The following is a 72,089-nucleotide window of genomic DNA, read 5'->3' as shown; positions in this document are numbered from 1 at the left end:
GGATTGGGATTGTGCTGATTTTTCAGTGATTTTCGTTTTTTGGGGCTGTACTTGTGGCCTTTTCACCAGGGGTATTTGAGTCCAGCATGGGCCTAGTCTTGAACTTAAACATCATGGAGGGCATGGATGGAATGGGATTGTGCTGATTTTGCAGTGTTTTTCGATTTTTGGGGGTGTTCATGGGGAGGGACAGGCCATGTGGCTGGTGGCCATTTTGAGTGCTGCTACAGGCACTGGCCATGTGCTGGGAGGCAAGTGGCCATTTTGAATGCAGGCTTTGTTGTTAGGCCTGCAACCATTTTGCCTACTTTTCAACCTTTATGCCCAGGGGTAGTGAGTCTTGCATGGGCCTAGTCTTTCTGTGGGTTGTCTAGAATTTAAACATCATGGAGGGCATGGATGGATTGGGATTGTGCTGATTTTTCAGTGATTTTCGTTTTTTGGGGCTGTACTTGTGGCCTTTTCACCAGGGGTATTTGAGTCTAGCATGGGCCTAGTCTTTCTGTGGGTTGTCTTGAATTTAAACATCATGGAGGGCATGGATGGATTGGGATTGTGCTGATTTTTCAGTGATTTTCGTTTTTTGGGGCTGTACTTGTGGCCTTTTCACCAGGGGTATTTGAGTCTAGCATGGGCCTAGTCTTTCTGTGGGCTGTCTTGAACTTAAACATCATGGAGGGCATTTATGGAATGGGATTGTGCTGATTTTGCAGTGTTTTTTCGATTTTTGGGGGTGTTCATGGGGAGGGACAGGCCATGTGGCTGGTGGCCATTTTGAGTGCTGCTACAGGCACTGGCCATGTGCTGCGAGGCAAGTGGCCATTTTGAATGCAGGCTTTGTTGTTAGGCCTGCAACCATTTTGCCTACGTTTCAACCTTTATGCCCAGGGGTAGTGAGTCTTGCATGGGCCTAGTCTTTCTGTGGGTTGTCTTGAATTTAAACATCATGGAGGGCATGGATGGATTGGGATTGTGCTGATTTTTCAGTGATTTTCCGTTTTTTGGGGCTGTACTTGTGGCCTTTTCACCAGGGGTATTTGAGTCTAGCATGGGCCTAGTCTTTCTGTGGGTTGTCTTGAATTTAAACATCATGGAGGGCATGGATGGATTGGGATTGTGCTGATTTTTCAGTGATTTTCGTTTTTTGGGGCTGTACTTGTGGCCTTTTCACCAGGGGTATTTGAGTCTAGCATGGGCCTAGTCTTTCTGTGGGCTGTCTTGAACTTAAACATCATGGAGGGCATGGATGGATTGGGATTGTGCTGATTTTTCAGTGATTTTCGTTTTTTGGGGCTGTACTTGTGGCCTTTCCACCAGGGGTATTTGAGTCTAACATGGGCCTAGTCTTTCTGTGGGTTGTCTTGAATTTAAACATCATGGAGGGCATGGATGGATTGGGATTGTGCTGATTTTTCAGTGATTTTCGTTTTTTGGGGCTGTACTTGTGGCCTTTTCACCAGGGGTATTTGAGTCCTGCATGGGCCTAGTCTTTCTGTGGCCTGTCTTGAACTTAAACATCATGGAGGGCATGGATGGAATGGGATTGTGCTGATTTTGCAGTGTTTTTCGATTTTTGGGGGTGTTCATGGGGAGGGGCAGGCCATGTGGCTGGTGGCCATTTTGAGTGCTGCTACAGGCACTGGCCATGTGCTGGGAGGCAAGTGGCCATTTTGAATGCAGGCTTTGTTGTTAGGCCTGCAACCATTTTGCCTACTTTTCAACCTTTATGCCCAGGGGTAGTGAGTCTTGCATGGGCCTAGTCTTTCTGTGGGTTGTCTTGAATTTAAACATCATGGAGGGCATGGATGGATTGGGATTGTGCTGATTTTTCAGTGATTTTCGTTTTATGGGGCTGTACTTGTGGCCTTTTCACCAGGGGTATTTGAGTCTAGCATGGGCCTAGTCTTTCTGTGGGCTGTCTTGAACTTAAACATCATGGAGGGCATGGATGGATTGGGATTGTGCTGATATTTCAGTGATTTTCGTTTTTTGGGGCTGTACTTGTGGCCTTTTCACCAGGGGTATTTGAGTCTAGCATGGGCCTAGTCTTTCTGTGGGCTGTCTTGAACTTAAACATCATGGAGGGCATGGATGGAATGGGATTGTGCTGATTTTTCAGTTTTTTTCTGATTTTTTTTGTGGTGTTTAACTGAACTGATGATCCTCTGTCTTCCATTGTTTTTAGGTGCACAAGACTCAAGAGAACCACCAGTGCCAGGAAGAAGTCCTGCAGCGGTGTGTGTGTGCAGCATAACGTCACGCGACGTCACGTCTGGCCTCACCTCAGACAACTCTACAATTCGTGCAACTGCGGCCTGCTGTCTGACCTGCTCTGAAGAAGATGGCCCCAAAAAAAGTTCTCCGTAGCTCCTCTAGCAAGAAAGTTGCTAGTAAGGAGCAGAAGAAGCAAGTTACCAAGGAGGCTGGTGTGCCAACCGCCACGTTTTTTGGGAGCAAAAAAAAAAAGTACGCCTGCAGCAGCAGCAGGATCTGCTGGGGACCAAGCTGGGAGCAGCACCCCTGCTCCATTGGGTTCAGTGCCTCCACCACCACGCCAACTTAAGTCAAAGCCCTTGAGTGCTTCAGAGGCAGTCAGTGTACTTCTCCAATCACCATCGACCAGTGATGTTGGCTCATCGCAAGAAAGTAGCAGCAATGTCCCTGAATCAACACAGGTTGTTGTAACTCATCTGACAAGTGTTGAACAACCACAGCCGCAACAACAACACCATGTGCAAGTACACGCCCAAGTACATGTGGAAGGAGAGGCAGCAAAAGGAGATGCGCAAGCATAGGTGCATGGAGGGTCACAAGTGCCCACAATAGTTGTTCCTCCCGAAGTAGGGGCACATCAGGAAATCGACAATGAAGCCGAGGTATCATTGGAAGCCACTCCTCCTGATGATCATTCATTGTCTTCCACATCCCTAGCAAGGAAAAGATCAAGGGGGGTGTCTACATATTCTTCAAGCCCACCTCCTTCTGATGCAAGTGATCCATCTTGGGAACCACCACTGCGGTCTGACAGTGAGGCACACCATGATCTGACAAAGGTACCTAAGCGTAAAAGGAAGGTCGTCGAAAAACTCATAGCTATGGATTGTGATGAGGCTCAACAAGAAGTGACAGATACTGCTGGTGATGAAGCCTCTCACGATGACGACGAGCCAGTCATCACAAAGGTCACTGCAGCCCCACCGGGCATGCAGCAAAGAGACATTTTGACCCTATCCCGAGAAGCTGCTGAGCGTGATGATGATGTCGACGAGGAGGCAATGGAAATGGAAACACAACAATCATTAGATTTGGAGTTAAGTAGTACACCAACACCTACCGCTTCCATATTTCTTCCTCGCAAGAAGGTACCCACCTCGACCTCAATTCGTGGTGGTGAAAGTGCAAAACGTACTGAAGTTCGGCAATCCACATCCTCCACTTCATCTGGCATTAGCAGCAGGACCACCACCACCAGTATCGCTGCCTCCTCCGGCCCCCAAAGACATTTCAAGTCTCCAGTTTGGGACTTCTTTAGTGTTTGCCCAAAAATGGAAAACGTAGCCATTTGTAGCATTTGTAAGCTTTGAGTTAGTCGTGGTAAGCTTGGTTCTAACTATGGTACCGGAGGCCAGAGAGGTCATCTTAAGAGAGCGCACCCTGTTCAATGGTTTCCGCACCTAGAGGCGGTCAAGGAAGCCGGAATTGCACGTAATGAAAACGTTGATTTTTCATCTGAGGATGACGAGGAGGAAGAAGACGATTCAAACACTTCACTTACACCCAGTACCCCTGTCAGCAGCACACCCCATGTGAGGCACACTAAGAGTGTGGGAGAGAGTGAGACATCAATGCGGAAAAGTTCATCAGCGAGCGTAACTGGGTCGAAGATATCATCATCATCCCGTAAATCCTTGGTCCAGGGCAACATTAAAAAGATGTTGTTTACAGAAGCGCAATATGAACGCAACCACCCACTGACGCATCTGTATAACACTAAGCTGGCTAAAATGCTAGCTCTGGATCTTCTCCCTTTTTCTTTTGTAGAAGGGGTTGGTTTTCTAGAATTAGTGGCAGCGCTCTGCCCTAAATGGAAGGTTCCTAGCCGGTTCTATTTTGCCCGAGTTGCGGTTCCAGCACTACATGAAGATGTTCTGAAGGTGATTGGGGCAGCTTTGCAGAAGAGTGCTGTTCACACTATACATATGACAACAGACATGTGGACCAGTGGCGCAGGCGCTGATTACATGTGCATCACTGCACACTGGGTCTCTTTTTCAGGGGCTAAAGCAAAGCTAAACACAGGTGTTGACACGGACATTGTTTTTAAAGCTGCTCGGAAACATGCAACACTAGCCATGTTTGGTTTGGAGAAACGTCACACAGCAGAAAACATTTTGGATGTCTTTAACACAAAGGTCCTTAACTGGCTGTCCCCACTAAAACGCCAGGTTGGTTATGTTTCCACGGACAATGGCGCCAATATAGTTAAGGCCATGAGGGACGGTAACTATTTCAGAGTGCCGTGTTTGGCGCACTGTATAAACCTGGTTGTCCAAAAATTCTTGGGTAATAAAGGCAGTGCAGCGTACAGCGTATTGGACACCTGCCGAAAAATGTGTAAGCATTTCAGCCATTCTTTTAAGGCCCGGAAGCAGCTGAGGAGCCTGCTATATCAACGTAAAATGCCAGTGAAAGCACTCATCCAGGAGGTGGTAACACGTTGGAACTCAACCTTCTACATGCTTGAGCGTCTGTATGAGCAGAATACGGAACTCGATCAATATTTCCTTACAGAGGGTACAGAGGAGCTGAGGATGGGTGTGGCGCAATGGAACATACTTCAAAGCCTGACATGCATGCTTCTTCCTTTTGAGTTCTTCACGCGTGCAGTCAGCAAGGAGGACTGTAATTTGGGAAAAGCTATCCCATTGTTGTACATGCTGGAGGACCAACTGAAGGAGGTGTGTTCTGTGTTTGAAAAAGATGTAAAAAACCAAGACTCTTTTCTTCTGGCTGAGAAATTATTAGAGCTCCTACAAGGTGATGAACGTCTTAAAAAGATCCACTCAGAAGAGCATTACATTTGTGCTACTATTCTGGATCCACGCTACAAAAAGGCGCTGGCAGGCCAATCATTCTTTCCTTTTGATGATGAACATGTTCCAAAGTACAAACATTGGCTAGCCTTGTCAGCCAAGAGGTTTGAAAGAGAACGGCTGGAAATTGAAGGAAATGGCAGTACATCAGGAGGACATCCCCAGTCAAAACAATCCACTTCTGCACCTGTGGCTGTGGCACAAGTGACCTCTCAGCCGTTAAAGACACCGGCAACCTGATCATCTGCACGAGACACAACAGAAACATTGGAGGCTGAAGAGGATTGGCTAGCTCTGCGTGGGTTTGGTTCTCAAAAGGTCAGAGGCACAGCAAGAGCTAAGCAAAGTGGAGGAACCTTGGATGAGGAGGACCTTGAGTCGATGGTGAAGGACTATCTGAATGACTCAACAGAGGTCTATGTTAATTCTGACCCATTGGCGTATTGGCATGGGAAAAAAGAATTGTGGCCACAGCTCACCAACCTGACTTTAAACTACTTGTCTTGCCCACTCGCAAGCGTGTCTTCTGAACGGGTTTTCAGTGCTGCTGGTGGCATTGTAACTCCCAAACGGAGCCGCCTCTCGCCCAAAAATGTGGAGAGGTTAACAATGATCAAGATGAATCAGCACCTCATACCACCAGATTTCAGAGTACGAGAAAGCGTGCCGGATGAAGAGGAGGTGGCCAGCAACATAGATGAGGGAATTTCTACTCTGTCAGGTGACACTGAGCTCACCCTGCCTGAATTCGCAGAGTATGATGACGAAGCCTTATTCTCATTCCTGGACCATGATACCGAGCCCTGAAAATGAGACAACGAATCAATAACTTTCTTTTTCGTCCTTATTCACTTTTATTCCTGTGTGTCTGTCTTTCTTTGTTGTGCACAGTTAATATATTTCAAACTTTAATCAGATAATCACAAAAACAAGCCCATCAGCAGAACTGTCTTCACTGGTTTGCTAATTGATTTGAAGTTGCCGCAGTCTGCATTCCTCAGGTTCACAAGTTCAGAAGAACATGCTCCTCTATCCTCCTCCTCCAGACTCCTATTTCCATCAAACCAGAGGGCTGGTTTACGCCCAATGAAGAAAGACTCAGCACTTGTGGGGGTGTTGTTGTACCTCTTTGCAGGTGAGTTGACGGCTCTGGGACCATTGTTGGGAAGCTCTAATACCGGATAAAAGTGGTTTGGACCAAATCCCAGGCGGAAATGTTTTTGTGTTTTTGATGACTTGCTTGCCTTTGAGGTGCTCTTGGGGGGGTTCCGTCTGTTTGTGGGTGAGTTTCGTGGTCTGGGAGCACTGCTGGGACACTCTAATCTTGATTGCATTTGCTTTTCAGGAAATCCGTGGTGGCAACCCCGACTTATGGCTTAGCTACGCAGCGCGTTTGGACCGAAGGCCGAGAAATATTGCAAGTATGAGATTTTGCTTTTGGCCTGTTTGGGGGTGTTATGCTTCTTGGCGGGTGGGTTGGCGGGTCTTGGGGCATTCCTGGGAAGGTCTAATACCGGGTAGAAGTGGTTGGGACAAAATCCAGGCCGATTTTTTGGGGGCTATTTCTGACATTTTGCTCAATGTAGCGTTTTCGGGGGCCTGTTTGGGGGGCTTCCTGGTGTTTGTAGGTGGGTTTCGGGGTCTGGGCGCACTGCTGGCTATATATACTTTACTTTGCAAGAGGTTTGAAGCAAATCCATGGTGGCAGAGGGGAGTTAGGGCCTAGCTTCAGAGCGCGCGCGGAGGGATTTGGGAAATTTGGGAAAAACTGACAAAGTCCCCATTTTTGTACTTTTGCTCTTTGGCTGTTTGGGGGTCTTCTACTCGTTTTCTCCTGGGTTGACGGCTCTGGGGCCATTGCTGGGAAGCTGTAATACCGGATAAAAGTGGTTTGGACCAAATCCCAGGCGGAAAATTTTTTGTGTTTTTGATGACTTGCTTGCCTTTGAGGTGCTTTTAGGGGGGGTTCCGTCTGTTTGTGGGTGAGTTTCGTGGTCTGGGAGCACTGCTGGGGACACTCTAATCTTGATTGCATTTGCTTTTCAGGAAATCCGTGGTGGCAACCCCGACTTATGGCCTAGCTACGCAGCACGTTTGGACCGAAGGCCGAGAAATATTGCAAGTATGAGATTTTGCTTTTGGCCTGTTTGGGGGTGTTATGCTTCTTGGCGGGTGGGTTGGCGGGTCTTGGGGCATTCCTGGGAAGGTCTAATACCGGGTAGAAGTGGTTGGGACAAAATCCAGGCCGATTTTTTGGGGGCTATTTCTGACATTTTCCTCAATGTAGCGTTTTTGGGGGCCTGTTTGGGGGGCTTCCTGGTGTTTGTGGGTGGGTTTCGGGGTCTGGGAGCACTGCTGGGACACTCTAATATTGATTGCATTTGCTTTTCAGGAAATCCGTGGTGGCAACCCCGACTTATGGCCTAGCTACGCAGCGCGTTTGGACCGAAGGCCGAGAAATATTGCAAGTATGAGATTTTGCTTTTGGCCTGTTTGGGGGTGTTATGCTTCTTGGCGGGTGGGTTGGCGGGTCTTGGGGCATTCCTGGGAAGGTCTAATACCGGGTAGATGTGGTTGGGACAAAATCCAGGCCGATTTTTTGGGGGCTATTTCTGACATTTTGCTCAATGTAGCGTTTTCGGAGGCCTGTTTGGGGGGCTTTCTGGTGTTTGTAGGTGGGTTTCGGGGTCTGGGCGCACTGCTGGCTATATATACTTTACTTTGCAAGAGGTTTGAAGCACATCCATGGTGGCAGAGGGGAGTTAGGGCCTAGCTGCAGAGCGCGCGCGGAGTGATTTGGGAAATTTGGGAAAAACTGACTAAGTCCCCATTTTTGTACTTTTGCTCTTTGGCTGTTTGGGGGTCTTCTACTCGTTTTCTCCTGGGTTGACGGCTCTGGGGCCATTGCTGGGAAGCTTTAATACCGGATAAAAGTGGTTTGGACCAAATCCCAGGCGGAAATTTTTTTGTGTTTTTGATGACTTGCTTGCCTTTGAGGTGCTTTTAGGGGGGGTTCCGTCTGTTTGTGGGTGAGTTTCGTGGTCTGGGAGCACTGCTGGGGACACTCTAATCTTGATTTCATTTGCTTTTCAGGAAATCCGTGGTGGCAACCCTGACTTATGGCCTAGCTACGCAGCGCGTTTGGACCGAAGGCCGAGAAATATTGCAAGTATGAGATTTTGCTTTTGGCCTGTTTGGGGGTGTTATGCTTCTTGGCGGGTGGGTTGGCGGCGGGTCTTGGGGCATTCCTGGGAAGGTCTAATACCGGGTAGAAGTGGTTGGGACAAAATCCTTGCGGAAAAGCCTTTTTAGCACTTTTTGTAACTTAGGGTTCGTTAGGGTTAGCCCTAGCAGCAGGATTGCATGTGTTTCGGGGTGTTCTAGATTTTTGCAACTGAGTTCTGGGGTCTTAGAGCACTCGTGAGAATGTGTAATTTTGGTTGCAAGTCATTTGAAGAAAATCCATGGTGGGAAAGGGGGGATTTGGCATAGTTAAAGAAAGCCTTTGCCACTATTCTTAACTTAGGGTTCGTTAGGGTTAGCAGTATTTCTATTGCATGTGTTTGGGTAGGGGGGTTTTCGAGTCTTGGAGCGATGCTGGCTATGGATACTTTTGCTTAGTTGCTTGCAAGTGGTTGGAATGCAATCCTCGGTGGGTAAGGGGGTACTTGGGCCTACTTTTACTTTCAAAGTACGTTTTGTCACCAGTTTTCTGCTAGGCAACATTTTTTGAGATTTGATTGGGGGTCTTCTACATTTTTGCGACTGGCTTTAGTAAGGGTCTGGGACCGTGGGAGCACTGCTGGGAAGATCTAATTTTGTCATAAAACACAGTTTACAGTACACCTAGCTTGAGGGGAAAGATCCGCTACATTAATTTGCCCCTACTTATTTATCCTTCAAAAGGTGACTCAGACAGAGTACGCACTTTCCAAAATATCTGTACTGTCTACTAGGAAAATCAAAGTGTGACTTTTTGCACTCCATACAGCCTACATACCTTATATTTATTTATCAGTGGTGTTGTAATATTATATCACTTCCTGTTTTTCGTTGAATAATTACAGGCCGGGTTTCAGTCTCTGCAATGGGGAAAAAAGGATGGAGTCAGGCTTCACATTAGCGACCCACAATTCAGCATCAGGCAGGCAGTGGACAGGGTGTCTTCTGGTCACCAACATTGATGGACGAAGCGTCAGCTGCAATGGAGGAGTGCCGCTAATGAGAGGAATTTTTTTCTGAATGCAACTTACTTACCAAATTCAACAGGACAACTACAACAACATACAGATACAGTATCCTTAGTGTTTTTCTCTGACTGTGACTGTATTTCTTGGATCTCTCTCTGCTTCTAAATTGATCCCTTAACACATCACTTAGTCCACTCCACTATCACATCTGCACCACACATAGTCATTTGTAAGTGCTCCTACGTAATTCGCAAGTCGCAGCACGCCCCAGCCCGTAGAGGACTGGGATGGCCCCAATGATGAAGCATGTCACCAAGGGGCAACCCTGGTGAGTGAGGGGACACCTAAAAAAAAGCAATTTCTCCTTCTCTATCTACTATACCTTCCAGACCAACCCCATTGAGTGTTGTGAATGGATTTATAGTGACCAGCAAGGCTCTCAGGTATCTGGCTACAGAGACCTTATGTTGAATATAGTTATCAATATTTCCACACACGCCCTGTACTGTCGCATTCTTTCTTCCACAGTTGTCGAAAGTACTACTTAATTTTCACTGACATGCATGCAGTAGTGCATGCACTTTCAAAGATTGATGGATAGGTTTGTACCCAAAGATTTGTTTATGTTCAATTGTTTGTCCATGCTGTGCTTTTTTTACAGGGTGTCTTCTGGTGACCACTGTTCTAGTGTACTTCTGTCACCTGCTACATTCTCTATTGTACAGTTGTATTGCTCAGGAGGACAAACCAGATTTCATTTTCTTTTTTTCATAGGCATGCAACTGCCACTGTGTCACACCACTAGTACAAACATTTCAAAAGAACTAACAAAGTAACAAAATATTTTTGCGAAATAGCAAATAGGGAACGACTCCACGGGATATATTATTGACCAATCTCATGTGGTCGACTACGTCATTACTTTAGTATTGCTTGATTTGCGGACCGTCGAATTGGAAACTACCCTATGTAACTCACTAAACAAAGTTCTAAAAAGGTTTGCCTAGGATTGGCAGGCAGCAGTCCGCAGCACGCAAAGTGACAGCCAAAGTCCATTGTGATTGAAGATCAGCGACAACACTAAAGTTTCCTACTACATTAACCAGTCATTAAAATACTCAAACTATTAATCCACCACCACTATTTCTTCTTATCGCCATGTGTACAAAGGAAGGACTGGACTTGAGTCTTTAGGGGCTGATTTAGAAGGCCCTTGCGGCTCTTTTGCTCCATTGACTTTTGTGACGCAGCGACAGCACAAAAGAGGCGCAATGGTGCGGCGTATATTAACAACGTGACGCATATGGGAGATGCATCACGTTGTAAAGCCCTGCGCCAATAGGGGGCGTTCCGGCGCAAGGGAGGGCGTTCCTGCGCAGGAACGCATCCTAAAAGTGGCTGAGGGAAATCTACAAGATTTCAATCAGTCACTTTGAGGACAATGATGCGTGACTCAAACCCTGCGCCTGCTTGAAGCAGACGTACGGCTTGACGCAGCATTGGGGAGATAGGGCACCCCAGAGCATTGATGGAGCTGCACCATCGTTGTGACGCAACTCCAGCTATGCGCCGCCTTTACGGCACAGATGCGTAACGCTTTGGTGACGTTTTGGGCCCATAGCGCCGCATTGTAAATACGGCGCACCATGGGAGATGGTGGCGTGACGCACAATTACTGGCGCATCCCTGCAACTTTGCAGGGATGCGCCGGTAATTAAAAATCTGAACCTTAGTGTGTAGCATTACGCAGTTCTTTCAACTACACTCATACATAATTTCACAGGCCAATGAAATGAACACAAAATCTAAAACAAATAAGCATAGTTGCAACACTACTGAGAAGAAGGAGAGCAGTGTACCTGAAATGCACAGAAGATTTTGAAATAAAATTTACCTACAATGTAATGAGCAGCATTATTGCTCTTGGTAAAAAAAAAAATTTGCAATATAATAACACAGCAGGAGAAAACATAGTAGTAAAGACATAGCTACTACTACTCACCAAGCCCGGGGATCTCAAGGCCAAGGAGGTCGAGCAGAACTCGCTCACGGGTCAGGACATCCGTCCAGCGGTGGGTGGCCCGGTTGTAGGTGCGCCAGACCCGAGAGTGGTGGTAAATGGCCTGGCACACCTTCTCCCACCGCTTCCGGCGCTCCCGGGCCCCGTACCCGGCACTGATATTGCCGCCTCCCATGATGGTCCTGGGGAGGCGGCGCTGAACATAAAAAACGAGTTGGGCCACCTCCTCCGGGGTAAAGATCTCCCGTGGCATCACTAGCTCCCCCCTCAAACGCCCGCACGGGAGCCGGACACGGGGTGCGGGACCCTTCCCCTTCTCAGGATGCTTCCCGGCTCCCTTCACCATGGTCTGGGCGGAAAGGAATAAAGAAAATAGAATAGGGAAGAGAAGAAAAGAAAAGAGTTTACAAAAGTAGTTTAAAATTAACCAAAAGTAGGAGTAAACACAAAAATATAGGGCTAGAAAAATAGAGGGATAGATAATAAGTAAAATAGATTAAAAAAAACTTCAAACAAGCAAAGGATGGCAGAGATTGACAGAGGATACAAAGACCATGCCCAGAACCATAGCAATGAATGAGAAACAAGATGGCCGCGCCCGTTCACGACCGCGCGGGTAAGTTCGCGCGAGATTTTCCTTGCGAACACGCGCGAAACTGTACTGGCAAGCCGCGGACTTTGCGAGATTATACTTCGCGCCCGGAAACGGAAATACGTCAGGCAAACAAGATGGCTGCGCCCTTGAACGACTGCGAGGGTAACTTCGCGCCTTGCGCTACGAGCGGCTCGCAAAAACACACAAAACCTTGCCAACTAACACGCCGCAAAAAAAACAAATTGCATATTCGCACGAATTTGCGGCTTCCGAATCTGATCTCGCGCGTGTTCGCGCCCCGCAAACCCCGCGAAATTGCAGAAAAACGAGTTTTTCAAAACTGAAAGCACTCGGCAGGGGCAAGAGTTCAAACTCATCATTAGTAACAATTCCCGGTAGTGCTTCCTGACTGGGGCCCCTCCAGTATTCAGTTGCTAGTTGCAACAATTGTATGACCCTGCTCTGACCCTCACAGCAGGCTCATAGAATAGCTACAAGTAGGCCACAAAGGTCATGGGGAAAAAAAATGCACTGCAACAGAAAGCAAAATTACAGATAAGGAAGCAGGTGCCAGACTGGAATTTTAAAACAGTGACACATTAATAAACTAACCCCAAATTAATTCATCTCAGTTGAAGCAGGGATGGTGTGCTTGCTTTCCCCCCCATAATCTACAGTAATGATGAACCAGAGGGTGGCATTGATGTAACAGAGGGTTGCAGTGGTGAAACAGAGGGTGCTGGGAACCTGTGATGATGAACCAGACGTAGAAACAACATAATTCGCGACCGTTGCGCGCCGAAATGTAAGTTCGCAATTGCGAACTGGTACGAAACCCTCGCGAACTGGCAGAAATCCTTGCGAACACACAAAAAAAAAAAATCCGCAAATTCGCAAGAATTCGCGGATTTTGCGGATTGCGAGTTCGCAAATCCTCAAAATTCACGAACGCGAGATTCGCAAAATTCGCCCATACTTATATCAGAGGCACCAATTCCTTGCCTAACCCAGTTGTCATAAGGAAGTGGAAGGGGTACACGCTTAGTATGGGCCCCGTGGACCCAGTTTTTCCGTCCAGCCACACGTACAGCAGTCCTTGTTGCCAACAGCACTTGGAAGGGACCCACGAATTTGGGTTCGAGGTTCCTTGTCCGTCCAAAATTTCTGATGACGATGTAGTCACCGGGTTTCAGCTGATGACCTGGACTTTCTGGAGGCTTTGGCAATGCATCGAAAACCTGTTGGTGAATGAGACTCAATTTAGCAGTCAAGTCAAAAAGGTAATCAATTAGCATTGGGTATTCCAGCTGTTTAAACTCCTTAGGTCTTGGTACCCCCCAAACATTAGCAGGGCGACCAAACACAATCTCAAAGGGGCTGAGCCCTACTCGGGAATGCACAGTCACTCTTGTAGATAACAGGGCCAAAGGTAGTGCGTCTGGCCAAGACAAGCCCGTGGAGGCTTGTATTTTGGCTAGTTTCAGCTTGAGGGTACCATTGTACCCTTCAATCAAACCTGCTGACTGGGGGTGATTCGCACTGTGAAATTTTTGCCTTATCCCTAGGCCCGTACATACACTCTGCATAACTTTCCCTACAAATTCACTCCCATTATCTGACCATACAATCCGTGGCATACCATACCTGGGGAAGTATTCTTTTAGGAGGATTTTGGCAGTGGACAAGGCAGTATTATCTTTTAGTGGATATGCTTCAATCCATCTTGAAAAAGCACAGACTACCACTAGGACATATTTAAGGTTGTTACATCGATCCATGTGAATGAAATCCAACTGAATCACTTCGAAGGGGCAGGAAGGAGGAGCGAAGTGACCAGCAGGTGTGGGGGTTCCCTTGCCAGGATTATGCATCAGGCATATCATGCAGTTTCTCACCACTCTTTCCGCACACTTACTAATTCCATCATTCTTCCAGACTGGAGCTAACCTTACAAATCCCTTTAGAACTGATGTGCGCTGCTCCATGCGCCATCGTTACCACAGCAAGCACATACGCATCAGGCAACATCCAACGCTGCTGTTCCGACAAATCGATCCAACATCCACTCGTGTCCAATTTACCCGTTTTCTCTTTCCATGCAAGCTTTTCCTCTTCAGTCGCTTCATCCTGAATCACTTTCACACTTTCTACTGTGTCCTCACACATTCCCTATTCAGCAACCCACCTTGCAGACGTTGCCACATACATCCCACACATCGTATTCCTAGCTGTCTGTTTAGCTGTCTCATCAGCAAAAGCATTTCCACGACTAACATCATCCGTGATTGCTCGATGGGCACTGCACTTCACAATCGCAACTTCCATTGGTAAGGTTAGAGCTTCCAACAAGTCATTGACTAGCTGACCATGCTGGATCTTAGTCCCATGGGACGTAATAAAACCTCTTTCCTTCCACAGTCGACCAAAACTATGCGCTACGCCAAACGCGTACTGACTATCTGTGAATACATTCACTCTCTTTCCCTTAGCTAAAACACACGCTCTAGTCAATGCAATTATTTCTGCAGCTTGGGCAGAATTCTGACTCACTCTTGTAGTCTCCACAATCGTACTCAAAGTCGTTACTGCGTAGGCAGCTGTTACATCACCATTCTCCAATTTAAAACAAGACCCGTCAACATACAACGTGCCATCTGGGTCTGACAAGAGTGTCTTTAAGATCAATCCGTCCTTTTGTCTCCTCCTCAGTCCTAAAACAACAGTCATGTGGTTCAGCATCACTCGACTCCTGACTAGTCGGCAACAGTGTTGCTGGATTCAATACATTGCATCTTTTTATCTGAATATGACTTGCTAGCAGTGTCAACTCATAGCCTGATAATCTAGCACTGGTAAGATGCTGTGTTTTTGTTCGGTTCATGAGTGTATCCACGGCATGTGGAACCATGACCACTAGCATGTTGTTCATAACCAAACCAGCAGATTGTCGAATGGACATTGCAGCTGCTGCTGTAGCTCTCAAGCAACTTGGCAACGCTCTGGCTACCGGATCTAATGTTGATGAAAAATACGCACAAGGGCGTTGTTTATCACCAAATCGTTGTGTCAGAACACTCAATGCACAACCTTCTCTCTCGTGAACATAGAGTGTAAATGGCTTACTGTAGTCAGGTGTTCCCAACACCGGAGCTGAACACAGTGCATTTCGTAACTCAGAAAAGCTCTGCTGACATTCGGCAGACCATGGTACCGGACTCGGAACACCTTTCCCAGTCAAGGCCACCAATGGTTTTGCCAAAAGCGAAAAATTTGGGATCCATTGCCTACAGTATGAGGTGATACCTAAAAATGCACGCACTTCTCTCTCTGTGTTAGGAACATTCATCTGCGTAATTGCTTTTATTCTCTCTGGGGTCAACCTTCTTCCCTCCTTTGACAAGAGATGACCTAGGTAGGTCACTTCTTGACAACAATATTGCATTTTGGAAGGTGACACCTTGTGATTTAAATCAGACAAATGATGCAGTAGGGAAATTGTAGCTGCTTTGCAAGTTTGCTTGTCATCGGCTGCCACTAGAAGATCATCTACATATTGCACCAAGGCAGAACCAGGAGGAAGTACAAAAGAATCTAACTGACTTTTTAATGCCTGACTGTAAATGGATGGGCTTTCACAACAGCCTTGTGGAGCACGTTTAAACCTGAAGCTTCGGCCTCTTAGAGAGAAGCCGAAAATGTCTCTGCTTTCTTCGGCTATCGGAATGCTGAAAAGGGCATTCTTCAAGTCGATCACGGAAAACCATGTTGCTGTGGCAGGAATCAACGTTAACAATGCAGTAATGTCTGGAACCACAGGGAACTGTGGAACCACAATTGTGTTAACCTCTCTAAGATCAATTACAAATCTATAGACTGGAGGTTTTGAAGGATCAGTGCGTTTTAGAATTGGCAGTACAGGACTGTTACAGACATTTCCCCTAGTTTCTTCTATTACGTATTTTTGAATCAAATCTTGCACTATCAATAAGAGCGCACGTTCGCCTTCACTAGAGATCTTATATTGTGGGATTCGTGGGAATTTGACATTTGCCTTCAAAGTTACTACATAAGGAGGAATTTCCAAAAGACCTACATCGTTAGGACCAGTCGCCCAAAGAGTTTCAGGGAGAGAACGCAGCTCCAGTGGGAGCGCATCCATTGACAAGTACATCGGGGAGATGATTCTCTTACCTAATGTAAGCTGTACTCCTGACGGAGAACAGTACAATGTCGCATACAGGCGTTTTAACAAGTCTAAACCAAGCAGATTTTCATTACAACCGGTCGTCAAAATCAAAGGTGCTTTCAATTGACAAGGCCCAACAGAAATAGACAAAGGACCAGAAACAGGGTTGTGAACAGGGGCGCCTGAAAAACCTACTGAAACATTTGTTAAGCCGGACAAAGGTGCGCCAGGGAGTTTTGCATGTATGATAGAACTTTTTGCTGCACCAGTATCCAACAGAAATGGTTCGACCACACCTGATGTAGCTACTGCGACATAAGGCCCACTCTGATCTACTGGAACTGATACTACTCCCTCTCTTTGTCCATGGCTGTCCTAGTACTCATTTTGCTGAAATTCCTCACTAACTTCACAATAATCCTCAACGTGATACTGTTGAGATCTAGTTGGCTGTACAGATTGTCCATTTCGCTGATCAAAATAATTAGAAGGGCGATCATTCGTTTGTGGAGGCATAGCACCTTGTCCTCGACCTCTAGAAGGTTGCGAAAAACCACCACGGCCTCTCTGAGCTGCAGCATTATTATTTTGTGCTAGCACTGGACACTCATTCTTGTAATGACCTTCCTTTTTGCAATAAGCACATTGATTCCACTGGTATTGCGGTCTCTGAGAACCGTAATCTGTCCTCTGGTATGACCCTTGCTGTGAGTTTGTCTGATTCGTGCGGGGCGGATATGCCTGCTGTAAAAGGACTTTAGTTTTTAAATCTTTTGTTTTCTTTTCTGATTTTTCTTTCTCTTCTTTATCCCTATTTTCGTAGTACTGGGCAGTCGCAAGTATTTGCGCAGTCGTAGAGACAGCCCACGCACTTTCAGAATCTTTTAATTTATTGCTAAGCTCTGGTAGCAAATTGTGCACAAATTTATCAACAAATAATCTCTGACCTCCTTCCGTGCTCATATCCTGACCACTGTGATCTACGAAAGTTTCCTCAAATCTAGTGAAAAAGTTGGAAAAGCTTTCGTCTTTCTTCTGCCGGCATGCGGACAATTTGTCCCAGTTAACGCGCAATGCTGGCATCAGAGTTTTCATTAAATCGATTATCCTACCAGGCAAATTAGCAATTAGAGGTTCAGGTTTAGAACCACCAATTTGTTGACCATCTGCCGCTATTATAGCCGGCCAATCACCACCTAGAGCAACTGGATGATTTTCTCTGAGAATTTTAGTCCAGATTGGTTGCGGTACTACATTGCCAAATAACATGTCAATGTCCGCTAAATTCATTACGCAAGCTTGAACTGTCTGAGTCAACTCTTTGTAATATCCATCAGGATTTTTACGCGGATCTGGAAAGGCCTGCTTTACTGCTAACACTTCAGCTCGCTTCCACGGAATGTGTATCCACACTCTTTGGAATTGCGCTGGAGCGGCCGCAATACCACGCACTGCATCAGCTTGTACGGCTTCGCGCCATATTGGCGGAACCTCCCTCATAGGATATTGACGACCTTTATTTGCGCTACCTTTCTCTAAGTCCCTTGGTGAACGGAGGGAAGGATCAAACCTGAAACCTAAAATCAATTCCATTGCTTCTTTTATCTCTTGATCGACTATCATACCTGCAGTAAATTTTTGTTGAACATGAATTAATTCATCCGGTACTTGTTCAGAATCGTTCTCCCCCCATTCCTCACGTAAAAGGGAACACATAACATCAAACACATAGCGTTGTGTCGGTTCATTCCATTGCATAAATGTATCTAATACATCTCGTACTTCATACCTTCCAACTTTCGAAATCCATCTAAGAGCTGTAGAATCTAATATTCCTCGTTCCTCAATACTAGGAAGCTGACTACGTCTCTGAACAGATCCAGAGGCGGGACTCCTAATCAGAGTTTTGTAAAAGGGAGATAGACTATTAGAGACAGATTCAGTGATATTCCGACGAACAGAAAGCGGAGTCATATAGCTTGAGGAAGTTTGAAGCAGAGTAGTAGTTGGGACAGAAGAAACAGCAAGAGTAGGAGTAGCAGGCAAAGTAATTTGTGAAACAACAGGTATAAGCGGTGCAGGCAGAGGCAGAGGAGCTGGCAACCCTGGAAGAGGGGGTGCCGGAGGAACATTGTTAACCACAGGGAGTGCAGGAGCTTGATTCTGGGGAACAGGGGCAGGTATACCAAGCTGTCCAGCGACCGGTAACACAACATTTGGCAGAGGTGGAGCTGTAGCACCCTGCGCATACGGTGGAGGTGATCTCAATAAGTAAGACAACAGGGGATCCTTTTCAGGGTCCTCTTCTGTCTTAGCAGTATTCAATGGCAAGGCAGGGTAACACTTGTCTATCGCTAAATTACGCTCTCTGTCGGCTACCTCCATCGCTTTCTCAGAGTCTTTGAGTTGCAGTTGCTTGGCAGACTGTTCTAAAGTCAACTCTTGTTCTTTTTGCTCTTTCTTCAATTTTTTAGTCTCTCTGTGTTTGGATTGTTTTCGCCAACAACGGAAACAATCAAACATTGCCGGTTTGGCTTTCTTCTTAAACAACTTTATTTCTAAATTATCGAGAATTGCAGGTTCACAACTACCATGTAGTGGCCAACTAAGGACACCATCTTTCTCCGTGTAGCGGATCCATACCTCATTATAAGATATAGGACCCACACTGTGCTTACAGTAAAGATCATAAAGAGGAGTTCCAATCGGAGGAACCGGACACGAGTCCTCCAACCGGGAATTCTTGTTGCAACCAAAACATGAAAACATACAGTTTTTCCGACTTACCATTTTATAAACCGGAACACAGAACAAACACAAACAAAGGTGCGTACTCGAACTGAGAACTTAGGCCTACCAAAGTGAACTAATGTATCGATACCCAAACCAAATCAAAATATTATCGTAACAAGAACAACCAGTGATAATCTTACGAAACCAAACCAGACCAATGAACTAAAAGGATTTTCCAAACAAGAGCAAAACCCTTACGAGGTAACCAAACAACTAGCAACCACTTAATACTTAACTGAGGCACTGAAGACGTCACCAAGGAGAAACCCGTCACGTCTCGCCGTACTAAGGTCTGCACCTCGGGTCCAAGACAGGGCGACAGTCAAGGCAGCGGACCACTGCAGCCGTCCGAACGGGAACCCTCGCGGAAGAGAACGTCGGGCCACTTTTGCGATATGCCGGGATCGATGAAGTGGGGCGCCTCCCTCTGGAATCTTCACACGAAGCTTCTCGAACTCTTCAGGCTTTTGGACCGGTACCGAATGACATCGCCCCACGTTGGGCGCCAATTGGAGTTCTGGACTTTTATTAAGGTCCAGAGGTGTCAGGGACAACACCCGAAGACCCCTGAGTTCTACCTGTCTCGGTGCACAAATAAACAGAAACACGGGCTTCTCGATGGTGGCGTCAAAGACCAAAGGTTTATTACTGCAGGGACACAGAAGTCACAGAAACTACACACGGGCAGATTCTAGGAGCCTGTTCCGTTTGCACTAAGTTGGTTGCTCCTTAAATACAAATTTTTTAGCTGGGGGCAACATTCTCCACATACTAGTACGTTTCTTAAACTTTATGTCCTAAACAATAAATATTTGGCGTAAAACAGGGATCGTCAACAATTTTCTGATTTCAAAACATTACGAATGAGAGGTTCCCACTATTCGATCATAATCCCATGTCATCTTTTCATTCAAGAGCCGGACCGCCTCATCGTAAATTTCGTTACCTCCCCCTAATAAAGGCCCAGAAGGAAAGGAGCAGAGCCAGGTGCAGAAGATAGAGAAGCAGGATAAGAGATGTTTGTGGGTCGTAAATGGGTAAGGCTACCAAACTTCGGCCGCCTAATCATGATCAGGCCAACGAACACGAGAACCAGTATAGCAGGACTGGCCTCAGGCAGAGGAGGCAGCTTTTGCCGAGTCATGCGGCCACAGCGTTTCTGTCCTAAGGTGCACGTGTCACTAGCAAGGTGAATCGCCGGCCACAGCCTACGTGTTCTTAAGTGAAATGAGGTGATCAGAGGTCACTGTGTGTCCATTGACTATGTGAGGGCAAGAATACAAGATGGATGCCATAATCTAAAATGGATGCCATTGATGCACCGGAAATGTGCTCGTAACAGGAGTGCTCTTGCTCGTAGCATAGCGAAAACACCAGGATGTACTATATGGATCATTTACGGTTCACTGGTACCGAAATTATGGATTTACGACAATGTCGAAAACACGGGTTCGAATCGTCACGGAACCTCAGAAAGTCTCAGCTGGGGAGGTGTCATTGGCCCAAAGAGAGTGGCAGTGTCACCAAACTTGCCTGTAGACTGTCTACTGGGTAATGATTTAGAAATCTCAGCCTGGGCTGAGGTTGAACAGGAAATCCATTCTAGAATGGTAAACTCAAATGGAAAGGTTAGTGGGGCTGTAATAGCTACAGCCCCAACCCAAGATGTCCTTCCTGAAAAGGTTGGTAGGGCTGAGCAACTCTCTGCCCCATCTGTAACAGAAGCTCTTCCAAAACAGAATAGCAAAGCTGTTATGATAACAGCAGAAACCCAAACTGAGTCTCCTCCTGAAAAGGTTGGTGGGGCTGTGATGGCCCAAACTCAAACAGATATGTGTGTTGTGAAGCCTGAAATGATGGATCACTCCAACCAAACTGAGAGCATGGAGGAGGAAGATAAATCTCCCCCTCACCAGACATTAGGACAGGATCAGCCTCCTCAGGGAACTGATCTTACCCCTGATGAAGGAACTGCCCCAGAGGTTGTTAGGCCTGGCCTGACAGAGCCTCTGATGGCAGTGGACTCTTCTCTGGTGGGACCCAGTCTGGAGCAGGTAACCTGCCCCTCTCTACCTTGCCTCAGTCAGCACAGGGCTGCAGAGGACAAGAAGGACAGTGAGACCCAGAGGGTCCCCTGTCAAATAAAGCACCCCCATCAACAGATTAGGGGCACCAAAACTAGTAGCCCTAGTAAGGTAAAAACTCCTGAGGGAGCCCCCTTAAAAACAGTTAGGGACCTCCCACAGATGGATTCTGTTGGGCACAGCCAAACCTGGGACCCAAAGGGCCCAAACCTGAACTGTCCCTCCAGCAAGCCACATAGAGGGACCCAGCCTCCAGCTTTAGGTTGCCAGGGGTTGACCCTGAGAGCTCAGTGCAACTCAGTTGAAGAAAGAAAGGCACACTTGGTGGGAGATAATTGGAGGAAGTTGAGCCCAAAATTAGTGGAGCCTCACTTCAATACTCCATATCCAAACCAGCCTTTAACTTTGCATAAACACACCCAAGGTAGTGATTCCCTATGGTGGAGACCCTCTAATACCCCTAGGGTGAGGGACTGCTTAGTGGACCATGAGACAGGGGGTACCCATGCTAGTGCAGGTACTTCCTTATATGGCCACTCAGGCAATATAGGCTTACCTGGCCAAGGATAGCCTTATCTCCTTTCGTTTGGGGGGGGGGGTTGTGTAGGAAGGTGGCTAACTGACTATGGTTACCCCAGATTTTTTGCCTTGTGTTTAGCTGGTTTTCGACTTAGTTGGCCTGGTTCCCTGCTAATCAGGGCCCCAGGCTATCTGCTCTCTCTGTAAAATGGATTCCATGTACCCTAGGTGCATAACTAGATTGGCTTGGGTCACCTTATCAGCCCCTGTACAGAGCACTATAGGTGCCCAGGGCATAGGTGCATCCAAGGCCTACCAGGGGCTGCAGCATATCTTTTGCCACCCCTGGCTGGCTATCTAAAATTGACACAACTGGCTGATCACTCAGCTGGGGCAAGGTGGTGTAATCACCCCTTGCTTAGATATAGTATGCCTATATCTAAACCTATCTGGACACATATAAACCTGTGAGCCACTCCTATGGCAGGCCTTAACAATCCTGAAGGCAGAGTGCGTGGTTTAATGTGAGGTGGTGCTCTAGCATGAGCTGAGCCTGTCTGCAGCTGTCGGGACCAATTCCCTTAGCTGTTCCGGGATAATGCCAAACCATATACTATTAAGTGCATTATAATCCTCGCGGTTATATGTTAACTTTGGTTTGGCTTTATCAAAACATGTTGTGTAAGGTGTCATACGAATTGGAATCCTACCCCCTCGCTAGTCCTGGTGACGGGGGTAGCATTCCACCCCTCTAGAGGGGACGACATGCTACTTTTGCTAAAACGCGGTTGATTTTTAAAAGAGCCTCAGATCCACAAAATGGATGCTTCTGCCACAGACGCATGTCTGACCTCCTGCTGCTGACCAAAACTCAGCAGAGGAGGCCTGGACAAAGGCTTTCCTGTCACAGGGAGGTGTCACACCACCCCAGACAGGAGATAGTGGATTGTAGCAGGGAGGTTTGAAAGAAACCAGACAGTGCCTGGGGAGCACAAGGCTTCCCCTTGCATAATCCGGTCAAACTGGTTCTGGGGCATCCCAGCCCCAGCTCCAGTGTGACCTGGACAAAGGAAAGGGGGTGTAACCGCCCCCCTTCCTGGTCCCACCCATAGGGAGGGACCTAGCAGGAGATCCACCCCTCAGATTGGAATAAGAGTGGGAGCAGTGCCAATGCAACTCAGATCATCCTGAAATCAAATTTAAACTAAGAAGACGACTGGACTTCGAATTTCTGATGAACAGAAGACTGAAGAGAATCTCCCTTGTGGCCTAGGAGGGGCCACCCTGTGAACACAGGCATCACCCAGCACCTCAATGTCTGCTTTGCTGCCCACTCCAGCCGGAGACCGAGTGCAAAGCCTGACAAGACCCAGCTTCCCTGACTTCTCCTAGCCCGATTCACAGTCCCTGCAAAGAAGGGACCCGTGGAGGCATCGAGAGACGTGGGAGTGGACATCTTGAAAGACCCCTGAGACGCTGACTGCGCAGCACCCGAGGCACCCTCGACTCTGTGCTTTAGGGTTTAAAAAGCCTCACAACCGAGCAGCATTTGCTCCAAAGATCAGCCCTCCAGCATCTCCGCGATCTGCGTAGGGCCCTTTTGTTTTGTGCCACTAGACTCGCCATCCCGGCCGCTTGTCACGTGGTCAGCGGCCATCTTAGCAACGAAACCTATAATTCACACTGTGGGTCTGGTTGCTCCAGACCTGCCCTCGCTCCTGTAGAAAGGAGTACCCGCTCTGATCTTGCTGTTCTGAGTAATAAGCCTTTGTTTACTTTTCCTGTGGCTTGCATTAGCCAAGGCTTGTTTGCTTCAATCGAGTTGCCGACACCGCCATCAGCTAGAGCCCCTGAGGAACAGCTCGTGATTGACTCCTGGACGTCCTTGATCTCTTTGTATCCACGTGGCTGCAGAGAGAAGCAACACCTCATCACCTGTTTGCACCCGACTTTGCCTGGTTCCAATCTGGTTCCACGGTGGTCACTGGTCAGTGACTTTGAACATTGTCCCCTCTGCTTTCAGGTCTTCACCACTTCAGATCCACCCTTGGATCCACCGGACACTTCACCTTCACATCGCCTGCAGCATCTTCAGCTTCAAGCGCCAAGAACCTGCGTGTCAAAACCCGACGCCACTTCGACCCTGTACACCCACTTCCTGTGGGTGAGGTAACATTGCAATGCCGGTGTGCCCACATTGGTACACACCTCTAGGGTCTGTGTCTTAAGTTTTGTTCCTCTAGGTTCAGCGGAAGTGCCCTTTAACTAACTTTGTGTAACTTTTTACGCACCATTGACATTGCATTGGTGCAAGCCGCACTTTCCGTGCTGCACCCGAATCCCGTGGGCTACTCCCGACTTCAGCATTGCTAGTCCTGACTGCTCCCAGCGATTCTCTAGGCCCTAGGCCTAACCACTGTTCGATTGGTATCTCTTATACCATTTTTTTAGTATATGGTTTGAGTGGCCACCCGCCCTCATCCATAATTGTGCAACTTTGTATGTTATACTGTGCTTTTGATTTAACGCTTGTGCCCCTTTGCTCATATAGAGTACTGGGGATTAATTTAGAAATAAACACATATATTTTTATAATATATACTTGTGTGGTGTCCTTTCATTTGATTGCAGGATTGTATGTGGTAAAACAGCTCGCTTAACACGACCTCTTAAGTTTAGCCTTTAAGGCTGCTTAGTCCATGCTACCACTAGGATAGCTTGTCTAACAAGGTTCACTTACAACCAGACATCTTTGGGGTTTGTTTGGACTGATACCAAGTGGTTCCAGAATTGGAAACACTACATATCAGGCCAACTTCTCACACTTGTGGCCCCTGTGCCAATGAAAACTTGAATACGACTTGCTTTTCTGGTTGCTCCAGATCTGCACCCGCTCCTGTGAAAAGGAGCCCCCACTCTGTCCCTCCTGGTTCGAGTGATAAGCAATCTCCCGGTTCCGCGTGGATGGCTTTTGCCAAGTGCTGTTTGCTGCAATCTTGAAGCCGATGGTGCTGACGGCGAGAGCCTACATGGGACAGATCGTGACCTGCTCCTGGACGTCGCAGATGCCCCAGAGCCCACATGACAGCGGAGAGAAGCCTATCGACAACCACCTGATTGCGCCCGACATTGCCTGGTTCCGTCCTGGTTCCACCCTGGTCACTGCTGAGTGACCCAGACTCTGTCCCCTCTGCTTTCAGGTACTTTTCTACTTCGATCCACCCTTGGATCGCACCGGACACTTCTACTTCACATCGCCTGCAGCTGCAACAGCTTCAAGCACCAAGAGCCTGCGTGTCAAAACCCGACGCCACTTCGACCCTGTGCACCCACGGCCTGTGGGTGAGGTAACATTGCAACGCCAGTGTTCCCACACTGGTACACACCTCTAGGGTCTGTGTCTTGAGTTTTGTTCCTCTAGGTTCAGCGGAAGTATCTTTTAACTCACTTTGTGTAACTTTTACGCACCATTGACATTGCATTGGTGCAAGCCGCACTTTCCGTGCTGCACCTGAGTTCCGTGGGCTACTCCCGACTTCAGCATTGCTAGTCCTGACTGCTCCCAGCGATTCTCTAGGCCCTAGGCCTAACCACTGTTCGATTGGTATCCCTTATACCACTTTTTTAGTATATGGTTTAAGTGGCCACCGGCCCTTATCCAAAATTGTGCAACTTTGTATGTTATACTGTGCTTTTGATTTAACGCTTGTGCCCCTTTCCTCATAAAGAGTACTGGGGAGTAATTTAGAAATAAGTACATATATTTTTACAATATATACTTGTGTGGTGTCCTTTCATTTGATTACAGGATTGTATGTGGTAAAACAGCTCGCTTAACACGACCTCTTAAGTTTAGCCTTTAAGGCTGCTTAGTCCATGCTACCACTAGGATAGCTTGTCTAACAAGGTTGACTTACAACCTGACATCTTTGGGGTTTGTTTGGACTGATACCCAGTGGTTCCAGAATTGGAAACACTACATATCAGGCCAACTTCTCACATTGGTGTGCAGCGGTGCGGATATTGAGCTTGCTGTTTGTTTTACCATTGCAATCTTTACATCAAATTGAAAGATCACATCAAGTACCTTAGGTACATATAAATCAAAAGCTTAGCATATTAAGTTCTACTGAACTTAGTAGTTGTAGATTAAAGGGATTAGCACACCCTGACTACAACTCACTAGCAAGGTACAGTAGGAAAACACTCAGTGTAGGTAAGTGCATCACTTACACCTCACTAGCAGTCATGTCTGATACAGGTGGAGCCTCAGGGTCTGCCCCTGTAGCAGTTGACCTTACCAAGGCAACTTCCAGATATGACAACCTTAGCCACAAAGACCTGAGTGCCTTGTGCACAGCCAGGGGGCTAAAAAAGGGCAGAGGCCCTACTATTCCTTCCCTGATAGCTATCCTAGAAAAGGATGACTTAGATAAGGTGAGTCAGGCTCCCTTAGATTCAGGTGAGGGGGTAAACTCCCCTGAGAATGAGGATCTTCCAGATGAAGAAGAAGAGGAGGAGGAAGAGGAAGAGGAAGGCTCAGATGTAGATGAGCCTGAAGATCAGGATCAGAGGGTGACCCAGGTACAGGTTGCCAGGCTTAACCAGGTCAACCTAGACCTACATGGGAATGGAGAGGGCCAGCACCACTCCAGATCTCATAACCAAATTCTCCCAGGTAACAGGAGGGTGAGATCTCAATCAGGGGACTCTCATCTTTCTAGTGCCTCAAGAGAATCTCAGAGAGGAATGACTCCCTCCCAGAGGAAAGAGCATAGGGCCAGGATGAGGGCTGTCCAACTCCAAATAGAAAGGGAAGAGGTAGCCTTGGCTCAAGCTAAACTTGCTTTAGCAAGAGAAAGAAAATTGTGTGGCTTAGATGCCACTGGTGGCAGCAAAGTTCCTAAAGACAGGGCCTATGATAAAAGAAACCTGACAAAAATTGTGCCCCCCTACAAGGAAGGGGATGACATCCACAAATGGATGACTGCTCTTGAGAGGGCCTGCATGGTACAGCAGGTCCCTGAGGATCAGTGGGCAGCAATTTTATGGTACTCCTTTTCTGAGAAAGGGAGGGATAGGCTCCTCACTGTTAGACCTGAGGAGGCCAAAAACTACTCTATTCTGAAGAGTGCTCTTATTGAAGGGTTTGGCCTAACCACTGAGCAATACAGGTTGTTGTTCAGAGACACCCAAAAAGCACAGACTCAGGACTGGACTGATTTTGTTGATTGTGCCACTAAGGCTCTGGAGGGTTGGCTGCAGGGAAGTAAAGTTTCAGACTATACAGGATTGTACAATCTTATCATGAGAGAGCAGATCGTTAATAACTGTCAGAACCAGCTGTTGCATCAATACTTTGTTGACTCTGATTTGACCTCTCCCCAAGAATTGGGAAAGAAGGCAGACAAATGGGTCAGAACAAGGATTAAGCAGAAAAACCAGAACCAAGGTGACCAGAAGAAAACAGACCAGAAGGGTGGGAATCAGAAAGATAAAGAAAAGGACCATAAGTCTTCAGGCCCCCAAACTAGTAATACGGAGGGGGGTTCCCAAAATGGAAACAAGAAAAAGAAGAATGATGGCCCAAAGAAACCTTGGTGTAATACCTGCAAATCAGTTTCAAACTGGGCAGTGAATGCACTAAGAAAAATCCAGTCCCCACCACTGCAGCTCCTAAAGCACCTGCACCCCCTAGTACAGTTAGCAGTGGAGGTACTCAGCCAAAGGGTTTAGTAGGGTTGACCCTGGTTACTGAAGTGGAATCTGGCCTAGTCAGAATCCCCACACAGGCAGTTCTCCTATATGATGTGGACTTATCTTTGACCACTGCAGTAAGCCCCAGTAACCTTGGCAAATATAGGCAGACTCCCTTAATCAATGAGAAACTGGCTCAGGCCTACAGGGACACTTGTGCCAGTGTCACTATGGTGACACCTGACTTTGTGGACCCTGGTCAGATTGTACTAGGTGAAAGTTACCTAGTGACCAATGCAAGCAACTCCACTACTTCCCATAGTGTGGCTGTTGTGAACTTCTCCTGGGGAGGGGTAGATGGCCTAAAGAAAGTTGTTGTGAGTGCAGACCTCCCAGTAGACTGTCTGTTAGGCAATGACCTTGAAAGCTCAGTTTGGTCAGAAGTGGAGTACAGGACTCATGCAGAAATGCTAGGGATTTCAGCTCATGTCCTTGCAGTGACAAGGTTTCAGGCTAAGAAGTGCCTTCCTGAACCAGTGGTGGATCTTGAAACAATAGACCAACCACAACCCAAGAGAAGGAGCAAGAGGGTTAAGGCTGTGCCTTCCCACTTGCCCCAGGTTGAGGATCAAGTTTCACAGGAAACTGATTCTGCAGTCCAAGAGGAGACTGTCTCAGAGGAGCTTGAACCTGATCAGGTTGAGTTTCTGGGGACAGGGGGGCCCTCAAGAGCAGACCTGGGGCAGGCCCAATTAGATTGCCCTTCACTTGAACCCCTCAGACAGCAAGCTGCTGCTGAGCCTGCAGGGAATGCTCAAGGTACCCATAGAGTGTATTGGGATGAAGGACTCCTTTATTCAGAGGCTAGAGACCCCAAGCCTGGCACAACCAGGAGGTTGGTCATACCTTTGAAGTTTAGGGGTTTCCTTCTTACCCTGGCCCATGATATTCCCCTTGCAGGACACTTAGGCCAGAATAAGACTTGGGACAGGCTTGTTCCACACTTTCACTGGCCTCACATGTCAGAAAATGTCAAGGAGTTTTGTCGCTCCTGTGTCACTTGCCAAGCCAGTGGTAAGTCAGGTGGCACAACAAAGGCCCCCCTGATACCACTACCTGTGGTGGGGGTACCCTTTGAAAGAGTTGGAATAGACATTGTGGGTCCCATGGATCCTCAAACAGCATCTGGGCACAGATTTATCCTGGTGGTAGTGGATCATGCCACCAGGTATCCAGAGGCAATTCCCCTGAGGACCACCACAGCTCCTGTGGTGGCAAAAGCCCTCATTGCAGTTTTCTCAAGAGTGGGCTTTCCAAAGGAGGTTCTTTCAGACAGAGGTACAAACTTTATGTCTGGATACTTAAAAGCAATGTGGAAAGAGTGTGGAGTAAACTATAAGTTTACCACACCCTACCATCCACAGTGCAATGGGCTTGTTGAAAGGTTCAACAAGACCCTAAAGGGAATGATAAAAGGTTTACCAGAGAAGCTTAGGAGGAAATGGGACATCCTTTTACCCTGCTTGCTCTTTGCTTACAGAGAGGTCCCACAGAAGGGGGTTGGCTACAGCCCTTTTGAACTTTTGTTTGGCCACCCTGTGAGGGGTCCGTTGAGTTTGGTGAAGGAAGGATGGGAGTTACCTCTCAAAAAGCCTAAACTAGACATTGTGGACTATGTACTTGGTCTCCGCTTCAGGATGGCTGAATACACGGAGAGAGCATCCAAAAACCTTGAGGCAAGTCAAGAATTACAGAAAGCTTGGCATGACCAAAAGGCTGTTCTGGTTGAGTTCCAGCCAGGGCAGAAGGTGTGGGTGTTGGACCCAGTGGGGCCAGCAGCTCTCCAGGACAAATGGACTGGACCCTACCCTATCATTGAGAAAAAGGGAGAAGTCACCTATGTGGTTGACTTTGGCACCCCTAGGAGCCCCCACAGGGTGCTCCATGTAAACCGTTTGAAAGCATTTGTTGACAGGGAGGACATGAGTCTCCTCATGGCCACAGATGGGGATCAGGAGGAAGAGAGTGACCCTCTCCCAGACCTGCTTTCCCAGAACCCTGATGATGGTTCAGTTGATGGAGTAGCCTTGGCAGGCAGCCTCACTGAGCAGCAACAGGTGGACTGCAGACAGGTGTTGCAGGCCCACAGACATATGTTTTCACTCACACCCAGCCAGACTAACTGGTGCACCCATGAGGTGGACACTGGTGACAGTCTGCCTGTGAAGAATAAGATCTACAGGCAACCTGACCATGTCAGGGATTGTATAAAGGCTGAGGTGCAAAAGATGTTGGAGCTTGGAGTGATTGAGCCATCAGAGAGCCCATGGGCTAGCCCAGTGGTCCTTGTGCCAAAACCTCATACCAAAGATGGGAAGAGAGAAATGAGGTTTTGTGTGGACTACAGAGGTCTCAATGCTGTCACTAGGACAGATGCTCATCCCATTCCAAGAGCAGATGAGCTCATTGATAAATTGGCTTCTGCCAAGTTTCTGAGCACATTTGATTTGACAGCTGGCTACTGGCAAATCAGACTAGCTGAAGAGTCAAAAGCCAAAACAGCATTCTCTACCCCTAGTGGACATTATCAATTTGTGGTGATGCCCTTTGATTTGAAGAATGCACCTGCCACCTTCCAAAGGTTGGTGAATCAAGTCCTTGCTGGGTTGGATGACTTTTGTGCAGAATATCTAGATGATATTGCTGTCTTTAGCTCCACCTGGGAGGATCACCTGATCCACCTGAAGAAGGTTCTGGAGGCCCTGCAGAAGGCAGGCCTGACTATCAAGGCTACTAAGTGCCAGATAGGGCAGAGCAAGGTTGTGTACTTGGGCCACCTAGTAGGTGGGGGTCAAGTTCAACCACTGGAGAGCAAGATCCAGACCATACAGGACTGGGCTCCTCCAACTACCCAGACACAAGTCAGAGCCTTCTTGGGCCTGACTGGGTATTACAGAAAATTTGTAAAGAACTATGGGTCCATTGTGACACCATTGAATGACTTGACATCCAAGAAGATGCCCAAAAAGGTTCAGTGGACAGTTAGCTGTCAAAAGGCATTTGATGACCTGAAGAAGGCCATGTGCTCTGCACCTATCCTGAAGAGTCCTGACTACTCCAAACAGTTCATTGTACAGACAGATGCTTCTGAGTTGGGGGTGGGAGCTGTGCTTTCACAACTTAATCAAGATGGTCAAGACCAGCCCATTGCTTTTATTAGCAGAAGGCTGACCCCCAGGGAGAAACGTTGGTCAGCTATTGAGAGGGAGGCCTTTGCTGTGGTTTGGGCCCTGAAGAAGTTGAGGCCATACTTGTTTGGTACTCACTTCCTAATTCAGACAGACCATAAGCCCCTCTTGTGGCTAAATCAGATGAAGGGTGAAAATCCCAAACTGCTCAGGTGGTCCATTTCCCTTCAGGGGATGGACTTTACAGTGGAGCACCACCCAGGGACTGACCATGGTAATGCAGATGGTCTCTCCAGGTAGTTCCACTTAGAACATGAAGACTTATCTGGTCAAGGTTAAGTTTAATGTCCCTGCGTTTGGGGGGGGGGTGGTTGTGTAGGAGAGTAGGGTCTGCTATCCTATGGTCACCCCAATTTTTGCTTTTTGCTTCACTGGTTTTCGACTTACTGAGGCTGTGGGCCTGCTAATCAGACCCCCAGCCTGCTGTTCTCTCTCTAAATTTATGATACATGTGCTATAAGTACATACCACAATTGGAAATGGACTCCTTGTCAGCCCCTGTACCATGCACTATAGGTGCTCAGGGCATAGGTGCCACCAAGGCCTACCAGGGGCTGAAGCATAGCTTTTGCCACCCCTGGCTGGTTCTTAAATTGACACAACTGGCTGATCACTCAGCTGGGGCAAGTGGGTGTAAACACTCCTTGCTTAGATATAGTATACCTATATCTAAACCTATATCTGGACACATATATAGCCTGTAAGCCACTCCTATGGAAGGCCTCATCAATCCTGGAGGCAGAGTGCGTGGTTGTATGTGAGATGGAGCTCTGGCATGAGCTGAGCCTGTCTGCAGCTGTCGGGAACAACTCCCTAAGCTGATCCGGGATAATGCCATACCATATACTCTTAAGCGCCTTATAATCCTCGCGGTTATATAGCAACTTTGGTTTGGCTTTATCAAAACATGTCGTGTATGGTGTCATACGAATTGGAATACTACCCCCTCGCCAGTTCTGGCGACGGGGGTAGCATTCCACCCTTCTAGAGGGATAAGACATGTTACTTTACTGAAACGCGGTTGATTTAAAATGAGCCTCAGATCCACAAAATGGATGCCCCTGCCAAAGACACGGGTCTGGCCTCCTGCTGCTGACCGAAACTCAGCATATGGTGGCCTGGACAAAGGGTTTCCTGTCGCAGGGCGGTGTTAAACCACCCCAGACAGGAGATAGTGGATTGGAGTAGGGAGGTTTCAAAGAAACCAGACACTGCCTGGGGAGCACAAGGCTGCCCCTTGCATAATCTGGCCAAACCGGTTCTGGGGCCTCCCAGCCCCTGTCCCAGCGCGGCCTGGATCAAAGGAAAGGGGTGTAACCACCCCCTTCCTGGGTCCCACCCATAGGAGGGGACCTAGCAGGATGTCCAGCCCACCAGATTCGAATAAGAGTGGGAGCAGTGCCAATGCAACTCAGATCATCCTGAAGAAACATAAGAAACGAATTCTGGACCCTTCGACATTCTATTCATCATAGAAGACGGAAGAATCTCCCTTGTGGTCAAGGAGTGACCACCCTGTGCAAACAGGCACCATCCAGCCCTCGACCCTTGCTTTGTTGCAGTTCCCGCCGGAACTCGAGCGACAGAGATTGACGAGATCAAGCTTGCCTGCCTTCTTCCAGTCTGATCCACAGTCCCTGCAGAGCTGAGACCAGTGGAGGCGACCGGAAGCGTGAGGCACGCCATCTTGAAAAGGCCACGAGACGCTGACCGTGCAGCCCACGAGTGACCCTCGAAGCTGTACACCGGGGTTTGAGAAGCCCCCACCCCGAGCTACACTTGCACCCAAGCTCACCCCTCCACACTTGACGAGTGCTGCGTGGGGCCCTTCTACTTGTGTTGGCTTGACGCGTTGGCCCGGTCACTTGCCAGCTGGCTTGTGGCCCCTGTGCCGACGAAACCTTAAATACGACTTGCTTTTCTGGTTGCTCCAGATCTGCACCAGATTCTGTGAAAAGGAGCCCCCACTCTGACCCTCCTGGTTCGAGTGATAAGCAATCTCCCGGTTCCGCGTGGATGGCTTTTGCCAAGTGCTGTTTGCTGCAATCTTGAAGCCGACAGTGCTGACGGCGGGAGCCTACGTGGGACAGATTGTGACCTGCTCCTGGACGTCGCAGATGCCCCAGAGCCCACGTGACAGCGGAGAGAAGCCTATTGACAACCACCTGATTGCGCCCGACATTGCCTGGTTCCGTCCTGGTTCCACCCTGGTCACTGCTGAGTGACCCCGACTCTGTCCACTCTGCTTTCAGGTACTTTTCTACTTCGATCCACCCTTGGATCGCACCGGACACTTCTGCTTCACATCGCCTGCAGCTGCAACAGCTTCAAGCACCAAGAGCCTGCGTGTCAAAACCCAACGCCACTTCGACCCTGTGCACCCACGGCCTGTGGGTGAGGTAACATTGCAACGCCAGTGTTCCCACACTGGTACACACCTCTAGGGTCTGTGTCTTGAGTTTTGTTCCTCTAGGTTCAGCGGAAGTATCTTTTAACTCACTTTGTGTAACTTTTACGCACCATTGACATTGCATTGGTGCAAGCCGCACTTTCCGTGCTGCACCCGAGTTCCGTGGGCTACTCCCGACTTCAGCATTGCTAGTCCTGACTGCTCCCAGCGATTCTCTAGGCCCTAGGCCTAACCACTGTTCGATTGGTATCCCTTATACCACTTTTTTAGTATATGGTTTAAGTGGCCACCGGCCCTTATCCAAAATTGTGCAACTTTGTATGTTATACTGTGCTTTTGATTTAACGCTTGTGCCCCTTTCCTCATAAAGAGTACTGGGGAGTAATTTAGAAATAAATACATATATTTTTACAATATATACTTGTGTGGTGTCCTTTCATTTGATTACAGGATTGTATGTGGTAAAACAGCTCGCTTAACACGACCTCTTAAGTTTAGCCTTTAAGGCTGCTTAGTCCATGCTACCACTAGGATAGCTTGTCTAACAAGGTTGACTTACAACCTGACATCTTTGGGGTTTGTTTGGACTGATACCCAGTGGTTCCAGAATTGGAAACACTACATATCAGGCCAACTTCTCACAGTCATGTATCTCATATATGTCATATGTGTCATATATGTCATATGTGCCATATATGTCATGTGTGTCATATATGTCATATGTGTGATATATGTCATATGTGCCATATATGTCATATGTGTCATATATGTCATATGTGTCATATGCCATATGTCATATGTGTCATATATGTCATATATGTCATATGTGTCATATATGTCATATGTCATATGCCATATGTGTCATATATGTCATATGTCATATGTCATATGTGTCATATGTGTCATATATGTCATATGTGTCATATATGTCATATATGTCATATGTCAGATTTGTCACATGTCATGTGTCTCATATATGTCATATGTGTCATATATGATATATGTGTCATATGTCATATATGTCATATGCCATATGTGTCATATATGTCTTATGTCATATATGTCATATATGTCATATGTCATATGTGTCATATGTCATATGTGTCATATGTCATGTGTGTCATATATACCATATGTCATATGTCATATGTGTCATATGTGTCATATGTGTCATATATCTCATATGTGTCATATGTGTCATATATGTCATATGTGTCATATGGTTCATATGTGTCATGTGTCATATATGTCATATGTGTCATACATGTCATATGTCAAATGTGTGATATATGTCATATGTGCCATATATGTCATATATGTCATATGTGTCATATGTCATATGTCATATGTGTCATATGTCATATGTGTGATATATGTCATATGTGTCATATATGTCATATGTGTCTTATGTGTCATATGTGCCATATATGTCATATGTGTCATATATGTCATATGTGTCATATGTCATATAAGGTTCCGTGACGATTCGAACCCGTGTTTTCGACATTGTCATAAACCTATAATTCCGGTACCAGTGAACCGCAAATGATCCATATAGTATATCCTGATGTTTTCGCTGTGCTATGAGCAAGAGCACTCTTGTTATGAGCACATTTCCGGTACACCATTGGCATCCATTTTAGAATACGGCATCCATCTTGTATTCTTGCCCTCACATAGTCAATGAACTACAGTGACCTCTGATCAATTCATTTCGCCAAAGGACACGTAGGCTTTAGCCCGGCGATGCACCTTGTTAATGACACGTAAACCTTAGTTCAGAAACGCTGTGGCCGCATGACTCGACAGAAGCTGCCTCCTCTGCCTGAGGCCAGTCCTGCTATACTGGTTCTCGTGCTCGTTGGCCTGATCATGATTAGGCGGCCGAAGACAGTAGCCTTGCCCTTTTACGACCCACAAACATCTCTTATCCTGCTTTTCTATCTCCTACACCTGGCTCTGCTCCTTTCCTTCTGGGCCTTTATTATGGGGAGGTAACGAAATTTACGATGAGGCGGTCCGGCTCTTGAATGAGAAGATGACATGGGATTATGATTGAACAGTGGGAACCCCTCATTTGTAATGTTTGACATCAGAACTTCGTTGACTGTTCCTGTTTGACGCCAAATATTTATTGTTTAGGATACAAAGTTTAAGAAACGTACGAGTAATGTGAAGAATGTTGCCTACAGCTAAAAATTGTGTATTTAAGGAGCAACCCACTTAGTACAAATCGGACAGGCTCCTAGAAACTGCCCGTGTGTAGTTTCTGTGACTTCTGTATCCCTGCAGTAATAAACGTTTGGTCTTTGACGCCACCATCGAGAAGCCCGTGTTTCTGTTTATTTATGCACCGAGACAGGTAGAACTCAGGGGTCTTCGGGTGTTGTATCCCTGGCACCTCTGGACCTTATTTAGTCCAGAACTCCAATTGGCGCCCAACGTCGGGCGACGTCATTCGGTACCGGTCCAAAAGCCTGAAGATTTCGAGAAGCTTCGTGTGAAGATTCCAGAGGGAGGCGCCCCACTTCATCAATCCCGGTATATCGCAAAAGTGGCCTGACGTTCTCTTCCACGAGGGTTCCCGCTCAGACGGCTGCAGAGGACCGCTGCCTTGACTGTCGCCCTGTCTTGGACCTGAGGTGCAGACCTTAGTACGGCGAGACGTAGACGGGTTTCTCCTTGGTGACGTCTTCAGTGCCTCAGTTAAGTATTAAGTGGTTGCTAGTTGTTTTTGGTTACTTTGTAAGGAATTATCAATTGGTTGCTTCTGTTCGGGTAATCCTTTCAGTTTTCTGACTTGACTTAGTTTTTGTAGATTATCACTGGATGTTACGATAATCTTTGGTTTGGTTTGGGTATCGATACATTTGTTCATTTGGTAGGCCTAAGTTCTAAGTTCGATTGCGCATCTTTGTTTGTGTTTGTTATGTGTTCCGGTTTGTCAAAATGGTAAGTCGGAAAAACTGTATGTTTTCGTGTTTTGGTTGCAACAGGGATTCCCGGTTGGAGGACTCATGTCCGGTTCCTCCGATTGGAACTCCTACTTACGAGCTCTATTGCAAGCACGGTGTGGGTCCTATATCTTATAATGAGGTGTGGGTCCGTTACACGAAAAAGGATGGTGTCCTTAGTTGGCCACTACATGGTAGTTTTGAACCTGAAATCCTAGATTGGAGGAGAGTAGGGTCTGCTATCCTATGGTCACCCCAATGTTTGCTTTTTGCTTCACTGGTTTTCGACTTACTGAGGCTGTGGGCCTGCTAATCAGACCCCCAGACTGCTGTTCTCTCTCTAAATGTATGATACATGTGCTATAGGTACATACCGCAATTGGAAATGGACTCCTTGTCAACCCTGTACCATGCACTATAGATGCTCAGGGCATAGGTGCCACCAAGGCCTACTAGGGGCTGAAGCATAGCTTTTGCCACCCCTGGCTGGTTCTTAAATTGACACAACTGGCTGATCACTCAGCTGGGGCAAGTGGGTGTAATCACCCCTTGCTTAGATATAGTATACCTATATCTAAACCTATATCTGGACACATATAAACCTGTGAGCCACTCCTATGGAAGGCCTCATCAATCCTGGAGGCAGAGTGAGTGGTTTTATGTGAGATGGAGCTCTGGCACGAGCTGAGCCTGTCTGCAGCTGTCGGGAACAACTCCCTAAGCTGATCCGGGATAATGCCATACCATATACTCTTAAGCGCCTTATAATCCTCGCGGTTATATAGCAACTTTGGTTTGGCTTTATCAAAACATGTCGTGTAAGGTGTCATACGAATTGGAATACTACCCCCTCGCCAGTTCTGGCAACGGGGGTAGCATTCCACCCTTCTAAAGGGATAAGACATGTTACTTTACTGAAACGCGGTTGATTTAAAATGAGCCTCCAATCCACAAAATGGATGCCTCTGCCACAGACACGGGTCTGGCCTCCTGCTGCTGACTGAAACTCAGCATATGGTGGCCTGGACAAAGGGTTTCCTGTCACAGGGCGGTGTCAAACCACCCCAGGCAGGAGATAGTGGATTGTAGCAGGGAGGTTTCAAAGAAACCAGACACTGCCTGGGGAGCACAAGGCTGCCCCTTGCATAATCCGGCCAAACCGGTTCTGGGGCATCCCAGCCCCAGTCCCAGCATGGCCTGGATCAAAGGAAAGGGGTGTAACCACCCCCTTCCTGGGTCCCACCCATAGGAGGGGACCTAGCAGGATGTCCAGCCCACCAGATTCGAATAAGAGTGGGAGCAGTGCCAATGCAACTCAGATCATCCTGAAGAAACATAAGAAACAAATTCTGGACCCTTCGACATTCTATTCAACATAGAAGACGGAAGAATCTCCCTTGTGGTCAAGGAGTGACCACCCTGTGCAAACAGGCACCATCCAGCCCTCGACCCTTGCTTTGTTGCAGTTCCTGCCGGAACTCAAGCGACAGAGATCGACGAGATCAAGCTTGCCTGCCTTCTCCCAGCCCGATCCACAGTCCCTGCAGAGCTGAGACCCGTGGAGGTGACCGGAAGTGTGGGGCACGCCATCTTGAAAAGGCCACGAGACGCTGACCGGGCAGCCCACGAGTGACCCTCGAAGCTGTACACCCGGGTTTGAGAAGCCCCTACCCCGAGCTACACTTGCACCAAAGCTACCCCCTCCACACTTGACGAGTGCTGCGTGGGGCCCTTCTGCTCATGTTGGCTCGACACGTTGGCCCAGTCACTTGCCAGCTGGCTTGTGGCCCCTGTGCCAACGAAAACTTGAATACGACTTGCTTTTCTGGTTGCTCCAGATCTGCACCAGCTCCTGTGAAAAGGAGCCCCCACTCTGACCCTCCTGGTTTGAGTGAAAAGCAATCTCCCGGTTCCGCGTGGATTGCTTTTGCCAGTGCTGTTTGCTGCAATCTTGAAGCCGACGGTGCTGACGGCGAGAGCTTACGTGGGACAGATCGTGACCTGCTCCTGGACGTCGCAGATGCCCCAGAGCCCACGTGACAGCGGAGAGAAGCCTCTCAACAACCACCTGATTGCGCCCGACATTGCCTGGTTCCGTCCTGGTTCCACCCTGGTCACTGCTGAGTGACCCAGACTCTGTCCCCTCTGCTTTCAGGTACATCTCGACTTCGATCCGCCAATGGATCACACCGGACACTTCTGCTTCACATCACCTGCAGCTTCTTCAGCTCCAAGCACCAAGAGCCTGCGTGTCAAAACCCGACGCCACTTCGACCCTGTGCACCCACTTCCTGTGGGTGAGGTAACATTGCAACGCCAGTGTTCCTACACTGGTCCACACCTCTAGGGTCTGTGCCTTAAGTTTTGTTCCTCTAGGTTCAGCGGAAGTATCTTTAAACTCACTTTGTGTAACTTTTACGCACCATTGACATTGCATTGGTGTAAGCCGCACTTTCCGTGCTGCACCCGAATTCCGTGGGCTACTCCCGACTTCAGCATTGCTAGTCCTGACTGCTCCCAGCGATTCTCTAGGCCCTAGGCCTAACCACTGTTCGATTGGTATCTCTTATACCATTTTTTTAGTATATGGTTTGAGTGGCCACCGGCCCTCATCCAAAATTGTGCAACTTTGTATGTTATACTGTGCTTTTGATTTAACGCTTGTGCCCCTTTCCTCATAAAGAGTACTGGGGATTAATTTAGAAATAAACACATATATTTTTATAATATATACTTGTGTGGTGTCCTTTCATTTGATTACAGGATTGTATGTGGTAAAACAGCTCGCTTAACACGACCTCTTAAGTTTAGCCTTTAAGGCTGCTTAGTCCATGCTACCACTAGGATAGCTTGTCTAACAAGGTTGACTTACAACCAGACATCTTTGGGGTTTGTTTGGACTGATACCAAGTGGTTCCAGAATTGGAAACACTACATATCAGGCCAACTTCTCACATAGATAATTTGGAAATAAAATTGTTTAAGAAGAAAGCCCGGCCGGCAATGTTTGATTCTTTCCGTTGTTGGCGAAAAGAATCCAAACAAAGAGAGATTAAGAAATTAAAGAAAGAGCAAAAAGAGCAAGAGTTGACCTTAATGCAGTCTGCTAAACAACTGCAACTCAATGAAACCGAGAAAGCGATAGAGATATCTGATAGAGAACGTAATTTGGCGATTGACAAGTGCTACCCTGCCTTGCTATCATGTGCTGCTAAGCCAGTAGAGGACCCTGAAAAGGATCCCCTGTTGTCTTATTTGTTGAGGTCACCTCCACCGTATGCTCAGGGTGCTACGGCTCCACCTTTACCACATGTTTTGTTACAGGCTGCTGGTCAGCCTGGGATACCTGCTCCTGTTCCCTTGAATCCAGTTCCTGCACTCCCTGTGGTTAACAACATTCTTCCGGCACCCCCTCTTCCAGGGTTGCTGTGGCGATTCTGAAATCCCGAGGACGAAATTCCTGTTATGCTGTCAAAACGGGTAGAATACTCCCAACTACATGTCCCAGACTGCCCTGGGGTTTCCTCGTGGGACATAAGCCCTTCCTCTCCAAGGAGAAGGTGCTTGTCAATTGTTCTAGTGGAGCTTCGAGGAAGGGCGGATGGTGTTCCCCGCCGGATCCCAGCGGGAAGATTTCAAGCCTCGAGGACGTCTGGTGAAAGTGAAGATCGAGAATTGCGGTGCCGGAGGGTATTTCAGACAGTATCACGTTATATTCCTGTCCAAAGTGCGGGCTCGCCTTTGGTTGCTAAAGACCTTTAATCCCTGTGACATTTCGAGCTGTGTCTGTTTAGTTTCTTAGAATAGCCGCGGGAATCGTGTGAAGTGTCAAGGACGCTTCTAACTAAACTGCGAGGAAAAGTGAAGCGTTTAAACTGTAGCGCGACTGGGCTCAGACGCGTGTAAGTTTTCATGCTTCTAGTTAGTAGTAGAGGGTGTTGAGCGAGAAAGTGCGGAAGCTGATAATTACCGCCAGCTCCCTTCTTTCTTTTGTAGTAAACGTTCGGAGAAACGTGAAGTCGAACCCTCTTTGACCTGGACATTTGTTTAACTGCATCTTGTGGAACTATTAGTCTCCGTGTTGTGACGGAAACAGCACGAGGGAAAAGAATCGAAGAAGGTTCCTTTCTTCAAAGTGATTTTGTATCCTGGTGAATTTCAGATGGTGTAAAGACTTTTATGGGACTTGGTTGTATCCTGACAAATAAGAGATACTTACTGGGCATTCCTTGGAACTTATCTGAAGAGGGGAATAGAGGATTAGTTGGTGAGTGGAATAGAGACTTTTGCACACTAACAAGAATAGGAGGTTTGCTTGAGCCCCTGAGTAATGGTTTGTTTTGTCATCCTACCTACAGCTTTACAAGTACAAGGAACCCAGCCCAGAGTGTTTCCCACGTCCCGGAGAGAAGTTTTGTGAATACACTTTCATCCTCATTCCCTTATTTTCTTTGGGGCACGACGTCAGATGGAGTATATACTATTCTCTGCAGGGGTTCGTGCTTTGAGGAAATAAGGGACCTAGCATCAGACATCGTCTCTGCTTGGCCTCAGGAAAAGGTTAGCGGTGCTTTTGTGTCTTGCGCTACTGCCAGTCGCGACAGATTGACAAGCCCACGTATACAAGCCCGGCCTAGACGATGAATGTCGAAAGTGTGTTGAATTCTGTGGTGGAGAGCCTTGCGGCTCTTCAGCAAGAGGTTGCTACTTCTAGAACCGAGAATCAGGTGTTATATAAGGAAGTGGGGGTACTTCGGAAGGAAGTGGCAGGGTTAGTACGTAAGAACACGGGAGGGGCATCTTACATAAAGCCAGCTACCTTGCAACCCCCAGCGTCTGCTGTCACCCAGGGAGCTGAAGGGGGGGGGTTCTCTCTGTCCTCCCCAGACACTTCCTCGCCTCCTGACACTGTACCCACTGTTCATGTAATACAAAGCACTGGTATTCCTCTAGCACCCCCTGAACGGTTCTACGGGGATCCCCGTAAATTCGAGACCTTCTTGAATCAGAGTAGGTTACACTTTTTGTGTAAACCGGGGGTGTTCCAAGATGATGCTGCAAAAACGGCGTTTATGATGTCGTATATGGGAGGCAATGCATCTAGTTGGACTATTCCCTTGGTGGAGAGAAATGATCCGGTGCTACATAATTTTGAGGACTTTTGTTTAGAGCTACGTAGACTTTTTGATCGGAAGTTACATATGTTGTCCTTGGATAGAGAACTTTTAACGTTGCGACAAGGGTCTCAAGACTTGCTGTCCTATATCACATTGTTTAATCGACTAGTGGTCGAGACAGAGTGGCCCACGGCAAAAAGAATCTCCATCTTTTATCAAGGACTAAGAGGGGAACTCAAAGATGTGTTAGCCCAGGTGGTACAGCTCCCTTCCACCTGTGAGGAACTTATCGACCTGACAGTCCAATTAGACCACCGACTCCTGGAGAGAAGGGGTGATCGGAACAGAGGAGAAGGACGTTTCTTCTATCCCCGGTTCAAGAGTACCATAGAAGAACATTCAAAGATGTCTGAGGGGGTAGAGCCTATGCAGATCGGAGGAATACGGGGACCCCTCTCTAAGGAAGAGAAGGAGAAGAGAAGAAGACTGAAACAATGTCTGTATTGTGGCAAGGGAGGCCATTTCATAAAGGATTGTAGAGCGAGAAATGCCTTGCCAGGAAGATCCCAAGGACCACCTAACCAGGCGATGATACAATCAGGACGACCGGCGGAAAACTAGAAAACCCAAAACAGGAAGAGGTCTCTGCCTTGGGTTGTAAAATACAAATGATCTCACCAATGCTTGCGAACACCTTGCATCCAGCCGTAGCTCATATGAATCTGAAAGTTACCCTGTGGGTCAATTCTCGGGAAGCCATGGAGATCGATGCGTTGCTTGATTCTGGTGCTACCGGCAACTACATCGATCAGGAATACGCGATGAAGATAGGAATCCTCTGCGAGAAGAAGGACAAACCGGAGCTAGTGAAAGCAGTAGACGGGACTGTCCTGTCATCAGGTCCTGTGTCCTATCATACTCGTGCGTTATTGATGCAGACGAATCAGAACCACCAGGAATATATACAATTCGATCTGATTGATGCTCCTCAATTCCGGCTCATCCTAGGAATGCCATGGTTGACCCTTCACGATCCTAAGGTCAGTTGGGCGGCTCGTACCATCACTCTGTCATCTGACTTTTGTAAAGAGAATTGTAGACAAGTTTTGCCTGACCAGGAAAAGAATAACATCACGCCTTCTGTGTGTTTAGCAACCGAGTGTACCAGAGGACATTATTGTTGCGCCACGGTCCTTCCTGAAGAATACAATTCTTATCGATCCTTGTTCGATAAACATAAGGCAACGGAATTACCTCCACATCGTGTATACGATTGCCGTATTGATCTCATTCCGGGAGCAGACATCCCGTGTAGTAGAGTATACGCCCTGACTGAAAAGGAGACGCGGTATTTGAGGAACTACCTAGATGAGAATTTGGCTACAGGATTCATTCGGCATTCGACATCTCCTGCCTCATCCCCTATGTTTTTCATCCCGAAGAAGGACTGCGACGAGTTACGACCATGTATCGATTATAGATCCATCAATAGAATGACCATAAAGAATCGATATCCGCTCCCTCTTATACCGGTGCTATTGGATCAATTGAAGGGTGCTCGCTTCTTTACCAAACTCGATCTAAGAGGGGCGTACCATTTGGTCAGAGTCCAGAAGGGAGACGAGTGGAAGACTGCTTTTCGAACAAAATTTGGGTTGTTCGAATATAGAGTGATGCCCTTCGGGCTTTGTAACGCCCCTGCTGCCTTCCAGTATTTCATGGATGAAGTGTTGAGAGGATGCCTGGAGACATTTTGTATCGTATATATTGATGATATTTTGATCTATTCCTCGACTCTTCCGGAGCATGTGGAACATGTGAAGATCGTACTCAGTAAACTGCAACAGAATTCCTTGTATGCGAAACTTGAAAAATGCTTGTTTCATGTCACAGAGGTTGCATTCCTTGGATATGTCATCAATGCAAAAGGATTTCAAATGGATTCTAGTAAGATCGAGGCTATCATCGGATGGAGTACGCCAAAAAATGTCAAGTCCGTTCAGAGTTTCCTTGGCTTTGCCAATTATTACAGACGGTTTATTAAAGATTTCTCAAAAATAATCCACCCAATCTCTCGTTTGTTGAGAAAAAATACTCCGTTTGTATGGGACCAGGAGGCAGCTACCTCATTCCAGTATTTGAAAGATCAATTTACACGAGCACCCATCCTTCGCCATCCAGATCCCCAAATACCTTTTGTGCTGGAAACGGATGCCTCGCAGTATGCGATAGGGGGTATTCTATCACAACGTCATCCTGACACGGGTCAATTGCATCCTGTTGCCTTTTTCTCCAAGAAACTCACTCCTTGTGAGGTGAACTATTCCATTTCGGATAAGGAACTCCTTGCAATCAAAAGGGCATGTGAGGAATGGCGTCACTACCTATTGGGAGCGGTTCACACGGTTGAAATCTACACAGATCATCGAAATCTTCTATTCCTGAAAACAGCGAAGGCACTTACACCTCGGCAATTGAGATGGACGTTATTCTTCTCAGATTACGATTTCGTAATCAAATATCGACCTGGGCCACAGAACGGTAAAGCGGACGCCCTGTCTCGCATTGGGGAAACCGAAGACCCAGGTGCAGAGAACGCTGATGAACCCCCGCTAATCCTGAAAGAAACAAGTGGTCGACTACCCTCCATTGCCTTGGTAGCTACACAAGACTTTTTGGAAGATGTGCGAGTAGCTCTTGCTGAGTCGGACGTACAAGAATGGATACAAGAAGATCCTGAACATCGAAAGGAAAAAGACGATCTTGCCTACCATGGGTCTGCTATCTATGTCCCTACGGAGGTCTTGCAACTGCAAGTCTTGGGATGGATACACGACTCCCCCCTTGGAGGCCATTTGGGGATCTACAAGACCATTGTTGGGGTGGAGCGTGAATTCTGGTGGTCCAACCTTCGGAATGATGTGAGGCAGTATATCAAAGACTGTGCTGTTTGTATGCAAGGGAAATCTGTCCATGTCAAACCCATGGGACTTCTGAGACCTCTGCCTGTTCCTCCTAAGCCCTGGCACACATTGTCAATGGACTTCATCGTGGAAATGCCACCCTGTAATGACAAGACCGTGATCCTAGTGGTCGTTGACCATTTGACAAAGATGGGTCATTTCATTCCGTTGAAGAGTCTTCCCACTTCAGTTGAACTGGCACAGGTGTTTCTGCAGCATATCGTTCGAGCACATGGCATTCCTTGTGTGCTCATCACGGATCGAGGATCTCAATTTACTTCCCGATTTTGGAAGGCTCTTTGTAGGACCATGGACGTCGATGCTCGACTCTCTTCCTCCTACCATCCTCAGACTGATGGCAAAACGGAGCGTCTGAACCAGACGTTGGAGCAGTATCTTCGCTGCTTTGCTCTACAAAACAATATGGATTGGACTATGTTAATTTGGATGGCTGAGTTTGCCTACAATAATGCCATTCACTCCACCTTGGGCTGTTCTCCTTTTTTTTGTTTGTATGGTTATCATCCTAATGCCCTCCCTTTTGAGGTGCCAGTCCATTCCTCAGTCCCCAGCATTCACGAACACCATGCCCATCTCAAAGCGGTGCTGATTGCGGCACGGAGCAGCTTGGCGAGTGCTCAGTCTTCCCAGAAACGCTTTGCAGACAGGAGGAGATCACCAGCACCTGATTATGGGGTGGGAGACAGGGTGTGGCTTTCCACTAGGCACATACATTTGAGAGGGGAGAACAAGCTGAAACCTAAGTATGTGGGGCCCTACAGCATAGTGGAGGTTATTAACCCTATGGCAATGAAATTGTCCCTCCCTGATTCCTGGAAAATTCACCCTGTATTTCATGTTTCCCTCCTCCTTCCTTGTCCCGCTAGTGCTAGAATTCTGGATCGGCCACTCCCTATGGACATTGATGGGGTGGAGGAATATGAGGTGCAAGCTATCCTTGACTCCCGTATGGTGAGGGGTAGGATTCAGTACTTGGTGGGATGGAAGGGTTACGGACCTGAGGAGAGGACCTGGGAGCCTTTGGCCAATCTGAATTGTCCGGAGTTGGTCGTTCAATTCCATGAGAGACATCCTGGGAAGCCAGGTCGACCGCCGGGACGGCTGTCCTCGAGAGGGGGTTCTGTGGCGATTCTGAAATCCCGAGGACGAAATTCCTGTTATGCTGTCAAAACGGGTAGAATACTCCCAACTACATGTCCCAGACTGCCCTGGGGTTTCCTCGTGGGACATAAGCCCTTCCTCTCCAAGGAGAAGGTGCTTGTCAATTGTTCTAGTGGAGCTTCGAGGAAGGGCGGATGGTGTTCCCCGCCGGATCCCAGCGGGAAGATTTCAAGCCTCGAGGACGTCTGGTGAAAGTGAAGATCGAGAATTGCGGTGCCGGAGGGTATTTCAGACAGTATCACGTTATATTCCTGTCCAAAGTGCGGGCTCGCCTTTGGTTGCTAAAGACCTTTAATCCCTGTGACATTTCGAGCTGTGTCTGTTTAGTTTCTTAGAATAGCCGCGGGAATCGTGTGAAGTGTCAAGGACGCTTCTAACTAAACTGCGAGGAAAAGTGAAGCGTTTAAACTGTAGCGCGACTGGGCTCAGACGCGTGTAAGTTTTCATGCTTCTAGTTAGTAGTAGAGGGTGTTGAGCGAGAAAGTGCGGAAGCTGATAATTACCGCCAGCTCCCTTCTTTCTTTTGTAGTAAACGTTCGGAGAAACGTGAAGTCGAACCCTCTTTGACCTGGACATTTGTTTAACTGCATCTTGTGGAACTATTAGTCTCCGTGTTGTGACGGAAACAGCACGAGGGAAAAGAATCGAAGAAGGTTCCTTTCTTCAAAGTGATTTTGTATCCTGGTGAATTTCAGATGGTGTAAAGACTTTTATGGGACTTGGTTGTATCCTGACAAATAAGAGATACTTACTGGGCATTCCTTGGAACTTATCTGAAGAGGGGAATAGAGGATTAGTTGGTGAGTGGAATAGAGACTTTTGCACACTAACAAGAATAGGAGGTTTGCTTGAGCCCCCGAGTAATGGTTTGTTTTGTCATCCTACCTACAGCTTTACAAGTACAAGGAACCCAGCCCAGAGTGTTTCCCACGTCCCGGAGAGAAGTTTTGTGAATACACTTTCATCCTCATTCCCTTATTTTCTTTGGGGCACGACGTCAGATGGAGTATATACTATTCTCTGCAGGGGTTCGTGCTTTGAGGAAATAAGGGACCTAGCATCAGACATCGTCTCTGCTTGGCCTCAGGAAAAGGTTAGTGGTGCTTTTGTGTCTTGCGCTACTGCCAGTCGCGACAGTTGCCCGCTCCTCTGCCTATGCCTGCTCCGCCTATACCTGTTGTTTCGCAAGTTGCTTTGCCTGCTACCCCTACTCTTACTGCTTCATCTGTTCCAACTACTACTTTGCTCAAAACTTCTGCAAGTTTCATGTCTCCGCTTTCTGTTCGTCGGAAAATCACCGAATCTGTCACTAATATTCTATCTCCTTTTTACAAAACTCTAATTAAGACTCCTGCCTCTGAATCTACTCAGAGACGTAGTCAGCTTCCTAATATTGAAGAACGAGGAATATTAGATTCTACAGCCCTTAGGTGGATTTCGAAAGTTGGAAGGTATGATGTGTGAGATGTATTAGATACATTTATGCAATGGAATGAACCGACACAGCGCTATGTGTTCGATGTAATGTGTTCCCTTTTGCGTGAGGATTGGGAGGAGGACGACTCTGAATCAGTTCCGGATGATTTAATTCATGTTCAGCAAAAATTTGCTGCAGGTATGATAGTAGGTCAAGACGTAAAAGAAGCGATGGAACTGATTTTTGGCTATAGGTCTGATCCTTCTCTCCGCTCACCAAGGGACCTAGATAAACGTAGCACAAAACAAGGTCGTCAGTACCCGATGAGGGAGGTTCCGCCAATATGGCGCGAAGCCATTCAAGCCGATGCGGTCAATGGTATTGTAGCCGCTCCAGCACAGTTCCAGAGAGTGTGGATACACATTCCGTGGAAACGAGCTGAAGTGTTAGCAGTAAAACAAGCTTTGCCAGATCCACGTAAGAATCCAGCCGGATATTATAAAGAGCTGACTCAGACGGTTCAAGCTTGTGTCATGAACTTAGCAGACATCAACATGCTATTTGGCAATGTAGTGCCACAACCTATTTGGGCTAAAATTCGTAACGAAAATCATCAAGTTGCCCTAGGTGGTGATTGGGCAGCTATAGTAGCGGCAGATGGTCAACAAATTGGTGGTTCTAAGCCCGAACCTCTGATTGCTAATTTACCTGGCAGGATAATCGATTTAATGAAAACTTTGATGCCGGCATTGCGCGTTATTTGGGACAAACTGTCCGCATGCAAGCAGAAGAAAGACGAAAGCGTCTCCGACTTCTTCACTAGATTCGAAGAAACTTTCGTAGATCACAGTGGTCAGGATATGAGCACGGAGGGAGACCAGAGATTGTTTGTCGATAAATTTGTGCATAATTTGTTACCAGAGCTTAGTAATAAATTAAAAGATTCTGAAAGTGCATGGGCTGTCTCTACGACTGCGCAAATCCTTGCAACCGCTCAGTACTATGAAAATAGGGATAAAGAAGAGAAAGAGAAGTCAGAAAAGAAAACAAAAGATTTAAAAACTAAAGTCCTTTTGCAGCAGGCATATCCGCCTCGCACGAATCAGACAAACTCACAGCAAGGACCATATCAGAGGACCGATTACGGTTACCAAAGACAGCAGGTACAATGGAATCAGTGTGCTTACTGCAAAAAGGAAGGTCATTATAAGAATGAGTGTCCAGTCCTAAATGCGCAAAATAGTGGTGTTCCAGCTCAGAGAGGTCGTGGTGGTTTTACGCAAACCCCTAGAGGCCGAGGACGAGGTACTATGCCTCCGCAGACTAATATTCGTCCTTCTAATTATTTCGATCAGCGAAATGGACAATCTGTACAACCTAGTAGCCCTCAACAGTACCATGTTGAAGATTATTGTGAGGTTAGCGAGGAAATTCAACAAAATGAGTACTAGGACAGCCATGGACAAAGAGAGGGAGTAGTATCAGTTCCAGTAGATCAGAGTGGGCCTTATGTCGCAGTAGCTACATCAGGTGTGGTCGAACCGTTTCTGTTGGATACTGGTGCAGCAAAAAGTTCGATCATTCATGCGAAACTCCCTGGCGCACCTTTGTCTGGCTTAACAAACGTTTCAGTAGGTTTTTCAGGCGCCCCTGTTCACAATCCTGTTTCTGGTCCTTTGTCTATTTCTGTTGGACCTTGTCAATTAAAAGCACCCCTGATTTTGATGACCGGTTGCAATGAAAATCTACTTGGTTTAGATCTATTAAAACGCCTGTATGCGACACTGTACTGTTCTCCTTCAGGAGTACAGCTTACGTTGGGTAAGAGAGTCATCTGTCCAATGTACTTGTCAAAGGATGCGCTCCCACTGGAGCTGCGTTCTCTCCCTGATACTCTTTGGGCGACTGGTCCTAATGATGTAGGTCTTTTGGAAATACCTCCTTATGTAGTAAGTTTGAAAGCAAATGTTAAATTCCCACGAATTCCACAATATAAGATCTCTAGCGAAGGTGAACGTGCGCTTTTATTGATAGTGCAAGATTTGATCCAGAAAGACGTAATAGAAGAAACTAGAGGGAATGTCTGTAACAGCCCTGTCCTGCCGATTCTGAAACGCACTGATCCTTCAAAACCTCCAGTCTACAGATTTGTGATTGACCTTAGAGAGGTTAACAAAATTGTGATTCCACAGTTTCCTGTGGTTCCAGACATTACTGCATTGTTGACATTGATTCCTGCTACAGCCACATGGTTTTCAGTGATCGAATTGAAGACTGCCTTTTTCAGCATTCCGATAGCAGAGGAAAGCAGGGATATTTTCGGCTTCTCTCTAGGAGGTCGTAGTTTTAGGTTAAAACGCTCCACAAGGCTATTGTGAAAGCCCATCCATTTACAGTCAGGCATTAAAAAGTCAGTTAGATACCTTTGTGCTTCCTCCTGGTTCTTCCTTGGTGCAATATGTAGATGACCTTCTAGTGGCTGCTGATGACGAGGAAACTTGCAAGACAGCTACAATTTCCCTACTGCATCATTTGTCCGATTTACATCACAAGGTGTCACCTTCCAAACTGACCTACTTAGGTCATCTCTTGTCAAAGAAGGGAAGAAGGTTGACCCCGGAGAGAATAAAAGCAATTACGCAGATGAATGTTCCTAGCACACAGAGAGAAGTGCGTGCGTTTTTAGGTATTACTTCATACTGCAGGCAATGGATCCCAAATTTTTCCCTCTGGGCAAAACCATTGGTGGCCTTGACTGGAAAAGGTGTTCCGAATCCGGTGCCATGGTCTGACGAATGTCAGCAGAGTTTCTTTGAGTTACGAAATGCACTGTGTTCAGCTCCAGTGTTGGGTACACCTGACTACAGCAAGCCATTTACACTCTATGTTCATGAAAGAGAAGGTTGTGCGTTGAGTGTTTTGACACAACGATTTGGTGATAAACAACGTCCTTGTGCGTATTTTTCATCAACATTAGACCCGGTAGCCAGAGCGTTGCCGAGTTGCTTAAGAGCGACAGCAGCAGCTGCAGTGTCCATTCGACAATCTGCTGGTCTGGTCATGAACAATATGCTAGTAGTCATGGTTCCACATGCTGTGGATACACCCATGAACCGAATGAAAACTCAGCACCTCACCAGTGCTAGATTATCAGGCTATGAGCTGACACTTCTAGCGAGTCACATTCAGATTAAAAGATGCAACGTACTGAATCCAGCAACACTGTTGCCGACTAGCCAGGAGTCGAGTGATTCTGAACCCCATGACTGTTGTTTTAGAACCGAGGAGGAGACTAAAGGACGGATTGATCTAAAGGACACTCCGTTACCAGATCCAGATGGCACGTTATATGTTGACGGGTCTTGTTTTAAATTGGAGAATGGTGATGTGACAGCTGCCTACGCAGTAACGACTTTGAGTACGATTGTGGAGACTGCAAGAGTGAGTCAGAATTCTGCCCAAGCTGCAGAATTAATTGCATTCACTAGAGCGTGTGTTTTAGCTAAGGGAAAGAGAGTGAATGTGTTTACAGATAGTCAGTATGCGTTCGGCGTAGCGCATAGTTTTGGTCGACTGTGGAAGGAAAGAGGTTTTATTACGTCCCATGGGACTAAAATCCAGCATGGACAGTTAGTCAATGACTTGTTGGAATCTCTAACCTTACCGACTGAAGTTGCGATTGTAAAGTGCAGTGCTCATCGAGCGGTTACGGATGATGTTGGTCGTGGATATGCTTTTGCTGATGAGATAGCTAAAAAGACAGCCAGGAATACGATGAGTGGGATGTACGTTGCGACGTCTGCGAGATGGATTGCTGAATCAGGAATGTGTGAGGACACAGTGGAAAGTGTGAAAGCAATTCAGAAAGAGGCGACTGAAGAAGAAAAGATTGCATGGAAAGAGAAAATGGGTACATTGGACTCGAGTGGATGTTGGATTGACTTGTCGGAGCACCAGCGTTGGATGTTGCCTGATGCGTATGTGCTTGCGGTGGTAATGATGGCGCATGGAGCAGCACACATCAATTCAAAAGGGATTTGTAAAATGTTGGCCCCAGTCTGGAGGTATGATGGAATCAGTAAGTGTGCAGAAAGAGTGGTTAGGAACTGCATGGTATGGCTGATGCATAATCCTGGTAAGGGAACCCCCACACCCGCTGGACACTTTGCTCCTCCTTCTTGTCCCTTCGAAGTGATTCAGTTGGATTTCATCCACATGGACTGATGTAATAACCTTAAATATGTTCTAGTGGTAGTCTGTGCTTTTTCAAGGTGGGTTGAAGCATATCCGTTAAAAGATAACACTGCTTTGTTTACTGCTAAAATCCTCCTAAAAGAATACTTCACCAGGTATGGAATGCCACGGATTGTATGGTCAGACAATGGGAGTGAGTTCGTAGGGAAAGTTATGCAGAGTGTGTGCGCAGGGCTAGGGATTAAACAAAAGTTTCATAGTGCGAACCACCCCCAGTCAGCAGGTTTAGTTGAAGGGTACAATGGTACTCTTAAACTGAAACTTGCTAAGATCCAAGCTTCCACGGGTTTGTCATGGCCAGATGCACTGCCGTTGGCTTTGTTATCCACTAGAGCGACTGTGCACTCTCGAGTAGGGCTTAGCCCATATGAGATTGTGTTCGGTCGCCCTGCAAATGTCTGGGGGGTACCGAGACCACGAGAATTTAAGCAGCTAGAGTACCCGATGTTAATTGATTACCTTTTTGACTTGACTGCTAAATTGAGTCTCATTCACCAACAGGTTTTCGATGCATTGCCAAAGCCTCCGGAAAGTCCAGGTCACCAGCTGAAACCCGGGGATTTCATTCTTATCCGGAACTTCGGACGGACCAGGAATCTCCAACCAAAGTTTGTGGGCCCCTTTCAGGTGCTCTTGGCGACAAGGAATGCTGTACGTGTGGTTGGCTGGAAAAATTGGGTCCACGCCACTCACACTAAGCGTGTACCCCTTCCACTCCCTTATGACAATTGGGTTAGACAAGGAATTGGTGCCTCTGACACAGAACCTGTTCCTAGATATGTACCCGTTAGCGATGCAGAACTGGCAATTGATTCACCGAACTCTGACTCCTCCCCTGTGAGGTTCCGTGACAACTGTAAGTGATGTTTTTGACTTGCACGAATATGGTCGAGTCTGGTATCTATGAACGCAAATGACGAGTTTAGTGGGTGTATGCAGTTTCGCTGTGCTAATCTAAACCGTTCGTCTGTTACGTGGGTTATTCTATCTGTACCCACGGGTTCCATCTTAGATATGGCATCCATTTTGTCTCTTGCCCTCAAGTAGTCAGCGAACGGACGCTGTCCGCTTCGCGACCCTGGGATTCCCAAGATATGTACGGAAGACACATGTCCTTTGAAAGTGTCTTTATGACGAGGGGGATGATACTGTAAGGCAAATGGCCCCGCTCGAGGCTCATCTTGCCGTGCCGGTTTATTGTCTCAGCCGTGCATCTCATTAGGCACGTTCCTTTGATGCCTGTAGCTCGTGTTTCTCCGACACCTCCTCTTATACACCCTTTCCAATTCCCCACTGTCTCCATCTTCCTCCGCACCTGTCCTTGTTCCTTCTTCGATCTGTTTTATTGCTGAATGAAATGTACTAATGGTGGGAAGATGGGTTTTTACAGTTGGGAACCACCAAATGTTTCCGCACTTATGTTCCGGACCTTGAATGTATCAAAGAGACCAAAGCGACCCCTCTGGGGGATAACTATGGGAACTGAGCCATAAACCTTTGTGTACCATGTGAACCTATGGGTGAATTATGTATAAAAGGAGCGATCCACAGAACCAATTTGAAGCAGTCTCCACAAGTAGCACGCGTTGTACTTGCCGTGACTTCTGTGTTCCCTGCAGTAAATAAAGCTCGAATCTTTGACGCCGAAGGAAGTGTCCCGTGTCTCTGTCACTTGTACGCCGGAGCAGGTTACCCACGAAGGTTTCAGGTGTTGTCCCCTGGCACCGCTGGGTCTTAAATAACCCAGTCCTTCAGTTGGCGCCCAACGTGGGGCTGCATCAGTGGTACCGGTCCAAGCCCGACGATTGTGAGGAACTTCGTGTGAAATCTCCGAGGGAAGGTGCACTCCGCTTCATCGATCCTGTTGTAAAAATAAGTGGCCCGAAGACTTTTCCCGTGAAGATTCCCGCCTCCTGACGGCTGCGACGGACTGCTGCCCTGACTGTAGACCTGTTTTGGCGCCTGGCGTAGACCTTGGTATAGCGAGACGATTGACGGGCCTTCCTGGTGACGCCATCGATCTTTGAGTTAAGTATTTGTGGGTCGCTCCCAGAGTTCTTGGTTGTGGTTACTTAGTTGTTGCATAGTTCCATTGCATTTGTGGTTCTTGGTACTTTGTTGTGATATTTGACGACTGCAGACGCCAAAAACCGAGGGTTTTCGCTCTTTGCTGGGACTTGGTAAATCCCGTAACCCTTGAAGTTTGTGAAACACGGCTAGTGTGCAAGATGCCTGGTCGCTGTACTTTGTTTAGTTGTTTCAGACGTTGTGGTACGGATTCCCGACTGGAGGACTCGTGTCCGATACCTCCGGTTGGAACTCCCACTTATGAGCTCTACAGTAAGCACGGGCTAGGCCCGATTACTTTTAATGATTACTGGATTCGGTATACTAAGAAGGATGGTGTCCTTAGTTGGCCACCTCATGGTAGCTTTGAGACTCCAATCTTAGATAATCTAGAGGCTAAATTATTTTCGAAAAAGTCAAGGCCGGCCATGTTTGATGCCTTTCGGTTGTGGCGTAAAGAAGCCCGACAGAAGGAGATCGGACAGACTAAACGTAATCAGAGAGATGGTGTTGCTACCATTGTAAAGAAAGCAGAGCAGTTTCAGCGTGATAAGGAGGATAAGGAAAAGGAAGTGTTTGATAGGCTACAGCGTATGTCCATTGATAAATGCTATCCTGCTTTGCCTACGGAGTCGGATAAGAAGGAAGAACCAGTTGAGGATCCTCTAATGTCTTATCTTCTGAAATCGCCACCTCCGTATGTGCAGGGTGCCGCTGTTCCAGTGGTTCCCCCTGTACCTGTTCCACCACCTGTTCTTCAGCCTGTTCCTCAACCTGCACCCGTTCTTCCGACTGTTCCTGCTCCCTTACCCACTGCTATTCCCACTGCTCCTCCACTTCCGCATACTCCTGCTCCCGCTACTGTTCCTGCTCTACTAACTCCTGCTGTTGCTTCTGTTTCTACCCCTTCTCTTGTCAGTCCTGTGTCCTATACTTCTCCCTCTGTTCGTAGTCGTACTTCTCCTCTTGCGGCTAGCTTCTTTCATTCTCTCGGACCTGTTCTTGGGTCCGCCGGTTCAGATGGTCCTCAGAGACGTAGTCAGCTTCCCGGTGGTAGGGAACGCGCTTCGCTATATAACATGGCGATGGGTTGGATGACGCATCCTCTTAGAAATCCTCCACGTATTGTACTTGATACTTTCTGTCAATTCAATGTACCAACCCAAAGATTTGTTTTCGAAGAAATGTGTAAAGTTTTGCGCGATCAGATATCAGCCGATGCACCTGACGAGGTGTTGACCGCTCTGTCTGATCTACAACTACAGTTCTCGAACGGACTGATAGTGGATACCAACGTTCGACGTGCTGTTGAGCGGTTGTTATCTTTTCGTCCCACTCCTATACCTCAAGCCCTGTTTGTTGAGGACGTTGAGAGGCAGTTAGATGCGTCTGGTCAGTTTCCCATGCGGGAAGTTCCACCAGTATGGATGCCAGGCGATCCTAATGCTAACCCCATTGTTCCACCCTATTTCCAGAGAGTATGGATTCATCTCCCGTGGAAACGATCAGAAGTGTTACAGGTGAAGCAATCTTTGCCTGACCCTCGCAAAAATCCTGCAGGGTATTATAAAGAGTTATCGCAGCTCGTAGATGCTACGATAATGAATCTTGCCGATATTGATATGCTGTTTGGCAATGTAGTACCACAACCGGTCTGGGCTAAGATTCGTCAGGAAAACCATCCTAACGAATTGGGCGGGGATTGGGCTGCCATTATAGCGGCGGATGGGTTGCAGACTGGTGGTGCTAAACCCGAACAGTTGATTACCGCTCTCCCTCAGAGAATAATTACACTAATGAAAACTCTTATGCCGGCTATGAGGGTGAATTGGGACAAATTGTCAGCTTGTAAGCAGAAAAAGGACGAGAGTGTCTCCGACTTCTTTACGAGATTTAAGGAGGCATTCACCGACCATAGTGGTCAGGATATGGGTACTGAGGGTGGCCAACGGTTGTTCGTGGATAAATTTGTCTCTAACTTATTGCCTGATTTGGGCAGTAAGTTGAAAAACTCTGAGAGTGCGTGGGCCGTTTCTACCTCGGCTCAAATATTGGCTACAGCACAGTATTATGAGAACAGAGAGAAAGAGGAGAACGACCGCGCTGACAAAAAGACGAAAGAACTTAAAACTAAAGTGTTGTTACAGCAAGCGTATCCTCCGCGTTCGGATCAAAATACTTCACAGCAAAATAGATCGCAGTCGCAATCTAATAGATCACAATCTAGAAATGACTCCCCATTTCAAAGATCCTCGTTAGGGTACAATCAGTGTGCCTATTGTAGACAGGAGGGTCATATAAAATTCAATTGTCCTGTTTTGAACGATCGTAATAGTGGTAACTCATCTAGAGGAGGTCGTGGTGGTTCTCAGCAGGCATCACGTGGTAGAGGTCGTGGTGCTCAAAACGATCGATCAGATAACCAATCAAATTCTAATAACTGTTTTGATCAACGTGGATCATCGCAAGGACGATCTGCGCAGTACAATGTAGACGATTATTACGTCGATCAGGGAACTGACGACAGTAATTACTAGGACAGCCATAGACAAGGAGAGGGAGTGGTATCAGTTCCGGTTGATCAGAGAGGGCCTTACGTCGCAGTTGCTACATCGGGCGTCGTTGAGCCTTTTCTGTTGGACACTGGTGCAGCGAAAAGTTCCATTATGCATTCGAAACTCCCTGGCGCACCTTTGTCTGGCTTAACAAATGTTTCCGTTGGATTCTCTGGCGCCCCCGTTAGCAATCCAGTTTCACGCCCTTTGCCTCTTACAATTGGACCACGTGAGCTTGAAGCTCCGTTGATTTTGACTACTGGTTGTGGTGAAAATCTCTTGGGCCTGGATTTGCTAAAACGTTTGTACGCAACTCTGTATTGTTCTCCTGCGGGTGTAAAGCTTACGTTAGGAGAGAGGGTTGTCTCTCCTATGTACTTGTCTCTCAAAAAGCTTCCACCGGAATTGAGTTCTCTTCCTGCATCTCTATGGGCAACAGGTCCCAATGATGTGGGCCTGCTTGACATTTCCCCTTATGTTGTTCAGTTGAAATCTAATGTGCGATTGCCACGTATTCCCCAGTACCGTATCTCTCTTGATGGTGAACGAGCACTGTTAGCGATCATCTATGATTTGATCGACAAAGACGTTATTGAAGAGACTCGGGGAAACGTGTGCAACAGCCCTGTACTGCCTATTTTAAAACGTACTGATCCTTCGAAGCCACCTGTTTATCGTTTTGTTATCGATTTGCGGGAGGTAAATAAAATTGTGATTCCTCAGTTCCCCGTTGTGCCTGACATCACGGCACTACTGACTCTGATTCCAGCATCTGCATCTTGGTTTTCGGTGATTGATTTGAAGAATGCGTTCTTCAGCATCCCAATCGCAGAAGAAAGTAGAGACCTTTTCGGTTTCTCTCTTGGTGGACGCAGCTTCCGGTTTAAACGCGCTCCTCAAGGCTACTGTGAGTCCATCTATTTACAGTCAAGCCTTGAAGGGTCAACTGGATGCGTTTACGTTGCCGGCTGGTGCGGCCTTAATCCAATATGTCGATGACTTATTGGTAGCTGCGGATACTCAGGACATTTGCAAAATTGCTACGGTGTCGTTGCTGCAACATCTCTGTGACTTACATCACAAGGTGTCACCTTATAAACTCCAATATTGTTGTCAAGAAGTAACCTATCTAGGTCACTTATTGTCAAAGGAGGGAAGGCGGTTGACCCCAGAGAGAATTGCAGCAATTGCGCGAATGACTGTGCCAACAACCCAAAGAGATGTGCGTGCCTTTTTAGGTATCACGTCGTATTGCAGGCAATGGATTCCAAATTTTTCATTGCTAGCGAAACCATTGGTGGCTCTTACGTGCAAGGATGTTTCAACTCCTTTACTATGGACGGAGGAATGTCAGAAGAGTTTTTCTGAATTGCGTGATTCATTGTGTTCTGCTCCTGTGTTAGGTACCCCTGACTACAGTAAGCCGTTCACATTGTACGTTCACGAGAGGGAAGGTTGTGCTTTGAGTGTCTTAACGCAACCTTTTGGTGATAAGCAACGTCCATGTGCATATTTTTCCTCGACCTTGGACCCGGTAGCTAGAGCATTGCCGAGTTGCCTGAGAGCAACAGCGGCAGCTGCGGTGTCCATCCGACAATCAGCAGGATTGGTCATGGATAATATGCTTACGGTGATGGTTCTGCACGCAGTCGACACTCTTTTAAATCGTACGAAAACTCAGCACTTGACAAGTGCGAGGTTGTCCGGATACGAGTTAACGCTGCTGGCAAGTCATATTCAGATAAAACGTTGCAATGTTCTGGATCCGGCAACTTTGTTACCCATTAGTACAGAGTCAGATGAAATAGCAGCCCATGACTGCTATTTGCGAACAGAGGAGGAAACAAAAGGTCGAGTGGACCTTAAAAGCACTCCTTTAGAAGATCCAGATGGAACATTGTATGTAGATGGCTCGTGTTTTAAATTGCCGAATGGTGATGTGACCACTGCGTATGCTGTTGTAACTTTGAGTACTGTTGTGGAAGCTGCGAGATTGAATCAGAATTCTGCCCAGGCTGCAGAGCTGATTGCCTTAACTAGAGCGTGTGTGTTAGCAAAAGATAAACGTGTGAATGTGTATACTGACAGTCAGTATGCATTTGGTGTCGCGCATAGCTTTGGACGGTTGTGGAGAGAGAGAGGTTTTATGACGTCGCATGGTACGAAGATTCAGCATGGCCACCTTGTGAACGATCTTTTGGATGCACTTACGTTGCCTAAACAGGTAGCGATTGTTAAATGTAGTGCACATCGTAAGGTGACGGATGATGTTGGACGTGGTAATGCGTTTGCGGATGAGACTGCTAAGGAGACTGCCCGGAACCTTAGCACTCGGATGTATGTGGCAAGTTCGGTTAGGTGGCCTGCGGAGACTAGTATGTGTGAACCTGAAATACGTTTTAGTTGTGGTTTGCGCGTTCTACCGATGGATCGAAGCCTATCCTCTCAAGGACAACACTGCTTTGTCAACGGCAAAAATCCTACTGAAGGAATACTTTCCTCGGTACGGAATGCCTCGGGTTGTGTGGTCTGATAACGGAAGTGAGTTTGTGGGGATTGTGATGAAGAGTGTGTGCAAAGGCCTTGGAATTAATAAAAAATTCCACAGCGCCAATCATCCCCAGTCAGCTGGTTTGGTTGAAGGGTATAATGGCACCCTTAAACTAAAACTAGCGAAGATCCAGGCTACGACTGGTCTTTCGTGGCCTGATGCTTTACCCTTAGCCTTACTGTCAACAAGGGCAACCGTACACTCCCGAGTAGGGCTTAGTCCCTATGAAATAGTGTTCGGTCGCCCTGCAAATGTGTGGGGGGTCCCTAGACCCGGTGTGTTCCGTGATCTTGAGTACCCAATGTTGATTGACTATCTTCATGATCTGACTGCTAAACTGAGGTTAATTCACCAACAGGTTTACGAAGCATTGCCGACGCAGACGGAGGGTCCAGGCCACCAGCTCCAGCCCGGAGACTGGGTGGTCACCAGAAACTTTTCTCGGAAGAAGAACTTGGAGCCCAGGTTCACCGGACCCTACCAGGTCCTCCTTGCCACGAGAACTGCCGTTCGTTTAGAGGGCCGGAAAAATTGGGTGCATGCCACCCATACGAAGAAAGTTCCTATTCCGTTACCGGCAGACTCGTGGGTAAGGAAGGGCATTGCTTCAACTGAGTCCGAAGGATTGCCGGCGTTTGTTCCTTTCAGCGACGCACAACCTGTCGGAGAACCCCCAGTGCAGCAGAAAGATACTGTTGAACATTTGTCATCAAAAGACTCGAGACCAGAACATTCGACTGATCAACAGAACTCTGTTTCTTCAACGGATCCTTTGTTCGATGAACAGACACGTCCTGGGAAAACTCGATACTTTTTGCGATCCAGTATTAAGGACAAATAAAGTGTTGTTTTGCCCCTTGGCAATTGCATTATCCCGTTTTCCACGATCAGTCAGAACACCTGTATCATTGCAATTATTCTTGTACATATTGAAGGTTCTTTTTCTATGTGTTTTTGCTTCCACAGCTGAGAGACATTGCATATATATTGTAAATAAAGGCCGTAGGGCCCCGCGCGTACTTCTTTCTGGTTAGTAGGTCTTGACGCTAGGTTAAAGACCGTCGGTTCCTGGGAACTCCCAGGGATTGACTATTGCTACACAGAACGAAGTGCGTCAAGAAACGTTGCGGACGGTCATAGGGGATGGCGTTTTCAAAGCTGATGGATGTGGAAAGAGCACAGGCACAAAGATTTGAGCTACAGCAACTTAGTCGTACGAAATGCTTTATGTTTCAGATATTTGTATTGTTTTTGATTGTTTCTGCATTATTGGGGGTGGGGTATACTATATGATGTCGTACTTCTTACCTTCTGCCATACCTACACCTACTCCTACTTCTGATTCTAAAATTACCTCCACTGCATCTCCTCATTCTTTCCGTATCTTACCCGAACTCGAGCAGGCTAGACGTGCAGAATTTCGCAATAATTCCTTTATTCAGCTCCTTCACCAGCACCAGTTAGTGGTTAACACTACTAATTGTTGGGTGTGTGGGTTGATGCCACATACCACAGATAAGGGAATTCCATATTTGGTTTTGCCGTACAGTTCCCAGGGTTCTGCTCGAGCATTTCAAACAATGTTTCGAAGCGCACTAGGTTTCCACCCCATTCGAGAACCACGTTCTCCCTACTCTGGCCCCGGCTCGTATCAAAAGCCTTTGTCTATAGCGATAGAGGATTTAGATAGCGATATCTATGATCCCTCGCTTATTCCCGAAGAAGAGGTACAAGCCTATAGGGTTCTGAGTAGAGGCGAGTATAGTGTGTTCACTAGTGAAAAACAGCTTAAAAGCTCGCCCCCGATATGGGTCGTACCCCACATTGGTAATTTTTGTCTAATAGGTCGTGGCCGAAGATCGAAAGCCCGACTTGGAGAGAGTGCTTGCACTGAAAATTACATCTTACCGATGGTCTCGTCCCCTGTGTTTCTGGCTGCCAAGGGTACATACTTTATCTGCCATGATCGTGCGTATGCATGGTTGCCCTTCGACTTTGTGGGCTCATGTTTTATCGCAAAATTGTTGCCTCCGACGTTCACTGTAGATGCAGACTATCACAAGACTAGAGTTGTGAGGGGCGTAATTAGCGAAGAGGACACTGCCGGTCAAGAGGCAGGAGACTTTTTCAAGGGTTTCCTCCCGTTTTGGGGGCCTATGGTTAATAGTAGGAACCTGAGACAGTTGACTCGAGTGGTGGAATCGACAGCTAATATTACTGCCAGTGCCCTTGGTAATATCACTACAGAACTTCAGGCGGATAGACTTATGACGTTACAAAACCGTATGGTTTTAGACGTGATCTTAGCAGATCGAGATGGGGTATGCAAGGTGATCCATTCGAGCTGCTGTATTTTCATTCCTGATAACGCTCCGACCGTTTATCAAGCCATCTCAAAGTTGCATAAAATCTCTGAGTCCATACACGTGGACGTAGGGGGTTGGACGCTACTTGGGTGGTTTTGGGGCCTGATGTCGACTTGGGGTTGGAAGATTCTGATGATTATCGGAGTTGTTGTGGCGTTCCTGTTCACGTGCTGCCTTTGTGTGCAGTGTGGTCCTGCCTTATGTGGCCTCTGTGCTACAACGTGTATAAGACAGCTGCCCGTTACCAAAGAAGCTCGATTGGACAGAGCTATGTTACAGCAACATCTAGATGGTCTGATGAATATCGAGTATGATTCCGACTAGTGCTTGCCTACATGAGGGCAAAAGGAGCGTCTGAGGTTCCGTGACAACTGTAAGTGATGTTTTTGACTCGCACGAATATGGTCGAGTCTGGTATCTATGAACCGCAAATGACGAGTTTAGTGGGTGTATGCAGTTTCGCTGTGCTAATCTAAACCGTTCGTCTGTTACGTGGGTTATTCTATCTGTACCCACGGGTTCCATCTTAGATATGGCATCCATTTTGTCTCTTGCCCTCAAGTAGTCAGCGAACGGACGCTGTCCGCTTCGCGACCCTGGGATTCCCAAGATATGTACGGAAGACACATGTCCTTTGAAAGTGTCTTTATGATGAGGGGGATGATACTGTAAGGCAAATGGCCCCGCTCGAGGCTCATCTTGCCGTGCCGGTTTATTGTCTCAGCCGTGCATCTCATTAGGCACGTTCCTTTGATGCCTGTAGCTCGTGTTTCTCCGACACCTCCTCTTATACACCCTTTCCAATTCCCCACTGTCTCCATCTTCCTCCGCACCACCTGTCCTTGTTCCTTCTTCGATCTGTTTTATTGCTGAATGAAATGTACTAATGGTGGGAAGATGGGTTTTTACAGTTGGGAACCACCAAATGTTTCCGCACTTATGTTCCGGACCTTGAATGTATCAAAGAGACCAAAGCGACCCCTCTGGGGGAAAACTATGGGAACTGAGCCATAAACCTTTGTGTACCATGTGAACCTATGGGTGAATTATGTATAAAAGGAACGATCCACAGAACCAATTTGAAGCAGTCTCCACAAGTAGCACGCGTTGTACTTGCTGTGACTTCTGTGTTCCCTGCAGTAAATAAAGCTCGAATCTTTGACGCCGAAGGAAGTGTCCCGTGTCTCTGTCACTTGTACGCCGGAGCAGGTTACCCACGAAGGTTTCAGGTGTTGTCCCCTGGCACCGCTGGGTCTTAAATAACCCAGTCCTTCACCTGAAGCTGCTTCTTTGATTACTGACCAGAACATTGCATCGAGCGAACATTTGCCACCTGCGAATTCGAACATTGTTGCTCCTGCTGAAAATAGACTATTCCCGGATCAAACGAAGCCAGGAAAACTGAGATATAACCTTCGTTCTCATTCTAAGGACAAATAAAGCAGGAAACTGCATTTTTTCATATTTGATCTATTACATTACCTCCGGCCAGGAAGTTTACTGAACATTTTTGTATTTCCCTGTTTATTTCTGTTATTTCTGTTACCTTGCCGTCTGGGTCGCCGTAGGGTCGTGGCTTTGTGCCTAGTTGAATTTGCGGGGGCCAGACACAAGGTCGGTCTTTCTGTTGGTTTTGGGAACTCCCAGGGCTGATAGAGGCATTTTCAACTACGTACAAATCATCAGTGGTCACGAGCGGTTGTAGAAGATGGAGCTTCCTGAGCTGCGTCGAGGGAATGTAATTTATGCTCGCAGGAATAGATTATACAAAATTTTACATAACAAATACTTTCTGACGCAATGTGCAATTACATTTTTGATTGTTTTGATAACGTTGGTTGGTGGAATTGCCTTTGGTATTAATTTAATTTTTGCACCGATCACGACTACAGTACCTCCCCATGTCCCTGTTTCTCCTACTGTTGTTTCTCTCCATTCCTTTCATTCGTTTCCTGAACATGAGCAAGCTCGATCCTCAGAATTTATAAATAACACTTTTGTACAGCTCTTGCACCAACACCAACTGGTAGTTAACACAACAGACTGCTGGGTGTGTGGTTTGATACCACATACCATGGATAAAGGCATCCCCTACCTGGTCTTGCCTTTTAGCTATAATGGATCATATCGGGCCTTTCAGACTGTATTTGTCTATGCCCTTGAGACCTATCGCCCACGTCCTCCACGTTCCACTAAGTATAACTCCGCTAATAAAGCCTTGATAAAGGGAATAACTGACATGATTAAAGACGTCAATAACACCCCATTTATTCCTAAGGATGAGCTACGAGTTTATTTGAGTTGGAATGCTACCGAGTATAGCATTAGTTTGGGTGAAAACAAGCGTAAGAGCTCCACTCCAGTTTGGGTCGTACCTCACCGAGGTCAAGTCTGTTTGCAAGGTAATGGGAGGAATCCAAGAGCTCGACTAGGGAAGAGTGACTGTTTTGAAACTTTTGTGTATCCATCAAACTCTTCCCCTGCCTTCCTAACTGCTAAGGGTACCTACTTCATCTGTCGAGATAGAGCATATACATGGTTGCCTGCTGACTTTTCAGGTTCATGTTATATTGCTCGACTGTTGCCTCCGACATACACAGCCGCCCCAAATTATCACAAAACCAGAGTTGTGAGGGGTGTCTTTAACAAGGAAGACACTGCTGGTCAGGAAGCCGGAGACTTCCTCAAAGGTTTCCTTCCGTTCTGGGGGCCTATGGCTAATAGTAGAAATCTACGTCAGCTAACACGGGTAGTTGAGTCTACTATTACAGAAACTGCTGGTGCCCTTAGTAACTTAACAGCTGAGCTCCAGGCGGATCGTCTCATGACATTACAGAATCGTATGGTTCTTGATGTAATACTTGCAGATCGAGGTGGGGTATGCAGAATGATCCAATCGAGCTGCTGTGTTTATATCCCTAATAATGCTCCAACAGTGTACGAAGCGAACTCTAAGCTACACAAGATCTCCGACTCTATTCATGTAGACAAGGGAAATTGGTCATTAATGGAATGGCTTTGGACTCTGTTATCAGCGTGGGGATGGAAGGTTCTGATGGTCATCGGTATTGTCTTAGTGTTCCTGTTCTCGTGCTGTCTTGTTATCCAGTGTGGTCCTGCCTTGTGTAGCCTCTGTGCTGCAACCTGTTTAAGGAAACCGCCTGTGTTGGGAGACAAGGTACGAGAAAGAATAATGCTACAGCAACATATCACTGACCTGATGAACATCGAGATAGACCCTGACATAGAGTGAGTAATTGCCTATGTAAGGGCAAAAGGAGGATCTGAGGTTCCGTGACGATTCGAACCCGTGTTTTCGACATTGTCATAAACCTATAATTCCGGTACCAGTGAACCGCAAATGATCCATATAGTATATCCTGGTGTTTTCGCTGTGCTATGAGCAAGAGCACTCTTGTTATGAGCACATTTCCGGTACACCAATGGCATCCATTTTAGAATACGGCATCCATCTTGTATTCTTGCCCTCACATAGTCAATGAACTACAGTGACCTCTGATCAATTCATTTCGCCAAAGGACACGTAGGCTTTAGCCCGGCGATGCACCTTGTTAATGACACGTAAACCTTAGTTCAGAAACGCTGTGGCCGCATGACTCGACAGAAGCTGCCTCCTCTGCCTGAGGCCAGTCCTGCTATACTGGTTCTCATGTTTGTTGGCCTGATCATGATTAGGCGGCCGAAGACAGTAGCCTTGCCCATTTACGACCCACAAACATCTCTTATCCTGCTTTTCTATCTCCTACACCTGGCTCTGCTCCTTTCCTTCTGGGCCTTTATTATGGGGAGGTAACGAAATTTACGATGAGGCGGTCCGGCTCTTGAATGAGAAGATGACATGGGATTATGATTGAACAGTGGGAACCCCTCATTTGTAATGTTTGACATCAGAACTTCGTTGACTGTTCCTGTTTGACGCCAAATATTTATTGTTTAGGATACAAAGTTTAAGAAACGTACGAGTAATGTGAAGAATGTTGCCTACAGCTAAAAATTGTGTATTTAAGGAGCAACCCACTTAGTACAAATCGAACAGGCTCCTAGAACCTGCCCGTGTGTAGTTTCTGTGACTTCTGTATCCCTGCAGTAATAAACCTTTGGTCTTTGACGCCACCATCGAGAAGCCCGTGTTTCTGTTTATTTGTGCACCGAGACAGGTAGAACTCAGGGGTCTTCGGGTGTTGTATCCCTGGCACCTCTGGACCTTATTTAGTCCAGAACTCCAATAGGCGCCCACATGGGGCGACGTCATTCGGTACCGGTCCAAAAGCCTGAAGATTTCGAGAAGCTTCATGTGAAGATTCCAGAGGGAGGCGCCCCACTTCATCGATCTCGGTATATCGCAAAAGTGGCCCGACGTTCTCTTCCACGAGGGTTCCCGCTCAGACGGCTGCAGAGGACCGCTGCCTTGACTGTCGCCCTGTCTTGGACCCGAGGTGCAGACCTTAGTACGGCGAGACGTAGACGGGTTTCTCCTTGGTGACGTCTTCAGTGCCTCAGTTAAGTATTAAGTGGTTGCTAGTTGTTTTTGGTTACTTTGTAAGGAATTATCAATTGGTTGCTTCTGTTCGGATAATCCTTTCAGTTTTCTGACTTGACTTAGTTTTTGTAGATTATCACTGGTTGTTACGATAATCTTTGGTTTGGTTTGGGTATCGATACATTTGTTCATTTGGTAGGCCTAAGTTCTAAGTTCGATTGCGCATCTTTGTTTGTGTTTGTTCTGTGTTCTGGTTTGTCAAAATGGTAAGTCGGAAAAACTGTATGTTTTCGTGTTTTGGTTGCAACAGGGATTCCCGGTTGGAGGACTCATGTCCGGTTCCTCCGATTGGAACTCCTACTTACGAGCTCTATTGTAAGCACGGTGTGGGTCCTATATCTTATAATGAGGTGTGGGTCCAGAAGGGTCCAGAATTCGAAGGGTCCAGAATTCGTTTCTTATGTTTCTTCAGGATGATCTGAGTTGCATTGGCACTGCTCCCACTCCTATTCGAATCTGGTGGGCTGGACATCCTGCTAGGTCCCCTCCTATGGGTGGGACCCAGGAAGGGGGTGGTTTGAGAAGCCCCCACCCCGAGCTACCCTTGCACCAAGGCCCACCCCTCCACACTTGACGAGTGCTGCGTGGGGCCCTTCTGCTTGTGTTGGCTCGACGCATTGGCCCGGTCACTTGCCAGCTGGCTTGTTGCCCCTGTGCCAACGAAACCTTAAATACGACTTGCTTTTCTGGTTGATCCAGATCTGCACCAGCTCCTGTGAAAAGGAGCCCCCACTCTGACCCTCCTGGTTCGAGTGAGAAGCAATCTCCCGGTTCCGCGTGGATTGCTTTTGCCAAGTGCTGTTTGCTGCATTCTTGAAGCCGACGGTGCTGACGGCGAGAGCCTACGTGGGACAGATCGTGACCTGCTCCTGGACGTCGCAGATGCCCCAGAGCCCACGTGACAGTGGAGAGAAGCCTCTCGACAACCACCTGATTGCGCCCCACATTGCCTGGTTCCGTCCTGGTTCCACCCTGGTCACTGCTGAGTGACCCAGACTCTGTCCCCTCTGCTTTCAGGTACTTTTCGACTTCGGTCCACCCTTGGATCACACCGGACACTTCTACTTCACATCGCCTGCAGCTTCTTCAGCTCCAAGCACCAAGAGCCTGCGTGTCAAAACCCGACGCCACTTCGACCCTGTGCACCCGCTTCCTGTGGGTGAGGTAACATTGCAACGCCGGTGTTCCCACACTGGCCCACACCTCTAGGGTCTGTGTCTTTAGTTTTGTTCCTCTAGGTTCAGCGGAAGTATCTTTAAACTCACTTTGTGTAACTTTTACGCACCATTGACATTGCATTGGTGCAAGCCGCACTTTCCGTGCTGCACCCGAGTCCCGTGGGCTACTCCCGACTTCAGCATTGCTAGTCCTGACTGCTCCCAGCGATTCACTAGGCCCTAGGCCTAACCACTGTTCGATTGGTATCTCTTAAACCATTTTTTTAGTATATGGTTTGAGTGGCCACCGGCCCTCATCCAAAATTGTGCAACTTTGTATGTTATACTGTGCTTTTGATTTAACGCTTGTGCCCCTTTCCTCATAAAGAGTACTGGGGAGTAATTTAGAAATAAATACATATATTTTTACAATATATACTTGTGTGGTGTCCTTTCATTTGATTACAGGATTGTATGTGGTAAAACAGCTCGCTTAACACGACCTCTTAAGTTTAGCCTTTAAGGCTGCTTAGTCCATGCTACCACTAGGATAGCTTGTCTAACAAGGTTGAATTACAAACAGACATCTTTGGGGTTTGTTTGGACTGATACCAAGTGGTTCCAGAATTGCAAACACTACATATCAGGCCAATTTCTCACATTGGTGTGCAGCGGTGCGGATTTGAGCTTGCTGTTTGTTTTATCATTGCAATCTTTATATCAAATTGAAAGATCACATCAAGTACCTTAGGTACATATAAATCAAAAGCTTAGCATATTAAGTTCTACTGAACTTAGTAGTTGTAGATTAAAGGGATTAGCACACCCCGACTACAACTCACTAGCAAGGTACAGTAGGAAAACACTTAGTGTAGGTAAGTGCATCACTTACACCTCACTAGCAGTCATGTCTGATACAGGTGGAGCCTCAGGCTCGGCTCCTGTAGCAGTTGACCCTACCAAGGCAACTTCCAGATATGACAACCTTAGCCACAAAGACCTGAGTGCCTTGTGCACAGCCAGGGGGCTAAAAAAGGGCAGAGGCCCTACTATTCCTTCCCTGATAGCTATCCTGGAAAAGGATGACTTAGATAAGGTGAGTCAGGCTCCCTTAGATTCAGGTGAGGGGGTAAACTCCCCTGAGAATGAGGATCTTTCAGATGAAGAAGAAGAGGAGGAGGAAGAGGAAGAGGAAGGCTCAGATGTAGAAGAGCCTGAAGATCAGGATCAGAGGGTGACCCAGGTACAGGTTTCCAGGCTTAACCAGGCCAACCTAGACCTACATGGGAATGGAGAGGGCCAGCACCACTCCAGATCCCATAACCAAATTCTCCCAGGCAACAGGAGGGTGAGATCTCAATCAGGGGACTCTCATGTTTCGAGTGCCTCAAGAGAATCTCAAAGAGGGATGACTCCCTCCCAGAGGAAAGAGCATAGGGCCAGAATGAGGGCTGTCCAACTCCAAATAGAAAGGGAAGAGGTAGCCTTGGCTCAAGCTAAACTTGCTTTAGCAAGAGAAAGAAAGTTTTGTGGCTTAGATGCCACTGGTGGCAGCAAAGTTCCTAAAGAAAATGATAATAGAAACCTGACAAAAATTGTGCCCCCCTACAAGGAAGGGGATGACATCCACAAATGGATGACTGCTCTTGAGAGGGCCTGCATGGTACAGCAGGTCCCTGAGGATCAGTGGGCAGCAATTTTATGGTACTCCTTTTCTGAGAAAGGGAGGGATAGGCTCCTCACTGTTAGACCTGAGGATGCCGAAAACTACTCTGTCCTGAAGAGTGCTCTTATTGAAGGGTTTGGCCTAACCACTGAGCAATACAGGTTGTTGTTCAGAGACACCCAAAAAGCACAGACTCAGGACTGGACTGATTTTGTTGATTGTGCCACTAAGGCTCTGGAGGGTTGGCTGCAGGGAAGTAAAGTCTCAGACTATACAGGATTGTACAATCTTATAATGAGAGAGCAGATCCTTAATAACTGTCAGAACCAGCTGTTGCATCAATACCTTGTTGACTCTGATTTGACCTCTCCCCAAGAATTGGGAAAGAAGGCAGACAAATGGGTCAGAACAAGGATTAAGCAGAAAAACCAGAACCAGGGTGACCAGAAGAAAACAGACCAGAAGGGTGGGAATCAGAAAGATAAAGAAAAGGACCAGAAGTCTTCAGGCCCCCAAACTAGTAATAAGGAGGGGGGTTCCCAAAATGGAAACAAGAAAAAGAAGAATGATGGCCCAAAGAAACCTTGGTGTAATACCTGCAAATCAGTTTCACACTGGGGCAGTGAATGCACTAAGAAAAATCCAGTTCCTGCCACTGCAGCTCCTAAAGCAACTGCACCCCCTAGTACAGTCAGCAGTGGTAGTGCACAACCTAAGGGGATAGTAGGGTTAACCTTGGGTACTGAGGTGGAATCTGGCCTAGTCAGAATCCCCACACAGGCAGTTCTCCTATATGATGTGGACTTATCTTTGACCACTGCAGTAAGCCCCAGTAACCTGGGCAAATATAGGCAGACTCCCTTAATCAATGAGAAACTGGCTCAGGCCTACAGGGACACTTGTGCCAGTGTCACTATGGTGACACCAGACTTTGTGGACCCTGGTCAGATTGTACTAGGTGAAAGTTACCTAGTGACCAATGCAAGCAACTCCATTACTTCACATAGTGTGGCTGTTGTGAACTTCTCCTGGGGAGGGGTAGATGGCCTAAAGAAAGTTGTTGTGAGTGCAGACCTCCCAGTAGACTGTCTGTTAGGCAATGATCTTGAAAGCTCAGTTTGGTCAGAAGTGGAGTACAGGACTCATGCAGAAATGCTAGGGATTTCAGCTCATGTCCTTGCAGTGACAAGGTCTCAGGCTAAGAAGTGCCTTCCTGAACCAGTGGTGGATCTTGAAACAATAGACCAACCACAACCCAAGAGAAGGAGCAAGAGGGTTAAGGCTGTGCCTTCCCACTTGCCCCAAGTTGAGGATCAAGTTTCACAGGAAACTGATTCTGCAGTCCAAGAGGAGACTGTCTCAGAGGAACTTGAGCCTGATCAGGTTGAGTTTCTGGGGAAAGGGGGACCCTCAAGGGCAGACCTGGGGCAGGCCCAATTAGATTGCCCTTCACTTGAACCCCTCAGACAGCAAGCTGCTGCTGGGGCTGCAGGGAATGCTCAAGGTACCCATAGAGTTTATTGGGATGAAGGACTCCTTTATTCAGAGGCTAGAGACCCCAAGCCTGGCACAACCAGGAGGTTGGTTATACCTTTGAAGTTTAGGGGTTTCCTTCTTACCTTGGCCCATGATATTCCCCTTGCAGGACACTTAGGCCAGAATAAGACTTGGGACAGGCTTGTTCCACACTTTCACTGGCCTCACATGTCAGAAAATGTCAAGGAGTTTTGTCGCTCCTGTGTCACTTGCCAAGCCAGTGGTAAGTCAGGTGGCACAACAAAGGCCCCCCTGATACCACTACCTGTGGTGGGGGTACCCTTTGAAAGAGTTGGAATAGACATTGTGGGTCCCATGGATCCTCAAACAGCATCTGGGCACAGATTTATACTGGTGGTAGTGGATCATGCCACCAGGTACCCAGAGGCAATTCCCCTTAGGACCACCACAGCACCTGTGGTGGCAAAAGCCCTCATTGCAGTTTTCTCAAGAGTGGGCTTTCCAAAGGAGGTTCTTTCAGACAGAGGTACCAACTTTATGTCTGGATACTTAAAAGCAATGTGGAAAGAGTGTGGAGTAAACTATAAGTTTACCACACCCTACCATCCACAATGCAATGGGCTTGTTGAAAGGTTCAACAAGACCCTAAAGGGAATGATAAAAGGTTTACCAGAGAAGCTTAGGCGGAAATGGGACATCCTTTTACCCTGCTTGCTCTTTGCTTACAGAGAGGTCCCACAGAAGGGGGTTGGCTACAGCCCTTTTTAACTTTTGTTTGGCCACCCTGTGAGGGGTCCATTGAGTTTGGTGAAGGAAGGATGGGAGTTTCCTCTCAAAAAGCCTAAACTAGACATTGTGGACTATGTACTTGGTCTCCGCTCCAGGATGGCTGAAGACATGGAGAGAGCATCCAAAAACCTTGAGGCTAGTCAAGAATTACAGAAAGCTTGGCATGACCAAAAGGCTGTTCTGGTTGAGTTTCAGCCAGGGCAGAAGGTGTGGGTGTTGGACCCAGTGGGGCCAGCAGCTCTCCAGGACAAATGGACGGGACCCTACCCTATCATTGAGAAAAAGGGAGAAGTCAACTATCTGGTTGACTTTGGCACCCCTAGGAGCCCCCACAGGGTGCTCCATGTAAACCGTTTGAAAGCATTTGTTGACAGGGAGGACATGAGTCTCCTCATGGCCACAGATGGGGATCAGGAGGAAGAGAGTGACCCTCTCCCAGACCTGCTTTCCCAGAACCCTGATGATGGTTCAGTTGATGGAGTAGCCTTGGCAGGCAGCCTCACTGACCAGCAACAGGTGGACTGCAGACAGGTGTTACAGGCCCACAGACATATGTTTTCACTCACACCCAGCCAGACTAATTGGTGCACCCATGAGGTGGACACTGGTGACAGTCTGCCTGTGAAGAATAAGATCTACAGGCAACCTGACCATGTCAGGGATTGTTTAAAAGGCTGAGGTGCAAAAGATGTTGGAGCTTGGAGTGATTGAGCCATCAGAGAGCCCATGGGCTAGCCCAGGGGTCCTTGTGCCAAAACCTCATACCAAAGATGGGAAGAGAGAAATGAGGTTTTGTGTGGACTACAGAGGTCTCAATGCTGTCACTAGGACAGATGCCCATCCCATTCCAAGAGCAGATGAGCTCATTGATAAATTGGCTTCTGCCAAGTTTCTGAGCACATTTGATTTGACAGCTGGCTACTGGGAAATCAGACTAGCTGAAGAGTCAAAAGCCAAAACAACATTCTCTACCCCTAGTGGACATTATCAATTTGTGGTAATGCCCTTTGGTTTGAAGAATGCACCTGCCACCTTCCAAAGGTTGGTGAATCAAGTCCTTGCTGGGTTGGATGACTTCTGTGCAGCATATCTAGATGATATTGCTGTCTTTAGCTCCACCTGGGAGGATCACCTGATCCACCTGAAGAAGGTTCTGGAGGCCCTGCAGAAGGCAGGCCTGACTATCAAGGCTACCAAGTGCCAGATAGGGCAGAGCAAGGTTGTGTACTTGGGCCACCTAGTAGGTGGGGGTCAAGTTCAACCACTGGAGAGCAAGATCCAGACCATACAGGACTGGGCTCCTCCAACTACCCAGACACAAGTCAGAGCCTTCTTGGGCCTGACTGGGTATTACAGAAAATTTGTAAAGAACTATTGGTCCATTGTGACACCATTGAATGACTTGACATCCAAGAAGATGCCCAAAAAGGTTCAGTGGACAGTTAGCTGTCAAAAGGCATTTGATGACCTGAAGAAGGCCGTTTGCTCTGCACCTATCCTGAAGAGTCCTGACTACTCCAAACAGTTCATTGTACAGACAGATGCTTCTGAGTTGGGGGTGGGAGCAGTGCTTTCACAACTTAATCAAGATGGTCAAGACCAGCCCATTGCTTTTATTAGCAGAAGGCTGACCCCCAGGGAGAAACGTTGGTCAGCTATTGAGAGGGAGGCCTTTGCTGTGGTTTGGGCCCTGAAGAAGTTGAGGCCATACTTGTTTGGTACTCACTTCCTAATTCAGACAGACCATAAGCCCCTCTTGTGGCTAAATCAGATGAAGGGTGAAAATCCCAAACTGCTCAGGTGGTCCATTTCCCTACAGGGGATGGACTTTACAGTGGAGCACCGCCCAGGGACTGACCATGGTAATGCAGATGGTCTCTCCAGGTACTTCCACTTAGAACATGAAGACTTATCTGGTCAAGGTTAAGTTTAATGTCCCTGCGTTTGGGGGGGGGGGGGGATTGTGTAGGAGAGTCGGGTCTGCTATCCTATGGTCACCCCAATTTTTGCTTTTTGCTTCACTGATTTTCGACTTACTGAGGCTGTGGGCCTGCTAATCAGACCCCCAGCCTGCTGTTCTCTCTCTAAATTTATAATACATGTGCTATAGGTACATACCACAATTGGAAATGGACTCCTTGTCAGCCCCTGTACTATG

This window comes from Lissotriton vulgaris, chromosome 2_2 (assembly GCF_964263255.1).
Source record: "Lissotriton vulgaris chromosome 2_2, aLisVul1.2, whole genome shotgun sequence".
Lineage (NCBI taxonomy): Eukaryota > Metazoa > Chordata > Amphibia > Caudata > Salamandridae > Lissotriton > Lissotriton vulgaris.
This window is presented reverse-complemented; position numbering follows the sequence as displayed.